The following is a 61,544-nucleotide window of genomic DNA, read 5'->3' as shown; positions in this document are numbered from 1 at the left end:
TGGGTTGATGGGAGTGTGATATAATCAATCTGCCAGGCCTCCCCCTATTTGTACTTCAGCCATCGTCCTCCATACCAAAGAGGCTTTAACCGCTTGGCTTGTTTAATTGCAGCACATGTTTCACACTCATGAATAACCTGGGCAATAGTGTCCATTGTTAAGTCCATCCTCGATCACGGGCCCATCTATATGTTGCATCTCTGCTCTGTTGGCCTGAAGTGTCATGGGCCTATCAGGCTAAAAATAATTCACCTTTATGTTGCCAATCTAAGTTCATCTAAGCCACTTCAATCTTAGCAGCTTGATCCACCTGTTGGTTGTTCTGGTGTTCCTCAGTGGCCCAACTCTTGGGTACACGAGCATCTATGTGGTGTTTCAGTGGTATCCAAAGGATATTAAAAAGCTTTAAAATTTTCAAATGCCTGGTGGCAAAGGGGAAGATATGGGAGGAGGTCTCCTCCACAGGTTGGCCCTCCAAGGAGAAAAGGCAAAAGGTATAATTATTAATAGTTTCAATTATATGGCTCCAAAAATATAGAGGTGATGGCAATGCTTAATACACATACCAGATTGGTTTCACAACCAGCAATTCTATCGTATCACAAGCCATTACTATAAAGCACACCAAAGTGAGAGCCTTAGTCCAGGTCCCATGGATGATAAATATCACTGGAGGGAAAGCATACTGAAAGTAAGGTATTAGATAATGCAAATCTGAGACCAAGCTTGACCAGTTCTGAGAGCAAATAAAAGATCTGTTTTTATCTCAACTGTTCCAGCCCCATGTTGGGCGCCAAAAAATGCTATCATGGTTTAAACCCAGTGAGTAACTAAATATCACACAGCTGCTCACTCACCCCCCCCCACCTTTTCCCTCTCTAAAGGAGAATTGAAGTAATGTAAACCCCATGGGTGGAGATAAGAACAGTTTAATAACCGAAGCACAATGTACTAGTGCTGGTGATAGTGATAATAATGATAAGGGAAATAACGAGGGGAGAGAATATAAAACTAAAAGGGGAAAGGAAAAAAGCCCAATAAACAGAAGTGACGCACAATACAATTGCTCACCAGTGGCTGACCAATACCCAGCCCAACCCGAGCAGCTATCTGGGCCTTCTGGGTGGCTCCCCCCAGTTTATATAATGGGCATGATGTGCTGTGGTATGGAATACCCCTTTGGCTAGTTTGGATCAGGTGTCCTGTTTCTGCTTCCTCCTGGCTTCCCTTGCCCCTTCCCACTGGCCGAGCATGAGAGATTGAAAAGTCCTTGATCAGGGTAAGTGCTAATGATCAACAACCAAAACATCAGTGTGTTATCAGCATTGTTGTCAGACTAAAGCCAAACCACAACACTTCACCAGCTACTAGGGAGAAAATTAACTCTACCCCATCAGAAACATGGACATAAGAAAAAACCAAAAATAGTCCAAACAACCAAAATTATTAATGGAAAATACAGTCAAATAGAGAGAGGCTTTTAAAGATAAGTTCTTGGGGAATTACATCTACAAGAAACGTCATTCTCTCTGTTTGCAAGAGGGAAAAAATATGAGAAACCTATAAATTGCTGCTGTCCTTGTTGAAGCTGGGGTAGATAGAGTTAATGTACTTCAAGTAGCTGGTTCAGTGCTGTGTTTTATCAAAAAGGTATACATGTTTGAAAGAATTCAGGTTGCTTCTTTCTCTTGCATGCCTTTATGTCACTTCTTCAATAATTACTATCGTTTCTTCAGTTTCATGCATTATTGACTGATTCTTATATTCTGTCTATTAAAAGAAGAAGAAAAAATTTTGTTAGTGTTTCATGCACAAGATTAGCCATGAGATTACAATTTCTAAGTTTCCTGTCATTCAGGGATTTGTAATTTGTTAAATAGAAGCTACAATGGGACTCCATCAATGGGAGGAAGTAGACATGTCTAGGTCTTCCTTCCAAGATGAGCTCCCTAGAGTGGAACAAAAGACTTTTCAAGTCAAAAGCCAGAAAACTCATATTTTGCAACATAGAAATGTTAACATGATGAAGGAACAGAAAATAAAAAGATGCATACAGGCCCACCAGTGATCCAGTGTCCTTGCAGATACATTCTTGCTTCCAGACCTGGCTGTAGCCAACTAAAAGACTGCATATTGCAAATTGGATGAAACTGCAGCATGCTCTCTAGATGGGCAGTTCCATATCTGGATGGGTAGCTCTTGCTATGCCTGTCAGTTGCTGCTGCTTACAAGTCTCTCCATCTCTGCATAAACTAGAACCTCTCAGCTCTCTGTTATACTTTATTGCTTACCATACCCTAAGAACCTTTCCTCTTTCAGCATCGTTGCCAAATACCAACATGGATGTCAATATCTACTACGGCACAACTCTTTTTGTCCAGCAGGAGATTTCTTTGTCCCTTTTCTCCTCACAGCTGGCCAACAGTCTGTATTATTAATGTGTTGAGAAGTTTATGCTCAGCACTATTCTAGTGATAGCATGTGGCTTATAGGGAGAACAGGGTGAAAATGTAATTTCTCCAATGCTTCAGGCAGATGAATGACCACAGTTTCAGAATGGAAAAGGGAGAATAGAAGAATATTGACCTTCTCTTTCAATGTCTCAAGAACAAAAAAAAAATTATCCTTACTTCTGTGCACCTTCCTGGCACTTAGGTCATACCTTTGAGACTACGGTGGATCCTTAATTACAACAAATTTCAGTCAAATGGAAAGAAGACATACCTTGAAATCTATTGGGCAGAGCTCATAGAATGGGTCTCTTGGCCGTGGTATTATAGCAGATGCTTTTTTCAAATAAGATCTTCTACAGTGACAAAAAAGGGTTGGTGCAGAAAAAATGTTAGTGTAACCATATAATAGTGTTCCTGAGGTATTATTTTACTCCTCAAGGACAAAAGTAGTGAAAAAGTAACTACAAAATTACATAGGCTGAACACAATGGTGTCATTTCATTGTTCAGAATTTGAATTATAATAATTTATTTTATTACTTACTAGAGAATGATTGGAAATTGCTTTTTTAAGTATCTGAATATGAAATATCCTCAAAGCAAAAAACATTACAGGGTCTAATGGCAGGAAAGCAGCAATGATATAAGGCCTTGTCCCAGTATCAGAAAGTTTTGTGTTATACAGATCAAGTGGGTAAGAAGGTTAGGAACCAGAAATACAGAACCAATTTGAGGGTCAAGATTCCTGCTATAGTTCTGTGTTGATTTTCCCCCTCCCTCCTCTCATTTAGAAAGAGGCCATAAATTCTTTTGGGGGGGGAAAGTGGTGTTATTTCAGCTACAGAATAAAATCTTTGGACAAGGAATAAAGCTTACACTGAGCAGAGAAAAAGTACAAGGCCTACTGGCAGCACTGATATCAGAGATAACATATATGATGAAGCAGATGTAAGTTGGCTTGTTCCTGAAAGACAAGAAGTCATCAAAGTGTTCATTAGTATCACAGAAGAGGAATGATTTCACATCTATGTGCAATCTGCTTTGCGTTATAGCATCAAGCATCAGGATGAAGTCACTTATTTAGCTTAGCACCTCCTTGCCCCATAACATGTGAAAGAATGGGGCTGACAGTATGTGGTCTGTGGCGATTTGAGATGTTACTAAGCATTTTGTGAGGAACTGAGGCCTACAGAGTCCTTCAAAATCCAGGATGGCAGAGCATTAACGGGGAAAACAGAAGTTTATAAAGCCAGAGGTATAAATGGTAGAAAGAAAAAAGCTGACAACAGATCTCAAAGAGTTTTGCTTCAATCGCTATCTCCTTGCAAGAAGCACCCACTGTCACACCGGAATGCTTGGAGAACTCATTCATACTGAGATAGGCAAATTCTTTTTATTGTAGTATATTAAAGTGCAAATATCAATGTGTTTTCATCTCTAAGTATGAAGTAATAAATGAGGCAGACAAATAATAACTGAGGGAAAACTAAGGCAGGGTAGTGATTTTTATTCTTACCAAACTCTACAGGTGTACTCCACTCTCCCCAGCTGGTGCTCACTAAACAACCATTGTCAGTTGCTCTGATTTTGACACTGTACCTTTTTCTTGTGCTGAAGCTCCCAAATATGTAGGAGTTTCCTGTGATGCTGCTTTCCTAAATGCAAAACAACTAGACTGAGAACTTTTTATTAACTAGATGTACAGATGTTAAGAATATGTCAGGTTCATTCAATGATGCAAAAAATTACAAAGGAAAATTTTGCGTGTATTCCTGTGGGCAGATTAGAGTGAAATAACAAAACCCAAACACTTAGTAAATTAGCTTGTTTCATCCTAATTCCTTTTGTTTGAACATTTTGTTGGTGGTGATATGAAGATGAAATATGAAGTATGCTTCTCTGACTCCTTAGTCTTCGATAAACAAAAGGGATTTGGGGAAAAAAACCCCAAAACAATAGTTTGTTTTTAGTCTGTAATGGGCTTATTTTACTATAATGTAGCTCTTTAAAGGTCTGGCATTCCCTTACTGTGGATGTTTTCAAAACTGAGATAGAGTTTGATGGCCAGATTATACAAAAGTGAAAATTGCTACATATGTTGAAATCCTTCTCAGAAGAATATTGAGCCTTCTTGAAAACTTGGTTATATATTTTTTGTCTTTTTTCTTTACACTGGCTTAATCTTTCAGGGGGTATTTTCTTGCCTCCTCCATCTCAACCACTTCCAGACATTATTAATAAAGAACAAAGTTCTCCACATTTTTTGTGTCTTGAGTGTAATGTGGAATTACGGATCATATTTCTGCATATATATATTTGAGTAGGAATTACAAAAGATTGTAAAACGGAAGGTTTTGTGACTTGCATAGAAGTATCATGAAGTTACACATATGCAGGTGTTTTTTGTACTATGCTTTAGAAAAAAAACATTTTAAAACTTTGAATTTAGGAAACTTGTCAAAAACCAGCATACAGAGTACACTGAAACTGGCAGTGAGAAACCAAAACAATTTGGTTGGAGGATGCTCTGATAGAGATAAAATTTCAACCCAGCATAAACAATAGATTTATACCGTAATAAAGACTTACTGTTCTAGATGTGTTTCTGATGTTTTTCTCAGGATCAGCCTAGAAACAAGAGAAAAATGTATTTATTTTTGACCAGCTGTACAGTGGATTGGAAGTATTCCCTTAATTTGCTGCTGCTGTCTGTGAGGGGCAGCAGTCCTCAGCTCGTGTGCAAGAGGGACACTGCACATCAAAAAGGAGAGATTAGTCAAATAGGGAAAAAGAACTGGGTATTGGTTGTGTGGTGGTATGTGTGGAAATAAAAGCATACAAAATACTATTAAGAATCATTATTATTCTTACCTTACTTTCTATGACAATTTCATATTTGAAACAATCACGTCTTTTCACATGACTTGTGCGAGGTGGTTGCCACTGAATTTCACAACCATGAGAAGCTTCTGTACAGTTCACAGTGACATTTGATGGAGGGGTGAGTTTTTCTACAATAATAGAATCAGAAATACTAATGATTAATAATCACTTTCTTCACTCTGCCTTTTAAAAATATAGGTAGATGTTCAAGCAACTGGATTAAAAATTTTTAATGCAGCTTTACCAGAGTTTTTATATTCACCCCATATTCTGAAACAGAACTTTCTGATTTAACACTCTAGATGAGGAACCCCGAGTATCAGCAACAACAGTATATAAAATTAAAAAATACAAGCAATTGCTTAGATTTTACTGAATTCAACATATAATCTGTGCAGGGTTTTTTATAGACTGTGTTCATATTAAGCGGAGGGTTTTTTTTTATTTTTTTTCGTATTAGCAAAATTCTTCCATTTAAAAAATGAAAGTTTTTGCTCACAATATTAAGGTAATTGATTCTTTTATATTTTGTGGATGAACAGAACTATGAGATCTAGGTAGTCCCACTCAACCATCCTTAGCTAGTTATTCTGCAACATGACACCTTTCTGTCAGAGAATAAATATTTGACTGAAATGTTCACAGTTCCCAGACTTATGATTTCAGATTGTCTCTGCATTCATTTATTTTTGTTCATTCTTACACTTTTGACTTTTCAGCTATCGAGGCTGGAGAAAAGAAAAAAAATCCCTAACCCATGTTCTGAAAAGCAGTATTTAAAAAATGTATTTTTTTTTTTTCCCCCAGGGATTAATTCTTCATTCCCTTAGCATAAAATTAGAAATAAAATAATGAAAATAAAAAGTCCTTACCAATTTTGTACAGGAAAATCACCTTCTTATATGACTGAATGTTTTGTGCATTTCTAGAACCGTTTACCAGGAAATAAGCTGCCTTATTTTCTATTGTCACGTTTTGGAATCTACATCCTGTGTGCCTTCCATAATTATCTTTGATGTAATTCTGGCATTCTGTGAAGTCTTCTTTCCTTTACATGACATATTGCATTAGTTAAATATTGACAATGTCACTTGTCAGAGAGAAACCAAAATTCCCTAGATTCAAGCAGACCGACTTACCTTGAGGTTTTCCAGTGCAGAAAATATTGGGTATCTCCTGAAACATTCCTGCCCACATGCCAAGTGCAATTCATGAAGGAAACATTAAAAATGACACAGACAAAATTTTCAATTGCTGTCCCATTCATGCCTGTGAACAATCAGAATATCCCATGTTCACTCTGCAGAAAGACTGTATAAATGCACAAATCATGCAGATATCTGCAAACTCATTTAGTAGTTTTTTAGCTACCTGATTAGTAAACCCAACTGCATATTGTCTGGGTCTTGCAGTTACCTGCTTACTGTGATTTTATTTGTGTTGAACCATGAGGATTATCTGCCATTGTTAGAGATGCTGAAGACGTAACTACGATTTAATCAACTCTAATCAAGTCAGGCACCATGACGCAGTGAAAGCTAATAACAAAGACAGTCACTATTGTATCCTTTGTTTATCTAAGGTCTTTCAAGGAGACACTGACGTTTTTCTCTTTCTAGTTTATACTTGAGGACTAGCTAAATTGTTCTCATGGCTTCTTGCTTAACCACTCCTCTTTTAATAACTCCGTATTTGTCACTTTATCATTATTTACTTAAAAAAGAGGTAAGGCCATACTCTCATGATCCTTTTCTGTAAGTAGTGATGCAAACAGTTTAGTTTCTCTGTAGTGTACTCTTCCTCCTGAACTGTCTCTTATGTTGTTTGACAATGATAATAAAATACATAGTGCAAGCATTTCAGTATCCTCACAAGCATCAAATAATTCCTGTGCAGATTATTGATCAAAATCTTAAGAAAACTTAAAGTATTTCTGTGTGAAGTTGTTTTCCTTCTGCACTGTGGTTTTTAAACTCTCTATGAAAATTAGCTTCTGCTAGACGCTGTGCAACAGCACAGGCCACTCAGTTACCTCTTAGAGAATTCTGAATCCTGACACATGTCCACAGGAGACTGTCATGTTAGGAGTTTGGAAATAGCAATGAGGTCGAAATCCTGTTGTAGTGCTTATTCTCATCCAGGTTGATTAGAGAGCTCATTAGGTGAGAATAAAAACTGTCCACTAACCTGCTGATTATAAGTAACATACAACCATGTAGCTTACCATGTCTCAGTACTGCTATGATTTTTATAATCAATGAAAAGGAAGGTATGTAATTGAAAAAATCCCAAAACCTTGCACTTTGTTTTAAAATTGTAATAAGAGAAAGGACACTGACACACTTCTAGTCTACTGGTGTCTAAATGCAGTACAGAAGAGATTCACTCTGCACAATGATTTTCCTTTATGGACTTAGATAGCTAAAAATTTGAACATTTCCAGTTTGACTGGCTTTTCAAGACAAAGTGACATAGGCACTCTTCAGTGTTGTAATGCAGGTCTTAAGAAGCAAAATACTGCTATGTGGATAGGCCAATAATACTGGAAACTTTTAATTTTAGAATATTTTTATATAATTATTTTCAGACCATAGAAAAAACATATCATCAAAATTTTGGCTAAGAGATTCATCAGACAAAACTTGTATTTGGAGGTAGTATCTATCTACCCCTCACATTTCTTTTACAGCATTAATACTAGTAGGAATAACAAAATACAGTGTTCCTTTGCCTAGCTTCTTTGGAGTAAAATAAAAATAAAGAATAACAAATAAAAACTGAACAAAATCCAGAAAGGAACATAGAAAAGAAAACCAGACAAACGCAAAAGCAAACTTACCTCCTCCTTGAAAACCCGTTTCCTTGTGGCTGCTACAGTAATGGTGAACAAAAAGGATGGAAGGTGTGAATTTGGCTTGGTGGTGTATTTTTGTGCACTTTGGCAATGTGATTTCATTAAGTTCTTCTGAACTGCTTATGTAATAGGGTGTAAAAACCCGCCTACATCTTCCTCATTTTCCTTACCCTGTACTTCTGTAATGTGACTAGGAAAAGCATGGTAACAGCCGTTGCTTTTCACCATGGAGACAAATAGGTGAGAAAAGAAGGACACTCTCATTGTCACTTCATTTACGTATTTTTCACTCATTTCTGTCACTTATTTTTCATATAAGAGTTTCTACTAGGCAGAACCTCAAATGAAGGTGAATATGTGCATCTACCTTTCAGTTCAGGCCTAGATCAGGTATCATCATTTAAGCCACAACACTGTTCTCTGCTTGCTGGTTAGGGTCACAGGTAGTGAGAGGAGAATAAGCTCAGTGCTCTGGATTTCCCAACAGCTGTTCCCAGCTTTGCACTATCCAGCCTCATTTCCTGTAGATGTGTAACGAATCAATATCACCAGACTCCACAACTTTTTCACTTGACATGTGTAATAATTTTTCTGGGCTGGGTGAATTCAGTGAAGAGACCAGGGCAAGTTCCAATACATATGCAAATGCCCTGAGTGTACCAAATCAACACTATGTCACTTGTCTGTGCTGGTGCCCTGGTCCCAGGAAGGTTGCAATGACTTTTGTCCTCTGTCTTCAGTCTGAATGTCCACTTTCCAACTGCATTCAAAGTCAGCATACACAGTGTGGTGCTAGCACAGTCAGTTGTGGACTGCCCAGTCACAGATACCCACAACTGCTCTTGTTAGCAGGCTCTGAAATGAGTAAGCCCAAGGCTTTTTTGCTATTTTGACTGCTCTTGACACTGAAGAGTGAGCCTGTGTCCTGAAAGGTGTTTGTCCATCAAACCAACTCTCTGTGAACTGAGAAACGTCGCAACTGCCTTTCAATAATTTGAACAGGCAAATGAAGTTATTAAAGTAGACAACAGCATTTAAATGGGATTACTAGTTTTACTATAGAAATCTGTTATATCTCACTGAAAGAGGAGTATTAAATCTGATCAAATCTGTCCTGCTTCTGTCTGTATCTTGTACAGCTTCATTCCCACCAGCCTTTGTTCTTGTTGCTGTTCTGGGCAAAGGAGGAATTGGGGGTGTTCTTGAGATGTTTCCCCTTTTTCAGGTCTCAATTCCTCAATTTTATGTATATGGTTACAACAGGACACTAGCGTGTTCCCTGCTAAGACGCTTAATTTCAGGACCTACAGAAGTAAGGCTTTTTGTTCTCTTTCTCACTTTCTGTTGTAGACATATCTACAAAATTGGAGCGAATTATGTTTTGGGGACAGATTCATATCAGCGATCCTGAAACCTCATTTTCTATAAGGTATGTACAACCTGCCCAGCCGGATGACAACAATACTGTGTAGGTTCACAGCTAAACAACTGCTTCTTATAAGCGTCTGTAAGTTGCACAGAATGAAACAGGTCTTCTGAGGAAAGGATGTAAGTATGTAATCACACTGATGTCAAAGCTTTCAGTGTGGCAGGAAATACTAGTTGTTGTGTAATGGACACAGTCTATAACTTTGCTGCTATTATGTTCTAGTTTAATAAATGAAAATTTCTCAGAACATTTAACACTGCTAGACAGATGAATTATCCAGGAAAACAACTGTGATAGTTCAGTGATTTCTTGTAATTTGGGGGTTATGTTCTCTAGTTCATCAGCAGGATTGCTGTTTTCCAAAACGTCAGTTAGTTCCACATCTTGTCCTTGAGCCTGTTAAGAGCAAATTGCCTAGGAAAAAAAAAAAAGGAAGTTAAAGAAATTGAAGGATTTAGAAAAGCCAGAGCAGAAAAGAGTTTGAATCCCATCAGTGGTACGTACAAACTCCTAGATGATCAGACACTTGATATACACTGTCTATGTTCCAAGAAGGCGATAAAATATGGAACCTGATCTGGAACCATAGGTATCACTAGGTAATTTGCCATTATATCAACACATGAGCCTTCAGGTTAAGCCACTCATTAAACAGATGAGTGGGACCATGCAGTATAAAATTAAGGATGTTTTCTTTGTCGTCAATGACAGAGGAAGAACATGTCCTTCTATTTGATTCAGGCCATATTATTTAAATTATCTCCAAGATGTGGTACCTGGTAAACTTGCCCAGGAACAGGCTGCCCAGGGAAGTTGTGGAATCTCCCTCTCTGAAGACATTCAAAACATGTCCTGAACATGTTCTTGTGTAACCTGCTGTAGGTGGCCCTGCCTTGACAGTGCGATTGGATCAGATGATCTCTAGAGATCATCAACGTTAACGATTCTGTGATTCTGTGAAGTTGCACTCACTACATCTTCTCTGAAACAGTATATGAATTGTTTGCAACTAAACCCTCAAAATCATGACCTAACCTTAGGAAACAAGTGAAATTGCCAAAATGAAAGAAAATGTCTTTCCTGATGAGAGTTCTGTGTCAGGTACAAACTGGCACATCTTTCAGATCAACTGCCAGGTTTTATGGAAAACAAGGTTTTCAGCTCTGTTTCTCTGTCACCATTCTATAAGGTACGGAAAGATAATCATCAGATTGTGAAACGTGCTTTTATATTACTGTGTTCAGGTAGAACAAAAGCTAATTGATGATCTTATGACTAGTGTGAATTCTCCATTTGGCTTCCAAGGAAATCTTACAACATCTTGACTAGAGAAAAATCAGTCAACCCAGCTCTGCCTTGTTAGTACTTGTGGCAAGATACCAAGTTGGCACCAGATGAGCTGTAACACTTTGTAAGACAAGTGCGCCCATGACAATCCAGCATGCACATTACTCATGCTCTGCTTAGTGATGAGATAAAGAAAAAAACCCAAGCATCAAGTGGTAGTCTACCGATGCAAGGCAGAGCACCAATTTTATTACCTTTCTCTTTTGTATCAGCATTTCTACATCCTGAGTGTGTGTGGGAAGGACATGCTTTTGCAAGTAAATACCTGGAATAGCTTCCATGAAAACCTCTGCAATGGTCCACAGACTAATGGTCTTTCTCAGTAGAGGCCACTACTACAAGTATGTTTCATGTTACTAGTGTTTCTCCCCCAGGCTGAGGAATGGCTTAAGATAAACTCACCTGTGATTTTCACCTTGAGCTCAGCATGTAGAATTGGTTGTGCCTGTCCGTCTTTCACAGAACTTCTGTGAATGCTGGGCTGTTTGCTTACTTCAGGGAAGAGCTAGTTTTCAAGCTCTATTTAGACTTGTAATTTCCAAATAAAATGCTGGAAATCTCTCTTTGGAAAGCTTTCAAGTAGAGAAAACATTTTAAAATGTACTCATCCACCATCCACTGTTTGTAAGCTGCCCTGGTTGGGATACTTTCTCTGCAATAATGAATGGAAAAAAGTGAAAGTTCACTATAAAGCTCCACTTTAAAAGAACAGGTTGGTTGGCAAAACAGATCAAAAGGTTTAGATAGGTGGATGATGCCTATGCCTTTATCATGGTTAATAGCAGGTGAAGTAATGCAGTATGAGTGCAGGCAGTCAGCAGTTTCTTCTTAGTTAAGAGGTATTGCATCATTTTTATTCCATTTCTTCTAAAAAGAACCAGTTTTCTTAAAAGACTCTGCAGAGAACTTTCATTAAAGGCTTGTGGGAACAGATGCAAAACGATATGCAGAATTCCTGTGAAAACATAGCAATTGAAAAAAAAACAAGACCAAAAGAAAACAAATTCTCCATTTCACTTTCAAAGGTGTGAAGAATCAAACAATCAGCAAACTGATTTCTGTGAGACTTAAAGTAACCCCTCATCGTGGTTTAAACCCAGTCAGGCAACTTGTTCACTCACTCCCAGTGAGTGGTGCCGGGCTGACAACAATCGAGGCCCCCCCCCCCCCCCCCCCCCCCGGGACTCTCCCCTTCCCCGCTCCCGGAGGAACGGGGAGGAGGATCGAAAGAGTGCAGCTCCTACGGGTTGAGACAAGAACAGTCCAGCAACCAATGTACAACACAAATCACCACCGCTACCACCACCGACAACAATGATAAGGGAAAATAACAAGGGAAGAGAATACGATACCACCGGCCAAGAAACGAGTCCCACCTGGAAGCCTGTGTCCTTCCAGGTAACTCCCAGTTACCCCCCACCCCGGGCATGACGTGCTGTGGTATGGAATACCTCCTTAGCTAACCTGGGTCAGGCACCCTGTCTCTGCTTCCTCACGGCTTCCCCTCCTCCCTGGCAGAGCATGAGCCTCACAAAATCCTTGTTCAGGGTAAACATCACTTAGCAACAGCCAAAAACATCGGTATCACCAGCACTGTTCCCAGGCTGGAAGCCCAATCACAGCACTGCGCCAGCTACCACAAAGGAGAAACATGACTGCTACTGCTGAACCCAGGACACCCCTCCCAAAAGAAAACCCCAAGTGTGTGTTTGTCTTCCAGTGAAAGGTTTCCCCAGAAAAACAAATACAATGTTGCTAGTGGTGAAGTTGATATTAGGAGGATTTTATAGTTTAGTTGTTTCTCCTCAGTGACATTTTCGTGTTAGAACAGAAGGTAATTGCATGAAAAAATTCATGGGATAAACATACTAAGAAAAGTTAATGTAACTTCAAATAGAAATCAGGAGATTCTCTTTGAACCTCATAGAGTGAAACTGCTGAGAAAGCCAAGGGGGATCAGTAAGAAGATGCAGAATTCACTTAGTCTTTCAAAGTTGATGCCGCTTTTTGCTGAAGTCCCTTCAGCAAGAAAAACACCTTCCTGAAGAAAGTGAGGGCTGAAGTACACACACTCCAGAGCACATGAAACAGTAGTGGCACTGATCTGAGGAAAGCTATGCTGTATGTTTATTTATAGTTCTTAAAAGAGCACTTGCATCAGGCATGCTCATAAACAGCATAAGTAGGAGAAATCCACAATTACATCAAAATTTTATTTTGACAAATTGCATTATAGCAGTGTTTGGGAGGTTGAGAGACCTTGTGAATTACCGGCCATTGCATTTATCCAGTACAGTTATTGTCTTCATGAAACAGGAAATGAGAGAGAAGAAAAACTTAGTTCTTCTGATTGCAGCTCTGTAGAGGAATTAAAAGAGTCCTGCTAGAGGATAAAGATAGTGTTGAGACATCTGTGTCAACTTCTGTAATTCTTGAAACTGGACCCTGCAGATTCTCAGAACAGAATTATTCTTGGAACCCTGAGCTCAGCACCGGAGAAACTGGGTCATAATGTAACTGTTATAATGAACTGTGATACAAAAAACTGGGATAGTATAAAAGCCTTAATTTATTGTCAAGTGAATTTCCTTTATTGTGAAATGGATTGAAAAAGTTAGAACCTTCAGTATTTATACAGAGTCAACAATAAATATGCAATCAATTTCAGTATAGACAATCTATAGACTAACTATATGGAATGTATGAATTAATGAAAATTCACCCTGTCTTGTAAATAAGAGTCTCAAAATCAGTGCTTGACCTAGACATGGATGTTTTCACCAAACCATCTGTCCTGGGTTCAGCAGTATCAGTCATTTTTTCTCCTTCTTAGTAGCTGGTGCAGTGCTGTGTTTTTGACTTTCATCCTGAGAACAACGCTGATAACACTGATGTTTTTAGTTGTTGCTAAGTAATGTTTACTCTGACCAAGGACTTTCTGAGACTCATGCACTACCAGGGAGCAGGGGAAGCCGGGAGGAAGCAGAGACAGGACACCTGACCCAAACTAACCAAAGAGGTATTCCATACCACAGCACTTCATGCCCAGTATATAAACTGGGGGCAGTTACTCAGAAGGGCTAGATCACTGCTCGGGTCGGGCTGGGTATCAGTCAGCGGGTGGTGAGTGGTTATATTCTCTTAGAATCATAGAATAGTTAGGGTTGGAAAGGACCTTAAGATCATCTAGTTCCAACCCCCCTGCCATGGGCAGGAACACCTCACACTAAACCATATCACCCAAGGACTCATTGAGCCTGGTCTTGAACACTACCAGGAATGGAGCATTCACAGCCTCCCTGGACAACCTATTCCAATGCATCACCACCCTAACAGGAAAGAATTTCCTCCTTATATCCAATCTAAACTTCCCCTGTTTAAGTTTTAACCCGTTACCCCGTGTCCTATCACTACACTCCCTAATGAAGAGTCCCTCCTCAGCATCCCTATAGGCCCCCTTCAGATACTGGAAGGCTGCTATGAGGTCTCCAAGCAGCCCTCTCCCCTTGTTATTTCCCTTATCATTACTATTAATGGTGGTAGCAGCAGTGATCTGTGTTATACCTCAGTTACTGGACTGTTCTTATCTCAACCCGTGGGAGTTACATTCTTTCGATTCTCCTCCCCATCCCTCCAGAAGTGGGGGGGAGGAAGGGGGGAATGAGCAAGCGACTGCATGGTTCTGGGTTGCCAGCTGGCCTTAAACCATGATGCCATTCAACTTGATGATGGAGTTCACCTTAGCTGCTATGTAGTCTGAAGGACAATTTGGTGCATTTCCAAACTATGCTTCAAATCTGACAAGCAGAGTTTATACCGCTTCAAGAAACAGTGCTAAGAATATATTGGCTGATTTTTTTTTTCATATCTGCAAATGCCAGTAGGTCTCCTCAAGCTACAGTCTGCTGATTTGGTCCAAACCCCTCCTTTTCCTTTATTTGTGACATACAGCAAAAGCTGTTTGTTTTTCTAATGAAAACACTCTGAGATGTAGCAAGGAGATTTGTTTAAACCTTTTACTCCTTCTGTTTTGCAGTTTAAAAGGAAACGGGAAACTGTAGGCAACTGCAGCTAATGGTAGGCTGACCTCACATGGTAAGGAAAGTGTAAGCAGAAATTTACTAAGTATCAATTTATCTGTAACAATGCAGAGCTGCAGACCCAGCATATCTCAGCATAGGGTTATCCAGTAGGTACACTAGATAGCCCTATCATGGGTATTACAGTACTTGGAAACTGAGAAGCTCAGCTTCTCAGTGTGGCGGTGACTAGTCCCTAATCTTCAGTTTACAAGAAGTATTTTTTTCACTCTATTTGCTTTATTTTTTTGCTTTAGCTTGCTTGTCTCTGATCCTAGGCTACCATCATGTGGCCAAAATGAGAATCTTCTCAGGTAACAGAAACAAAGACTGGTTACTCAGCCTGGAAACCAGCAACGTACTGCCTGTGTACAAGAAGGCTGCAATGTGTAGTCTTCAGAGGGCTTAAATTTTCTTCTTGACTGCACTCAGTCATCCCTTACGTAGACACTCTGCCCTTTGGTTTGTGTTTGTTTTGTTCTGCTTTAATTCTTCCCCGCCCACTTACTGACAAAACACACTCTAATTTCTGAAAGAAAAGGTGCAAATTTTTTTTTTTTGTAAGTAGCAGCACTGGCCCACTCCATGCATTAAATTCAGGTTTATCTATGCTGGGCATTTCTGCTGACACATTCTAAACTTACAGTTTTAAGTCATCCTGATGTGAATCCCTTGGTGTAGTCTCCCATGACATTCTTGCCTCTAGACTGGGGAGCTATCAGTTTAAGAGATGGACTGTTAGATGTGGACTGTTAGATGGCTATGGAATTGGCTGGGTGGGTGTACACAAACACTTACAGTAGTCAATGGCTCAATGTCCAAGTGGAAACCAGTAATGAGTTGTGCCTTTAAAGGGTCTGTACTGAGACCAGTGCTGTTTAACATCCTCATCAATGGCATAGTGGGATTGAGTGTGCACTCAGCAAGTTGTTAGATGACACCAAGCTGAGTGGTGCAGTTGGTTGGCTAGAGGAAAGGGGTGCCATCCAGAGCTTGACAGGCTTGAGGAGTTGTCCCATGCAAACCTCTTGATGCTCAACAAGGCCAAGTGCAAGGTCCTGGGTTGGGTTAATCCCAACTATAAATACAGGCTGGGAGATGAAGGGATTGAGAGCAGCCCTGCAGTGAAGGATTTGAGGATATTGGTGGATGTGACCCGGCAATATGTACTTGTGACCCAGAAAGCCAGCCGTATCTTGGGATGCATCAAAAGGAGTATATTCTCCACTGAAAAGACATTTTTTCATGTCAGAATTCCTCTGTCTTTTAAGATGCAATGACAATAATTTGATTATTACTAAGAAGATAATATTCATCAGTCTGAAATTGTGTCCATACAGCCGTTGCATAAATACTTTCATTTCTTTCCCATGCACTCACTATTTTACTCTGACTCACAGAGAACTGTGCTCAGGTTCTTCGGTCTTTTCCAGGCTAGGAAAATTGTGTGAGAAATGTGTACTGTGTAGGCTATGTATTGTGTAAGAAAATAATAAGGAAGCAAATAAATGATGTTCTTCCTCTGCATTTCTTAGCAACCAGGGCTTATCATGTTCTAATCTTTACTTTCTAGTAAAGTTTTTCATTAAGGCAATTTTCTTCTAAGAAGTACCTCATTCATGAGCTGTTGTTCAAGCTTGAGAGATACACTATATGAGCTAGATCAGCTGTGTTCTGCTGTAGATTTACTGGAGCTGGTTGGAATAGTAGACAGGAAAGCCCCTGGTGTCCTCTCACAGAGGCCACCCCTGCAGTCCTGGCAACACCTATCACCACATCTAGCCACCTACACCTAATTATTTTAAAATAAGTTTTTAGTGCTTTGCTTTCTCTTTCTATAGTAAACAGAATAGTGAATTGAAACTGAGCTGGAGCTCAACAGCACTTTTTCTGAGACATCACCTGTGTACAGTCATTGCACCATCAAAATAGAGGTCAGACTGTGCAGGGATGTTTCTTGCTCCTTCACTAATATACTATGCTTGTCAGAAATAATGATCCAGCTAAAACAGGTTACTAGCAATTTTAGGAGAAGATAAAGTGTTGAATAGTCTTCATGTAATGTACTCAAAAGAGGCTTTGGTTTAAGTATGAGGCTATTATCTCAAATCTGAGATCCTGATAGATATTTACTGGTCAGTTGTTACTAGAAAAGTCATTCCAAACTCACAGTGTAGAAGTCATCTCTAATGTTAACAATGTAAAAATTATATCCAAGTCTGATCCAATGCCTCAGCCAAAAGGGCAAGACTCTGAATTATCCAGGGAATAATACATTTGCTCTGCCTTATGGGATGAGATTACACCTGTAATAGGCAACTAAGTCATAACAAGTTCACTAATCCTTATTCTTTTTGAGCAGAACTCAAAGTTACAAGCCCAAACTTAAGGATCTTTGACAGATACCTAAGTAATCAACGCTGAATCTTAACCTGCTGATGTAGAGATAGATTTTTGCACAGTGCCACAAATGACTTCTCTGCTAATACCTGTACTGGTAATTTCAGTGGTGAGGTTACCTACTACAAATTAGCCAGCTCTAAAACTTTTGCATAGTGTTTATCTTCCCCTTATGTTTTTCCAGCTATTGGAACACTTATAGTGATTCTTCAGAAATAAACTTTTTTAAATGAAGGAACAACTCTTTAAAAGGAAGAAAAACATTTAGGCACATATACTTGTCAGAAAAAATGAAATGAAAGTGGCTAAATTAATATAACTTGGCCTAATATGGGGTGCAGTTTAACAGAGTAATGAGAAGCCGGACTCAGCCAGGCACCTTTGAATTCTCTTGCATTAACAAACTGGTACTCCTTGAGTGATCAAATGCAATACTAACGGTTGGAAAGGGAAGTAGCAGTGGGGACTGATCAGGGATCTGACTAATTTACTAGTTAGCTGATCTGGCTGCGTATGAGGAGTTGAGTAAGCTGATCTGTGGGAAAAGGGCAAGTGACATTGGACTGAGTGCAGGAGAGGATTTGAAAATGTTAGGCAAGCTACATTAAGAAATCACCTCAGAATGAGAAGCATATCTCACTGGGCCTCTCCAACATATTACATAGGGAATTACCTAAGCCTCGCATTTGGAAACATCACTGTAGAAGGCTGTATCCTCTCATCTCCATCAGAAAAGTGCATGTCTTTCCTGTGGGACTGAAGGAGTGAATCATGGAGGGACGGCAACATCTGTGAAACTATGCCAAAGGTATGTCCTAACAACATTCCTTTTTTAAAGTTCAGGCAAGCTAATTCACTTCTGTCAAATTCTTCCCAGAGGCAGAAAACCTTGCCTTCCTCTTCTGTCGAAGAAGTCAGGGCTACAGCAGCCCCACTCTGACTGACAGATTTTAACCCAACTTCTTCCTCCACATCCACAAATTTGTAGCTGATAAAGTATAAAGTATTCTGTTGTCAGTGCTTGACTATATGATCAGGAATATTAGTATAAATTACCAATCAGATGCCAATATATATGTTCTTAAGTGTGTATAAATTTTCTGTTTTTAGGCAATGTTTCATGAATTCCATTGAAAGAAGGATCATAGTTATGAAATATATTTTTTATAATACAGCAGGGTCTCTTTCTAGAAATATTAACGATGCATATCTATTATTTTCAAGCGAAAAGATAAGTCATTTGCTCAAAAGTCATTTGCTCAAGCCTTATCCTTTAAGGCTGCTTGCCATCACAATTATTGTGATTCATCACTGATCTGAACTTTACCACAGAGGGAATGTGTGCATGATGAGATATCAGTTACTCATCAGTGTTCTGAATTTTTCTATGTAGTTCACAAAGTGTGAAGTGAAAATTTCAGAATAGTAACAATTCCTAGCTATTTCAATTATTTCTGGTATAATTTAGAAAACTTGTACAATCTTTCCGTGCCTCAGTTCCTCACTCAGAAAAGATTAGAGATCTGTTCTTTCTCAACTTTCCTTCCCCTTTCGATCACTCATTAAAAGTAGTACATATCCTAAGTTAGGTGTTAAATGTGTCTTATTTAGCCTAATGGATTTGTAATCACAATGCTATCAGTACTACCTGTATAATTCAAACTGTTCACTGATTCCTCCTGATTAGCTGAGAACAAGCATGCTTACATTAGTATTGCATTCCTTTGTAGGGCTCATTCCCACTCCTGATGCAAAGTCAGCATACTTTACAGTGTACTCCAAACCTGCACATTGCTGTCTCACAAATCTTTACACATAGGAGTTGACTGTAATTTATATTAACATTTACAGATGTATTAAAACAGAGAAACTAGAACGAAGGCATTGTATCTGAAGTTTACTTTCAGCATCAACAAATGGCTATTTGCTGTAGCTGATAATTTTTGGAAAACAAAGAGACATCTTCTCCAAGAAATTACATTCTTTGGCAAGCCTTGTATTGATATACGTACACATGCATCTACCTAGTTTAAAAAGTGTTACAAAAGGAATATACAACAAAAGAAACATTATATTTTAAGACTGCATCTGCAGAGTAGGAGGCCACATGGACAATTGCCGTCACTATTATGTGAAACAGAAGCATGAAATCAACTTCAAAACAGGACTAAGAAACCCAAATGGCGGTAATTTAGTCACTGCAAGAGAAAACTGCAATTTCAAAATTTCCATCTGTTCAGCAGCACATATCACTTTCAGGACATTACCTTACTGATATACTTCAAGCCTGCCTCACTACCCCTTTGCAGTGAAAGATTTTCATTTTCACATCAGTGCAAAGAAAAGATGAGATTTTCTGTAAACAGAGGTGGAACAAAAGAGCACCCCAAATATCCCCAGCACGTGATTGCAAACATGAGTTGTACTAATACAAGAAACTAGACTTCAAGGGACTGTGAGAAGGAAAAAACCACACCCTTTAGTCACATGCATGGAACTTCACTGGAAGTAGCTCAGCACAGGGTTCAGATGACTACAAAAGAAAGGGCCGCCATGTACTAAGCATTGCTTAGAGTGCTGGCTTTGTGGATTCTTTGCAGCAATTTCTTTTTACAGGCAGCTAAACCCTGGGTGAAGTACTGCACAATGCACTGGCTTTATGGATATTTTTAATTATATGACATGCAATTTTGATCAGCCCACATCCATACGTGGTTCCAAAACAGCACTTTGATAAACCAGAATGATGGTTCAGTTCAAGATTCTTGTAAGGATGGAAAGAAGTGTTGAATGCTCCCATTCTTGCATTTCTGAATAAATTAACAATGTGTGTGGGGAAAAAAACAGTGTTAAAAGATAAAAGCAAAACAAACAAAAACCCCACAAATGAGCCCCGCAAACCCCCTTCCTGAGGTGTAGTTTTCTTCCTTTAATTATTTTAAATTATAAGAAAACTCCAGAAAACATACCACCAAAATGAATGTTTTTTCTCTGAAGTCAGCAATGATAGTATATTATTGGTGTAAGAAAATGGGAAGAAATAGGCTGCAATTACAAATGCGCTACCATCAATTCAATGTACAAACCACACTTAAAACAAGTAGAATGAACATGTTTTGCTAATAAGCAGAAGACAAAAAGAGAAAATATGTTTTCTACATTTTAAAAATGAAGTCCTGGGCTTGTAGACAGATCTGCTACTTATTACCATTGGATTTGAGATTCTAAGTCCCAGTCTTAAATACAACATACTTCTAAATATAGTCAAGGTTCTCAAGAAGCATTTACCTTCCTTTATCTAGGTCATTGCTAGAAAAGCATGGTTTTTGTACACCACCAGTGTAAGCTCATGTCTCATGTACTCCAGAACAAGGGATAGGTTGGATTCAAGATATTAGAGCTAAAGGCTGTTGGTTTGGCCTTACATTGTATAATTGCATTATCTGGTGCTAACAGTAAAAAACACATGGAACTTAATATATTCTTTTCTATTCCAAAGCCAGAATGAATTTATTGAATCTGTGTATAAGGGAATATGTCTAATCCAGTCACATTAATCACAGCAAAAAATGTTACTAAAAAAATAGAGGCATGTGTTGTATACCCAAGATGCAAAGCAGTAGTTTTTTGAGGCTTTAATGAGTAAGAAGCTGAAACATTCCACTGGGCTTTTGTATGACGTGATTCTGGCTGTGTTTTTTGTTTGTTTGTTTGTTTTTTGTTGCTTGTTTGTTTGTTAGGTTTTTTTTTTAACATGTATTTTTAACACACATACTGAAAGAACAAAAATTTATCCATACTTAAATGTAACAACCTCTGCTTGGGATGAGGGTGAAGACCCTTAGGTCTCTACCATTTCACCTAACAAGCCATCAGAGTAAGGGGGATGCATGGGATACTTTTTCAGCATTTCTCTGCTATGTGCCCAGTAGCTAAAGATGGGGAAAAGCAAAGCAGAAGAGACAACTTCTATGCTCTGGAGGTGATTGCACCAGTTAGTAAATGAAAGAAAATATATTCCTTGATCTCTTCAGTGCTTTTGTAGCAGTGTTTGTAAAATGAGATGTTTAAGAAGGTAATAGCCTACTCAGATCTGGCAATTTTTTTTTTTTTAAAGGCAGTAAATAATGCATTCTTGACACCTTAGGTTAATTTTTTGCACCAAAATCTGATTCTCAGTGAGTAACTATTTCAATGTGAACAAAGAGGTATAGCTTTCCAAACCACATTCCCGGAAAAAAAAACCAAACAAACAACAGTGTTATTCATTGTTCCCCTTTGAATTCAACTTATGGTAGAAAGCTGGAATGCAAAATGTCAGCTTCATGAATAAAGTGGTAAATTAATTTCAAACCCGCTTATTACCAAGGCAGCCAAACCCCCAGAATGCCACTTATAACATGCCTGCATGGCTTGCAATTGCATATGTGATAACTGCAAACTAACTTCATTTTCAAAATAAACCATGTAAATGTAGGACAACTTCAAAGGGTGGGTTAGACAAAGCTTCAGGTGTGAAGAGTAAACCAGACAGTAACAACTATTGAAAATGTAAAATTTATTTGTTCTTTTTCCTCCATTGGTTCTGTGACTTTTGGTTATCTGTCTAGTTTGTGTCTTCTTGGGTTTGTCTGTTTGGTTGTTTTTTTAATTTGGTGCAGTGAAAAATGCTCATTAGCCCCTGAAAAAGCAGGAGAACATTGGCAAGTAGGATATGATCTTTCTGGGACATCTTCATAGACACCATTTTCACTATGTGATTTAATTTCTTTTATAATCTGAGTTTTTCGTAGAAGATAAAAACTCATTACAATATGTGAAAAAATTAAAAATCTTTTTCATATGCAAAGAGAAAAAACAGTAACAGCTCTGAGAACTGAGTTAGTCATCCAGAGTTGTGTCTCCTTCAAGGTATTTTGAAGAACTGTATAGTGTTTGTGTATACAGAAGTTGTGCTTTGGTCCCACAGCAGGAAGTGGCACTGGAAACCGGCCCCTGAGGGGCATCTTGCAAAAAAGGGAACTCTCTTGAATCAATTTCTCATTATAGTGTACGACATTTTCCACTGGTGATCTCTCCTGCCTCACAGCCCAAACAATGCTTAGGTATCCAGGATTTCACAGGCATTAAGATGAAGGTACGTTTTGAAAGAAGAAAATAAATAGTGCTGCTGTTTTGACTCTTTAGGTATGCAAACCCATGAAAATGTTTGACCTGTATTGTTTATTTCATAATTTCTTAATCAATTTCTACATTGTCTACTGTCAAATATGGGGGCTTTGAAAAATATGAATTGACAGCCTTTAATGAAGTATAAGTTTCAGGTAGTCTTAATCAGACAATCAGTCCCAGCGATTCCCCTTAGCTAAGAATGTGTATTAGAGCCATGAATAAAAGATTTCATTGCTTAGTTATTGAATTTACCCTCTAAATCAGGCACAATATATTTTTAAAGAGTACTTGATTTTTTTTTTTTTTTTGTCAATTTTACTTTTCTTTTTTTTTTTTTTCCTTCCAAAGAAAATATTAAATATTGCTGTTTCTTAAAACGTTAACTTTTGTATTTAGGAAGATAGAATACTTAGTTCCACAAACTTTTCAAAATTACTTTGTTCAGACACAAGGACCATGAACAGATCTACACTTCAGGAAACACTCAGGTATCCTGAATTTTTAAATCTAAATGGTTCATTTTCCTCACGCTCCAAGTAGTAGCTCTTAAGTTTTGTGAAGATTGGTTTAGCTACTTTCATTTTTCTTGCCCTGTCTACTTCCCAGATTCATCAGGTGGGTTTTGTGCAAACCCTTATAATCTCTGCAGCTGCAGTGGCAGATGGGCTGGCAGCTCCCCCTGTGTTACCTCTCTTGTCTCTTATTCCAGCAACCGCTATGGTAAACCAGAGGTAAGGCAGCAGCCAAAAGGTACTGGCTATATTTGAAGCTCAGCGATGAAAGCAATTGGACAAGTAAAAGACAACAACAACAACAAAACAAAGTAAAATATAACTGTAGTACTGGTTTTAAATATTAGGAATACTTCCTTACTTAAAAAAAAAGTATTTTTTGACAATGAATTTTTTTTTAATGGTTATTTTTTACATTCTTTTGACTATGGACATAATTTCTATCCCATTAGTTTAACTGGACTGCTTATATTTGGCTAATGTGCATTTCTCCAGAGACAAAAGGACCAGAGACCCTTTTATTAAAAAAAATATTGTCAGGCAATGAATTTTATCTCACACCTCATAGACTGAATGTCAGCACCATATGCTAACATAAAGCTCTTCATGGCACAGGATTAAAAACACACAGTCATCTGTGAACATCTAAGAAGAAATGTTCTGTCTTTCTGCTCATCTGTGCTGGCATAAATGGAAATACGTGTTCTTTGACAAGTTGTAAATGGAAAACCTTTTATGTATAGATGGCTTTTCATTCCCTCCTAGTCACCTTGAGTGTCCTTATGCTGCAGTGCTTTTCTGTGGACCAGTTCATTGCATACAAACGCAAGGAATACTCCGTGGGGTCTGCCCAGCACTCCATCTGCTGTTCTGCCTACAGCAGTGCCAACAAGAGGTGCTATGCAGATGCGATCCACAAATCTGGCCATCTTCTGTAACCCATTTTCCATGTATTCCAGCATCTACAGTGACTTAATTAGGGATGTTAGAGGGTATATCCATCTCTAATACCTTTTAGTAGCTTTTCGTGTACTGTTTTCTACAAATTTGCCAAGTCCTATTCACAGCCTACTGACACTAGCATTCCAGTGCCTGTGGGAGCAAGGTGCAGGAGTTTATTGCATACTGAGAAATGCCTCTCAATGCTGTACAAAAGATACTCCTAGGAACAAGTAATGTCCAGAAAACAGCAGAGATCTCTTCTGAAATGTCTTACTCGGACTCAATTTTGTTTTTTTTTTTCTAAGTTTATCCAGACTTTAAAAATCTTTGCTCTCTGCCCCTGTGTTTTCTCTCTCCAACTGAATTTACTTGTATTACCTCACAGATTATTTCAGTTCTTGTTTCTAACACCAGAAGTTGTTGCTGCTTTAAGATTTGTTTGTTTTCCTATATCAGGTCCCTTTTTGACTTGAGTTTTCCACAATGTTTATGTTAATGTTAGGCACAAATATTTTAACTTGCTTAGTGTTTTCCATCTTCACTTCTCCCTTTCTCCTAATTTAAATAAAAGACATACTTGTTCCTAGAACTACTTTTTTTTGCTCCATCTCATGGGAATGGATGAGCTCTTTACAGCCACTACATGTTGAATTATAAACCCTTGAAAGCTCTTTGTTTTCAATTTATGTTTTCCTTGACTTTTTCTATTGCCACAGACAGCACCATTAATGGCACAGTTCACCCCTTCCCTTTCCAGGCAACTAGAATTGGCTTCTTTCAGAGGCACAGCATGTAGGAGAGTTTACTCACTTTTTGGGTTGACTGTGTGCATGGTGTAGCACACATACTACAGCTGCTGCTGCTGCTACAGCTGAGATCAGTACCAGAATGAACCAGGTGGGGGAATCTCTGTCTTAAAGCATTTTGTTATGATTTTTCATAGCACTTCATAAGCAATGCCAGCATTCATTAAAGAACTTTTGTTCACTGCACTGTGCCAAAATAGCACTATAAATTAATCTGTATGTATTTGTATGAGTGTACGTGTATGTGTATATATTTTTTTCCAGGCAACTTCATTGCAAATTCTTTGGATGTGCTGAACATTCACACATCTTCCTCTACATGACCAGTGCCACTTGTTAATCAGTGTATTTTGAGCATTTTGGTATGGCACCAGGTGTACTTTTGCTAGTCCTTGGATAACACGCACAGAGTAGGTCTGAGGACTTACTACTGAAAAAAAATCAGAGCCAAGATAACTTAGTTAGTTGTGAGTGAAAGATCCCAAACACAGAGGCATATTAATTCTGCAAAGAATTCAGAAGCCTGAGAAGTTGTTTCATGGTGAAGCAGCCTTTGAAGGAATATTCAGGGATCAGAGATACCGCAATTATGTCTTTCTAAAACCAGCTTTGATCAGAGTGGAATATGTTTGTTCGCTGTATCCCAAACTTAGCAAACACATGATATACTCTTGCTGATACTTGCTTTTGCAAATGACAGAATTCATTTCAGGCTGTTTTGATTCATATCTTCCTAAAGCAGATGCCTAAACCAGGTAACACGATTCACAACCTAGAACTGACAGTCATTCTACTGACACTAAGGGCTGGATATATGGATACAGCTGCTGGGTTTGTATCTAGCCACAGTTATGTCAAGTAGCTGCTACCCAAACTGCCTGCTTTCAGTATCAGTTGTGTCATTTCTGTGGTCTTGATTTGCAATCTAAGCAGTAATTCCAAAACTAGCTTGGTATGGCACACATGTTCTTTTTTGCCGTGACACCCAATTAAAGAGTGGGTTTAAATAAAAAATCCCAGGTATAAAAGGCACCAAACAACAAGACCTGTTAAATATATGTAATTTTATATTTATTTCTTATACCTGGGACATCACTTAAGTAGTTAAGTGACTGTTTCATATTATTTCACAGGTGCAAAATGAAAACATGATGTTCTAACTGCTTTTTCAACCAAACTTGGAAGTATAGAGTCTCAGTTTCTGCAGACAGTGTGGCACGAAGAGTGTGCTATGGCACATGTTACAGTCATTCCCATCATGCTGATAATAACCTTTTTCCAGTGTAAGACACTGTTTTCCAGTAGCCTGGCAAGTGAACAACAAGGTGTAGGAGGTAAGTAAAATATCAAATAACAGTTCATCCTACACTAGCCATCCCAGGTATCTGAACTTGTTACCAAAGCACTTTCTATAGCCCACAAAGAGAAATGGAGACCTCTGTTAGGAGGGGTGTCCAAGACAAGTAAAAGTGAATGGCCTAACATTTTGAGAGCTGCAAATAGCTAAACATGAATGTCATTGCTGAAGTGAGTCATATCCAACAGAACTGAAAAACCACCTGCTCATTGTAAGAACAGAGCTCCTGGGAGAGCTACTGAGTGTGCAAGCCTTACTGAGAGCCAAATCCTTTGAGTACACAGTGGTGGGACCTTTCTTCTTCTATGCAATATCGTTGTAATTGCAGATGCACCTGAGCTACATAACACTGTGTGGATTTCCAAGCATGAGCCTGCAGTCATTCTGTCTTGGAACAATAACCTGACAAAAGAAGAAACTGAGAAGTATACTGTGAAGTATATTTTGAGTTACAAATTCTTCAATACCACTCACGAGAATGAAGTAAGTTGTTCAATGGTTACACATAGTTTGAAGTGAAATCATGTATTACTTCATTCAGTAGACAAATTTGCATAATTTCCTTTTCAATACTTAGTACTGTCTACTTTCATGCAATTCCTTCTTTCTTCTCTTAGGAAAGACTGCAAAAGAAGAAAAAGAGAATAAACCTTAACTTACACTCTGGTTTTAATGCTAAAGTCAAAACACAACTTTTTGCAAAAGAAACAGATGATGTAATTAAGGAGAGTGGCTGGACAGCATTTACTTACAAGGCACCTCCAGGTCAGCTGTTTCCTCCATGTTGTTAAGACATCATGATAGTGTTTGCTGTTGCTTGGAGACATAATTTCCAAAAGCTTATTATTCCACTTTTACTTTGGTATGGATTTGTTAAGAATATGACACATAACTTCTTGGAATATTGCAGAATTATTTCCTTTATTAGACAAGTTCAGATTCAGAAAACTCCAGCTCTGTTGAGCAAGCTGTTGAAAAGACCCAAAAACTCTTTCATTTTCCCTAGAAACTCATGTCTTGAAGATTGCCTTCCGTATCACCCAGTTTCAGGAAATCTTGAAAGAGCAGTTTTTTTAATCTACTTCTTTGGGTTAATTTTTCATTAAGTGGGTTAGTAAGGCTTTTGTTGTTAGTAGCAGGTGTACTGCCATTGTCCAAAAAGCAGAATGACCTATTTGTTCCCACCTCCCACTTATTCACACTTCTAAAAATAAGGCTATATAATGGGTTTGTAAGGGCATCCATCATGGTATTATGTAAAATAAATGTCAGTCTTTTTACTCCTTTTTTTTTTGTTGCAGTGTATATTCAGAATTTTTCATGCATCATATATAACATTTCTTTTTTCAATTGCACCTGGTATATTAAAGCAGAAGCTCCTGAAGATATACAGATCTTTTTTTCATACAGGTAAGAGTTTTGTGCAAAACAAGTATGAAATCATGGTTTTGCAGCTAAGACCTTGATTTACAGGACTTATATTTCCTTCTCACAGACACATAGGAAAAGATTTTGATTGCCAGCAATATATAAAAAATGCAAGGAAGAAAAATATTGGCTGCCATATGAAAGAAATATATTTCCAGCCATCAAGAAAAATCAATTTAAACATAACTGTAAGAGGTATGAAGAATAATTCAAGATTGTCTTATTACAAAATTTTTACACCTCAGACAATAGGTAAGTATTGCCTATTATTACCTATTATGAAAAGTTAATTCATTGGTTATTTCATTGGTCTGAAAAGGAAAGAAATACCCTCCCTCTCCCCCCAACCTGCCTTTCCTGAAAAGCCTGTATCTTTCCACTCCAGCACTCCAGTTACAGGAGGCATCCCAAGTCTGTATGATGGCAGTGTTGTCATAGCCCTTCAGGCCTGAACACACTGCTACCTCCTCTTGCTTGTTTCCCATGCACCATACATTGGCATAAAGACAAAGATCATTGATCAAAGAGACAAGGGAAGAAGGGGAAGGGAAAACAAAATTTAAAATGGAAACCCCAATGTGGCATACACCACCTGTGGAATGCCACAGCTTCATGCAGCTGCAGCCACTGGAGCAAGCACAATGGCTTCATGGACCAGCAGTGCTGCCACTCACCCTGCCTGTGTCTCTCTGTCTTTCCCCTCTGGCATCACATGGCAGAAATGTCAGCCCCAGACCTCGCTGACCCTCTCTACAGAGACTTGCTGTGCACTTCTGCCTCTGCTGGGAGGGTTTTTTCAGAAAACTCCAACAGTGGTTCCTCCCTGCAATGTAGTGGAAGCCAGAGAGGGCTCAGGCTGCTTGAGTATTCCAGCACACTAGAGTACTATGATCACTGCCCTAACACTCACCATGCTAGAAAGTAACTATAGACTTGCTTATCTAAACCAGAAACTAAAATACTGGGAACTCATATGTTCTTTGCTTCCAACTGTACCCCTTGTCCCTCTTTAAAAAAACCCATTGCCATCACACTCCTTGCATTTCTACGTTCATGGTGAACATAGTGACAGGAGGGGGACTTTTTGTTTACTCGTTTACATGTCCTAGGCACATCTTTCTTCCTCTGTAGCAAGTACTTGTGTGCTCATTTACAAGAGAGAAAGTTTTCTTAAGCATCTGTGGCAAGCGTCATACATCAAACATATATACTGCCAGGAATCTGTATCCCTTCAGTAACCCCCCAGTGAGAGATGAAATTAATTCTCTTTCAAAGTTATACTATCAGGCTTATGGGCAGACTTGGAGTATCCGACAAGAAATATGTATCCTACATGGCAGGGAGCCTGAAGCAGCTCGGAGGTCTCCTTGCTACCCATACAGACTCTGGAGAGTGAAATCAAAGGGCTTGCTTCTCCTGTCCACTCCTACTACCTTCCCTAGAAAGATACATACAATCATAGAATCACAGAATAAATTAGGTTGGAAAAGACCTTTAAGATCATCAAGTCCAGGCATTACCCCAGCACTGCTAAGTCCACCAGTAAACCATGTCACTAAGGGTCTCATCTACATGTTTTTAGAACACTTCCAGGGATGGTGATTCCACCTCTTCCTGGGCATGAAACAAACCCCTGTAATATTCTTTATTTTGGCTCAGAAATGGATGCTACTTAGTGAACAGCACTTTTAAGGAAAATGAGTCACTGAATGACTCCTTTGGGTGTGAAAAACTCCAAAATAGTCAGCTGAGTATTTTAAGACTAACGCACAGTGTTTGTTTTGCATAAGCATAAATATGAGAAAGAGCATGTGTTCCAGAAGGTCTCTCTGTGTGTTTTTTTTCAGAGAAACTGAACCCGCCTATCAACATCTCAGTTTCCCTTGAAAACAGAAGTATTCAAATTCACTGGAAACCCCCGCCTACAATTGGTTCTGCAAGTAGCAAGTGTTTTTTGTATGAAGTGAAAATAACAGATCGTAAGGTAATAATATTTTAACTATAATAATGCACTTAAACTGCATAACTGCCATAAAAATTGGGCATCATTTGAATTCAATGGAGTTAAAAGTCAAAGAAACTTTAAAGAAATCCCAAGGTCTTTCATAAATAATCCAACTTTCCTTGTTTTTCTGGTCAAAAATGGAAAATCAACACGCTTTCTGAAATTTTTCAGAGTCATGCTTGCATTGAAGTGGCTTGGTTGTTTTTTTCCTTTTCATCTTGAATTTGAATTCTACATTAGTATTTCATAGATTATTGACTTTTATAGAAAATGGAGTACCGATAAAAAGAAAAGTTTAGCAGCTAGTTTGATAATAGTTTTTTAGGGGAAAAAAAGGACATTGTAATTATTTCTACATGCATCACTAAAAGAATCACACCTGCTTTTCGCATACATTATACATATTTAAAAATCTTTATGGTGTATCAGCATCTTCTTTTAGATTTACCAGTAAGAAATAGAACTGTGTTATAGTTTAGGTTATTCCATATGGTGACTAAATAACACCTGGCATTACTTAGTGGCAGTTTTAAACTACCTGTAAATAAGAGCTGAAAAGTTTTCATGCAGATTCTTATTTGAACCACAAAAGTACAAACCTAAGCACTTAATTCAGAATATGGTAAGTATGAAATTCAGGTGTCCATTGGAATGTGAATTTCCTAAAGATTCAGAAACCTAATTACTCAGGTTTATATGGTAGTTTTCATTCAAGCTGTCTTTGAAGCTCTGTGTTTGATTAAGAACCTAAATCTCTGCTAACACACAGTCTGCTATCTGCAGTCAGTGCACAGTACTCTAACAATAAAAAGCTTATCTAAACTGGCTACAAACACTTAAAAGACAATGAAACTCTGAAAGAGCATATAAATAAATTGATATGTATCCACCCTTTGTTAGACATGGTAGAAAGGAGAAGTGTAATGGGAAAGACACAATATTGATCACATAAAGTTATCTGTCTTTATAAATTACAGCAGGATTTATTAATTCAGATGCAGTACTAACAGCGCTAGGCAGCTTCCAGAGCAGAGCTGGCATTTCCTATGCTCTGTCATTCCAACACACAGAAAAGGAGCTCAAGGTCTGTATTCGGACATGTCAAAGCTTCCCAGTCCTTTTGGGGATTTTCCAGGAGACAGACAGGTAGCCTTCTTCTAGGTCATCTCTGCAGCTAATTATCATTCCCTAAACCATTCCTAACTCTAATACTTAAAAATCCATGCCAGAGACATCCCAGGCCTTGTCCTTTTCTATTCACAAAGCTCCTAAGTGCTAAAGGCAGTGAGCAGAGGGATCAAGGGAGGCTCATGCTAGATCTTTGGTATCCTGTTCATGTAAGGGTGCCTGCTAAGTGAGGGGATTTTAAGGCAGACTTGAGGAGAATCAGTATCAAAGCTGACAATGATTAAAATGGTAATTACCTATCCCAGAAGAAGAAAGGGGAGGAGGCAATGTTAAGGAAGAAAACTGCAGCAGTATTACAGAGCAATATTACAGGAGACACAGGAGGGGGAAGCATGAAGCAAGCTTGAGATTCTGTTTCCTGATCAAAACAATGTCTTAATATCTGTCACAGAGACTTAATGAGTTGAGCTATTAGGGAATTCATAAGAAGGCTTATTGGCATTTGCTGCAGAACAAGTAAGAGTATAATGATTAAGGTTGATTGTTTATTTATTTATTCTGAATACCCAAAGAGATGACTTGCTGAATACTTATCAGCACAAATAATAATACTGTGATACAGACTGATAAATCTTAAAAGTAGGCAGTTAAATCTGCAGGTGACTGAAAGCTAGGAAGGGTTGGCAAGCATAAAGATTAGAATTTGAAATATTGGGTAAGTCTGAAATCAACAAGCCAAAATTCAGTAATAAGAAAAATCCTATGATTAGGAAGTAGAGGTCAGATGTGTCAAAGCAAAATATAGAATTAACGTACAGGCAGCAAGAGAGAAGAAAAAATGTCTGTGGTTTACACCAAACCACCAACTGGTTCGATCATTCCATGTGTTATTACACAAAGGTCAAATTACTCAGATTTATATGACAGATATGTCACATGTAAGATGTAGGTTGTGACTAATTTGACCTTCTAGATACTGAGTTTCATCTGAAGTTTCAAACTGTGCTTTGGGCATCACCACAACATATAAATATGCTGGGAAGAAGTTTGAGAGAACATCAGTGAGAGTTCTAGGAATGGAAGACTGAGGGACATGTTCTAGTGTAAGCGAGTGTAACTTGTGTTAACAGCCTTCTGGTAAATAAAAGAGTACAGGGATCAGACTTACCCATGCCACCTTATGAGTAGGATAAAAAATGACTGACTAAACTCAAAGCAAGGAAAAAGTAGGCTAAAAGTCAGGAAAAGTATCCTAATAGCAAGAAGTGCCTGCCACAGAAACAGGTTTCTGAGGCTGCTTGGGGATGGATCTCTATAGAGTTATGGACAATAGATTAGACATCCTCCACAAATGTTCTGGACAGATGTGACTGAAAGTTGCTGCACAAGAAGGTGGTCTACGTAACTTCATAAGAAGCCTTTGAGTCTTGCATTTTGGAAATTTCCTATGATGATATAAGCTTATTACTGGCTCTTTAGGAAGAGATTTTCAGACACAGCTCTTGGTTAGCACTCAACCCTTGTAGTAATTTCCAGTTTGCTTTTGAAATCCCAAGGATTTTCCCCCATTTTTACTTACTTCTGAAAACAGCATGTGAACTTTTGGACCTATGTTTGGCACCAGCTCTGTAAAGGCCTTAAAGAGCATGAAGGAAGAGAAAGAAATGGCATAATACACAGGATCAAATCCACACTACACTGGTCAGTGTGAGGAGAGCAGAACATCCCTTTTTCTTAAAGTTGGACTTATGATACTACCTCACCATGCTTTCTTAACACCCAAGATGCAAAGATTCTGGGATCCTCTGTGTCTGAGATGAATACTTTCTAATTCTCTGCAGCTTCCTAACATTGTTTTTAATTTTTATGAGCAGGAGTTTTCTGCTTTCTTATTTGTTCCTTCTTAAATTCTTAGCATTACTTATTTACAGAAGTTAGCTACAGTTTTCAAAAGTGATGAATGATTCAAAGATCCCTCTGTTTTAAACTCTGGCACTTCTTGTGTGGACTTGATCTTTTGAAGTGTCATGCTTTCTTTTGTAGGCACAATTAAAGATATTTGAAAGTAGTCACAAAATTAGTGGATATACCTCACCAACAGTCAGCTGAAAAATGCAAGATTTTATTCTATTGGACAAGCAGGTATAGCAAACTACCCACACCAAACCTTGAAACCTGCAATTTCGTAGTTACTGTATTTGTCCTACATTTGGTGTAGTAAAAAATGAAATTCTTACTGTCCTACTATAGCTGATAAGTCCTTCCATCTTATCAGTTCCAGGCTTTCTTCCATTTCAGTCCTGAGTTTTAACACATGGCAGGTAAGAGACAGATTGTGTCTGGATGTGAACACCTGTTCTGAAAATCTCTTCCTACTAGATTAGAGATGTAAATAATAGTATTTGACATCCCTAGATTTATATCTGTCTGATTTGCAATGAAAAATCACCTAAAATAATCCCCTAAACCTATCTTGAAAGATTGTAAATGTCACTGGAGAGAAATACGAGTATCCGTTTCATAAACCAGCAAGAAAATGTGCAGCACAAGTAAGGGTAAAGAAAGAGAAATGCATAAGAAACAAGATTTGGAGTGAATGGAGTGAACCAGTGCTTATTGATCATGGTAAGTTATCATGTATTTATTGTTCATAAGCCTTATCATTAGATATGTTATGATCCATATCATTCAACATATTTATTATTGCACATGTTTTCTCCTTGCTGTATTATTGTATCATAGCAGTACCTAGAGATCCATGTCATGCACCAGGCTCACACAGCTCTAGGTGCTTTAGGAAAAGGCAGTCTTTTGTCTAATGACTTGTACTTCCTTGATCTTAAGGCACTCTTGCACATGGCTTTTCTCCTGAAGTAAATTGCTTCTAACTCTTGGCAGCCTTTAGAAAACAATAATGGTCAGCCAATGAAAAGCTCTGAACACTGCCCTGACTGCCCTGCTAGGGACAGCCCGAGCATCCCTATAGATACTTTTACCTGGAGTTAGTAAGACAAGAAATTCACAGAAGTCATACTATTCACCAAATCACATGGTCCTTAAGGACTAAATCTAACATTTCTTTTAGTATATCAGGGGAGTAATTTCTTATCTGAAGAGGTAGGAAATGGTTTAACTCTCATTTAAATTAATGTATATGCTCTGGCACCTGCAGCTCACTTCAGCACAAACAAAACAAGAGCCTTGCAATACTTTTCCTTCACCTCCTATGACTAGATTTCAACATTCATGTACTAACAAGGAAAACTTGTGCTTCTTGTGATGACAAAAATGCCTCCACATGCAGCGGCTTCTTGATGTCAGGTGATGTCAGACTAGCTAAAAGGGAGGTAGTGTAACGGAGGGGTGCTATATTTATGGAGAGAAACTAATGCACAGGTTTGCCTCTGCAGGTTGACATGCAAAAGTAATAATAATAATAAAAAAATACAATACTATTGATAGTGAAACAGAACAAGACAAATATATTTACTTAATGTAACAGACTGTGTTTTGGAATATGTCTTTGTGATCTGTTGAGCTTCAAGTACATATTTATCTGAAGACACACGAAATAAAAGGCCAGACATTACTGTTTTTTGCAATGGATTGAAAGTAAATTCAGTTATTGGGTTTATACATTGTCTGCCTACTTTACCAGGTGCCTCACTGCATCCCAATAGTCTGCTCAGCTGCCACCTATATTGCCCCAGATTCATTCATCTAATTTCAAAAACATTTCATTTGTGAAGTGCTTGGAGAGAGAAACCTAGTTATTTCGTATGTCCACTGTGGGGAAGGAGAGAACACGTTTCAGGCCATCAGAGACTTGAAGTGCCCTTTGGAGATGCTTCTTTCTTCTCACTGAAGATAGGGATTGCCTAGCATGGTAGCATGGCCAGCAGAGGGGTCTGCCTAGTGTGATATATAGACAGTGGAGGGGAGAAAAATTAGAAGGGCTTTTACTGGTGGGGGAATGTAGATTTACTTGCTTCCTGCCAGCCTCTCACCAGAAGAAGGAAATGAAGTTAAACAACCACCTGTCCTGGTTCCAGCCTAGCAAACCTTCTCAGCAGCTGTAATTGTCCTTCAACTGTTTTCTAACACTGCTGCTTTCCCAGCTTCTGCTACAGCTATTGCAGAGGTTGAACAATCACAGCATGTTTCCCGCACTTCAGAAACAGTTTATGGTCAACAAGACCACCATTGCATACAAGCTGTAATATCCTCATGTGTTCAGTGCAGAGTGTTGATTTACCCCTGGAGCGTACTGCATATATGCCAAGTTCACATGACACAGCCATGTCCCTTCTTCCTTCTGTGCTCAGAGACAAACAGTAACTTTTATAAAATGAAGCTATGAGTATATTACATGGAGCAGTCACATGCTTGGGAAAACCTCTTTAAATATCTCCCATGTCTAGAGAAAGTTTTCTACCCATTTTAGTTTCTATTCCATCGAAACTATATTCTTTCTGCTAATTGGGAACATGTAAAAGTGGACATTATGAACTGTATTTTAATATTGCCTAGATTTAAAAAAACCCTGGTATTAGTAGTATAATTCATGATAACTACATGAAAGTCACATACCTAATTTCATAGATACAGTGAATTGAAAGAATTGAATCTTTTTGTGGAATAACATGAAAGGAAAAAACATCCGTTTGTTATTTTTATTTTGGAATGTGTTAATTCTTCTGCTGAAAGTCTTGAAGGAGTGTGGAATGACCTGCTTTTTGTTTGCTTCTACATGACATTCCAGTGTTTCATCTAGGATATGTGCTATATTTTTTTAAGAATGGATTTTGAAGAGGCATTTCAGCCTCCAATTAAACAAGCTGAAACATCAAAATGAAATAACATAATTCAAAACATAACTAAAATATTTGTTCTGAAATGTTCCTTTGACATGAAAAGAATTTGTTAATTTTCTCATGGGAAACACATTCACTTTCCATTGGAATTAGCATATGTCCTTGAAAAAAAAACATAATTTAAACTGAACTGATCTCTTCAGTATAGAAACTTTCTGCTAAAAAAGAAAAGTTTAATCAGCTTTATTCATTTATAGAAACTTGAAATAATTGGTCTAATTTTTAGAGCTGCTGAGCATTCATAGATCTCTTTGAAGTTAAGGGTAGTTCAGAGGTGTTCTGCATTTTTGCAAACCAAGCCACTTGTTTTGATTTCAAAGTACTGTTATCTGTGACTGAGTTGAACCATTTACATCTGAAAAGAAGCTCCCCCCTCCCCCCCCCCCCCCCAATTGGTCTACCTGAAAGAATTTGCATGCTGCTTCTTCTTCCTTCTTTTCCAAAATGCATGAAGTAAGAAAGCAAGAAAAACAAACCTCTTTGTGGTTCAGTTGATGCAAAGACCACTGCTTCCTCTTTCGGGTGTGTACGTGACATGGGGTTAGCAGAATGACGCAGAACAAAAGGTTTTCTACTACCCAGTCCAGATATTGTTCAGAATATGTTTTCTGAGCCTTAATCTCAAAAGACAAGAAGGGGAAAACTCCCTTTTGATCTTAAAGTGAATAAAGCATAGTTTTGTATTTTAGCAGAATGCACAGGCTATTATACTCAGTATTGTCTAGAAGTTTGTGAGTTTTTTCTTGGTTTCATATGAAATTTGTGGAAATTCGTAATATCCTTGGTTTAAGCTAGAGATGGGTTCAAACTAGGAACTTTTTCAAATTCTTTTATTCTTTGAATTTTATCTAGACTGATCCTAAAACCACTGTTTAACTGGCCTTAGACTATTAACATTTTAAGAGCTGTTCCTTCCTGTTTTTCTTCAAAGTGCTCAGTTCAAAATAATCCAAGCTCACTGTAGTTCTAAAGCTAGGTACTAAACAGACAAATAAAGTTGCCAAAAATATCTGTTTGAGTCAGCTGAAGACACTGATATTTTGGTATTTTGAGTATTTCTGCAGGAAGGAATGCAAGGTACAGAGCAGTAGTATTTGTTGAACAATATAAAAATGTATTGCTATCTTTTCCTTAGGACTATGCCTAGCAGCATTAAAAAAGGTAAATATAATGAAAACCAAATGTTACTTTTTTGGTCAAAGAGAATATTTTTTTTTGACAGAAAGCTTTTATTTTTGTTTTGCCTTAAACCTGTTACAGCTGTGAAGGGGTGCTCACGGGGCCTCATGATGCATGGAGGTGGGAAGTGGCAACAGCAAGAATCCAGAAGCAGCTGGAGTAGCAGCAAGAGTGTCTATAGCATATAGAGAGAGGAATCAGGGCTGGATGGAAGTACGCAGTGGCAGGACAGGCCATGGCCAGCGTATGAGAGCAGAAAAGACAGGCCTGACAGGCGGGGAGGGGGAGTTGCCCTTTATGTTAGGGATAGGCTGGAGAGTATGGAACTCTGTCTGGGGACAGGTGAGCAGTCCACAGAGAGTTTGTGGGTCAGGGTTAAAGGGAATATAGCTATGGGAGACATTACTGTGGGGATCTGTTACAGACCGCCTGATCAAGGAGAACCTGCGGATGAAGCACTCTATAGACAGATAGGAAAAGCCTCATGCTCGCAGGCCCTTGTTCTCATGGGGGACTTCAACCATCCTGACATCTGTTGGAAGGACGGTACGGCCCGGCACAAGCAATCCAGGAGGCTCCTCGAGTGTGTAGAAGACAACTTCCTTCTGCAAGTAATAGAGGAGCCAACAAGGAAAGGTGCCATGCTTGACCTCATGCTTACCAACAGGGAAGGGCTCGTTGGAAATGTGACACTCCAGGGCAGCCTTGGATGCAGCGATCATGAGATGGTTGAATTTGAGATCCTCAGGACAGTGAGAAGAGTGTGCAGCAAGCTCACTGCCCTGGACTTCAAAAGAGCAGACTTTGGTCTCTTCAGGAACCTGCTTAGTAAGGTTCCATGGGACACAGCCCTAGAGGGCAGGGGGGCCCGAGACTGTTGGTTGATATTCAAGGATCACCTGCTACAAGCTCAGGAGTGTTGCATCCCAACTAGAAGGAAGTGCAGCAGGAGGGTCAGGAGACCTCCCTGGATGGATAAGGAGCTGCTGAGGAAAATTCAAATGAAAAAAGAGGCTTATAATAAGTGGAAGCAAGGACAGGCGGCATGGGAAGAGTACAGGGATGTTGTCTGGGAAGCTAGGGACCAGGTTAGGAAAGCTAAGGCCCAGTTAGAATTACACTTGGCTAGGGATGTGAAAGATAATGGGAAGGGATGCTATAGGCACGCTAAGGCACATGAAAATCAACAAGGTGCTTGGTGTCAGCCAGCATGGCTTCACTAAGGGGAAATCCTGCCTGACCAATTTGGTGGCCTTCTATGATGGGGCTACAGAACTGATGGACGGGGTAGAGCAGCTGATGTTATCTACCTGGACTTGTGTAAAACGTTCGACACTGTCCCACATGACATCCTTGTCTCTAAATTGGAGAGACATCAATTTGATGGATGGACCACTCGGTGGATAAAGAACTGGCTGGGTGGCCGCACACAAGGAGCTGTGGTCAATGGCTCAATGTCCGGCTGGAGACCAGTAGCGGGTGGTGTCCCTCAGGGATCAGTGCTGGGACCGGTCTTGTTCAACATTTTGTTGCTGACATGGACTGTGGGATTGAGTGCATCCTCAGCAAGTTTGCCGATGACACCAAGCTGTGTGGTTCGGTTGATACCCTGGAGGGAAGGAATGCCATCCAGAGGGATGTTGACACGCTTGTGAGGTGGGCTGATGCCAACCTCATGAGGTTTAACCATGCCAAGTGCAAGGTCCTACAGCTGGGTCGGAGCAATCCCAGGCACAGCTACAGGTTGGGCAGAGAAGAGATTCAGAGCAGCCCTGTGGAGAAGGACTTGGGGGTGCTGGTTGATGGGAGAATGAACATGAGTCGGCTTCAGTGTGCGCTTGCAGCCAGAAATCCAACCGTATCCTGGGCTGCATCAAAAGCAGCGTGACCAGCAGGTTGAAGGAGGTGATCCTGCCCCTCTACTCTGCTCTTGTGAGACCTCACTTGGAGTATTGTGTGCAGTTCTGGTGTCCTCAACATAAAAAGGACATGGAACTGTTGGAACAAGTCCAGAGGAGGGCCACGAGGATGATCAGGGGACTGGAGCACCTCCCGTATGAAGACAGGCTGAGGAAGTTGGGTCTGTTCAGCCTGGAGAAGAGAAGGCTGCGTGGAGACCTCATAGCAGCCTTCCAGTATCTGAAGGGGGCCTATAGGGATGCTGGGGAGGGACTGTTCATTAGGGAGTGTAGTGATAGGACAAGGGGTAACGGGTTAAAACTTAAACAGGGGAAGTTTAGATTGGATATAAGAAGGAAATTCTTTCCTGTTAGGGTGGTGAGGCACTGGAATGGGTTGTCCAGGGAGGTTGTGAATGCTCCATCCCTGGCAGTGTTCAAGACCAGGCTGGACGAGGCCTTAGGTGATACGGTTTAGCGTGAGGTGTCCCTGCCCATGGCAGGGGGGTTGGAACTAGATGATCTTAAGGTCCTTTCCAACCCTAACTATTCTATGATTCTATGATTAAATCCAGGGAAAGGAAGGGATGGAGTCTCCTGGAGCACAGGAAGCAAGGGAAAGTGCTGGATGAAAACAGCAGCAAGGCTGAGGGCTACAAGGAAGAAGGAACAGTGCTGAAGTAAGAAGCCCCTCGCTCCCCTGAAAAAGCTCCAGAAAATGTTTCTTTCAATCAGTGGAGGTTCAGGAATAGCACAATAGTTATCAGTCAATATATAATTAACCCATTTATGAACTACACTTCCCCACATCATTATTAACATTACCTTTGCCTCTTTTTAAGAGAAGACAGTGGACGTCATTCTGCTAAGCCTCACATTGTTTTGTTTCCTGATTTTCCTTGGAGGTCTGCTGATACGTGCATGTAGAAGGTAGTGTATGTTTTTGGAAGGTACTATAAATTTCTGGTGAAAGAGAGCTCCTGGTGAGGGCAAACAAACTCTAAAATGGATTAAAGTCAACCACAGACCTTCTCAGATAAATTATGTTTACAAGAAGCGTGTAACAGTGCATTTCCAACTGATGTTCTGACAAAAGGGTTCTAGGTGTTAAGATATAGTTTAAGATACTGAACCCCATCGCTGTCATCTCACAGCTCCCATCCTTGGGGCTTCAGTCTCGCACCCTACTCTCAGATGACTTTCTGTGTATTTCTGTAAATGATATTCTTTCATCCTACTTTACTGCTCTCTCTCTACCCTCCACGTGACTTCACACCATGTTTTTGCATGTCCTGCCTTCAGGGCCACCAACATTAACAATGCCAAAGATGAACTGCATTTGCCCTGTTGACCAGTTTTGTTTCATAATTATTACCTACAGCAGTCTTTTACTGCGAGCTGGACAGTTTACAAGAAAGAAAAGAGGGAAGTCATGCTGATAGATTGAATTTGCTTTTCTGTACTATTAGCACAGCAAAATAATAGTAATGATCCTACACCCACCAACAATTAATGCAATCTACTTCCTCCATGCCACTAAACCTTTCCTACTGACATGGCAGAGAAAGCTTTCTTGAACTGAAAATTAAACTTGTTCAGGATAGGATGATAAATTAAGATGCCTTAATATTTGAAGGGTGCAGTATGGCATGGCCTCTGTTAAAAGTAAATTAATTATTTAATTAATGACTCAATATTATTTCTGATTAAGATAAAAGAAGTTATCATGTGCTCTATCTTTCAGTAAACAAAGACTCAAGGAAATATAGATCTAAAAGAACTAATAATGAAATACAGAATAAAATGTTTCCCCTGTGGCAAACAAAACATCATTAAAAGTCATCTGCATCTAAACATAAACCAATATTCTGGTCAAATAATGAGGAGTGACTCTAACCTCCAGAGAGCGATTCAGCTGATAGGTATTTTTGGTGTAAAATTTACATAGTACTCAAACCAAACAGATAATCCTTTGTGTTGAATCAAAAAGTTTTCATGGTTCTGTGCAAACACCGCTCACTCTCAAACCTTAATTCTGCTAGACTTCAGCAAATGAGTTTAAAGATATTTCTGATCCTATGCCTGCTCCCTGTCATCTGATTTTTTTTTTCTTTTTATCACACTTCACAGGTAATATTTTTAACAATGAAAACGACATATAGGAGTGATTTTTTTTACCTATAGAAATAGTAGTGGCATGTAACAAGCTCTCACTTTGCTTGGAAAACAAATGTCTGTGCATATTCATACTGTTCTTTTAAATCTCTAGCAGGCTAAAAAACAGGCTGAAGAAGACTGGGAAAAATGTTGAGCAAAATGTCTGCAGTGAAACAAAATAGGGTAGAATGGCTTTAGAAATGGCAGATACCTGTTTATTGGTGTATCCATTACAAAGCAATATTGACCGAGCTGTTCTTCAGACAATTAATAGTCTCATGTCTGTACCACTCTCTTGTAGGTATCAATGCCTGGAAGTTATAACCATGCCTGTTCCTCATCCTTCAGATAATATCAAAACTTGGTTAGCTGCAGATGACACCACCAGGTACTGGGTAACACATATGGTATGATTTGTGATTGGAATGGGGCAATATTACGTTTGGAGCAGCAGGCTATTTCCATGAAACATTGAGGAAAAGGCATGCACAATGTTTGCAGTGAAATCAGAACAGAACAGAAAGCTTGCGGAGGTTACAGGACAATGAGAGAGGGTGGAGGAAATCTTCAAGGGAGTATAATCTCTAGCGTGTTTTAAAGTGCCTGTAAAAGTTAGACTATAACTTTGACATAAAACTTAGGTACATAGTCGTATCATCCTGGATGGTGACAAGCAACAAAATCAGTCCTCAAAACAGCTAGGCAAATTTGCCTGTGAGCAACTTTTAGATTGAGACAGTAACCCATATGATCTCTGTATTCTAGTTACATGACAGAATAAGTAATCTGTACTAATCCCTCATACACCAAATAAGCAGCATGCTTGTAAAAATATTCAGAATTTGTAACACCATTGAATACAGATGTTGTGCATAATGCAGTTTTTATCCAACAGAATCAAATGTCAGTGCAAAGGGAGATGTACTCAGATGCTACTATGGGAACACCAGAAGAGAACAGAGATGAGAACATTCAACAACAGAAATGTTTGAAGGAATCTGGATTAGAAGGTCTGTAGGGACGATAGACTTTTTTTATCTGCACGCAAGAGTTACCTTTCTATGAGGCGGAGAATATTCTATCAGACCTAAGAATGGCTGATATTGGAGTTTGTCTGAGCCTAGTAATTTGAAGTATTTTGAGCTCTGATGTTATGCAACTCAAAATGAGGTTTGGATCACAAAGGCAAAGCACTATCTTGCAGTTTGTCTCTAACTATTTACTACTGATGTTCAGCCCTGTAAAATTACAACACCTCATACAATATGATCTAATATTAAGGTACACTTGAGTTAAAATGGAATTAGGCTTAGTGTTTCATAATGCTGCAATAACTTCCAAATATTGTCTGATAGATCAATGCCTTTGAAGACTGGCTATTCAAACAAATTTCATACTAGCTATTCAACATCTGGTTGAAGTGATTTTAAGAGATGGTGGAAGCAATGAATGTCTCTGGAAACAGCAGAGAAGCTCACAAAGGTTCTTTAAACTCTAAACAAAATCTGCTTTCTAAGGCACTGCTTTGTGTAAGCAGATATCAACCGAAAGAAGAGTTGTGTGAAGATAAAAGGTCTTTTAATGCGATGGGCTTATTCTTTTGCAGCTAGCAAAAGAAAAAAAAAACAACCAACTTTAAACAAGGTAAAGAAAACAGTTTTTGGCTGTATTTTGATTGCTTAAGTAAGTATAACTCAGAGGAGTTAAAAGTTGAGAACTCACCAAGATTTGCTATTTAATTTTCCTTGTCTTCCCTTGCCATTTCCATGAGGTGGGGAGCCATGCCAGTTCATTTTGAGGTACACAACCAGGACAGACTATTTTAACTTTTAGTTCAGACAGTATTTATTTTGCTACAAAATAAGGAATACAGGGCCTTAAATTTGCAAGGAACATGTTTCTGTAGACTTTTTTTAATATGTAGGAGGTACAAGTAAATGATGGACCTAATTGTCTGGACAGTTTGGAAACTACCTAAAAAATTCTTGCTCTCATTAACGGTAAAATTTCTCCATTTTTAAGATAATATTGGTTGAAGGAAGTATTTGATTACAACATCTTTAGTATTATTGAAAAGGACAATATAAAACTTTTGTTTGTGCTTCTGAAACATTCAGTTTACATTTCTGTGCAGAGTTTTAATTTACCTGAATATGCTTTTTTTTTGGTATAATGTCTCCCTCATCGCAGTGGAGAAGACTGCACTCTTTCTCCTTTAATATTAGGAATGGCTGGTAACATCTCAAGAGCTCAAGCTGGAAATGCCTGAACAACAAAGGGATTATAATTGAATTTGTTTGCCATAAGATCAAGTTCATGACCTCAGGAAAAAACAATCAACTTTTCTAGGTAGTGTTACCTTTACTGTTGCACTGTATTTTTTACAGAAGGTTAGGGTGGCCTTACTTTTGAACGTTGGTGCTCTTCTCTCCATAGCTGTCAGCCTGATGCCTACTCAAATCACCAGGGAGAAGGTGGATGGTAGATATCAGGTACTGAATCATGCTTCGGTATTGACAACTCCTGTAATGCCTCCTTCTCTGTCTTGAGTGCAGATGGGAAAACCCACAATCAACTCATTTTTCTCTTGTATGGTCAGACACTATCTCTATGGGTAGACAAGGCAGTTTTCCCATCAGCCATAATCCAAATCTGTTTTCTTGAGAAGGTGGGGAAGAATTAGTAGTTCAGTTGAAAGTCATTACAAGAAGCATATAGAAAACAAGTGTCATGAAAGTACAGGTTCCTTTCTTTGTGAGGATATAAAAGTGATATAACGAAACAATCAGAACATGTGTGAGCTAAGTGGGGTAGAGAAGTACCACACGTTGGCCAAATACATCTGGAATCCAGACTTCACTGATATTATAGTGAATATTATATTGTTCCTTAAAATATATTTTATAAACGTATAATTTATATAGCTTTGGCTTGCAATGCTTGAAGCCCAAAACCAGTGCCAGGATTTGAAATAAGCCAGAACCTATAGATTAAAATAATTTTATTATTTTACCTGAAAATAGAATAACTCTTTTAGATTAAAATTGCTTTGCTTAGCAGAAGTCTCAGTTTCAGTCAATACACATAGTTTGCTCACATGCATATGGCAACCAACAGAGACACACATTATAAAAAGAAATATCATAAGATCAGTTGTCTGGAAAATTAATCCTAAAGTGCAAATTTGATAATAAAAATATCAGTATCTGGACCCATCTAAGAAACGATTGATTTGTTTATTAAATGCTCTAATTTTTCCTTCAAATAAGAATATTATTATAAACCTATCTTAGATCTATTCTCCAATAGTGGATTTATGTGCAATACTTATGTAAAGAAATATAATTATCCAAAAGCAAAATTGTGCCATCCTCAGTGTAGCAATAAACATTTAAGCATATACATACTACTGCACCTGGGTCAAGTCAATCCCCAGTATCAATACAGCATGGAGGATGAGTGGACTGAGAGCAGCTCTAAGGAGAAAGACCTGGGAGTACTAATGGATGAAAAGCTGGATATGGGCTGGCATTGTCCATTTACGGTCCAGAAAGATGATTGTATCCTGGACTGCATCACAAGAAGCATGACCAGCAGATTGAAGGAGGTGATGCTCCCTCTCTACTCCATTCTCATCAGACTCCAGCTGGAGTATTGTGTTTAGTTCTGGTGTCTTCAGCACAGGAATGATGAAACTGTTGGAGTGAGTCCAGAGGAGGCCATAAACATGATCAGGGGGCTGGAGCACCATTCTGATGAAGAAAGGCTGAGCGAGTTTATTCAGCCCAAAGAAGACTCTGGAGAGACCTTCTAGCAGTCTCCTAGTACCTAAAGCGGGTTTATTAGAAAGACAGAGGGAGGCTTTTAAACAGGGCTTATAGTAATAGTACGAGTGGTGGTCTTGAGCTAAAAGAAGGTAGATTTAGACTAGATATAAGGAAGAAATTTTTTATGATAGGGGTGGTGAAACACTGGAACAGTTTTCCTAGAGATGTGGTAGATTCTCCATCCCTAGGAACATTCAAGATCAGGCTGGACGGGGCTCTGAACAATCTGATCTAGTCTGAGATGTCCCTGCTCTTTGCAGGGGAATTTGGACTAGATGACCTTTAAAGGTCGCTTCCAACCTAAACTGTTCTATGATTCTATAAAAACCTTAAACAGGTAATCTGGCTTGCTCCTGTGAATTTAAGCACTTGCTTTCACTGTACCTGTGAACGGAGCTCCTGCGCATAAGATTTCACCTTCTGCTATTGAAGAGACACAACCTGATGAAACACTGGGCAGTGCATCGCACATAGATTGCTCTTCTCTCCACTTACGCGTATACAGAGGACTCTGGAATCAAAAGACCTTGTGATAAGTCATGGCTGGCTATATTTATACTTTCACCTCCAAGTCCCCACTTCTTCCAAGTACATATAGCACACAAGGACTTACAGCTAGGAGTATTATTAAATGCTTATGTTTCTCCCTGAACATCAGTGACTACGTAAATATCAGGCATACCTTACTGTAGCTTCTGAAGCCCCTACTTTTTCTTTGAAAGGAGAATAATGGCAAAGAGGACAAAGGGAATTAGCAAAGGGATTCTGCACTAAGACTTGTCAGGTTGTCCATTGCTGCCACCTACCGTACAACCTACCTACTTTCAGAGAGAAATGTTCCTTTTCAAGATGCTTTAACTGCGTTGGTATCTTTAAAGAACTTGCCCTCCTCTCTTTCTTGAAGACCTGGCCTTTATTAGGGACAAGATCCAACTTCCCTAATTTTAGCTTCCTCAAGGTTGGGTGTCTAATCAAACAGAGCTGGCCAGGGCCTTGGGATAATGCAAGAAGACTGTCAGCAAATACATCATTCCAACCTAGCCCAGGTGTCAAGACAAGATGACTCTCCTCTTTGTGGGTGCCTGTCTCTTTCTTGTTAAACTCTAGCTGATCAGACTCAGATTAGATGACCACATTAGCAAAACATGCTTTTCATGACCTAGTTATTCTGCTCTCCTTAGCCAGGTGAAAGGAGATACCTTAGCTAAAGAACAGCTTCACAGGTGTAGCCTTTGTGTTTGAGAGATTTTCCAGCACAGTTAAAGTCACAGTTCATATCTAGTCATGTTTCAGATCAACATTATTAAGCCAGAAACCTCAGTTTTGACTAAAAATATCTTTGATCAAGAGCAAGGGCAGAGAATCTTGGGCCACCTATTTAGGCTGAAGTCTGAGTTTACAATATTATTCTTCTCACTATCAAGTAGAAAGGCTGGCAGTTGCACCCATTTAGCTTACACATAATTATATAGCATTGTAAGTTTCACCAAAGTGAAATGTATCCAGCAAATAAAGAAAAGTCATGTGAGTGTGTGTGTATGCATGTGGAAAGAGCATTGTCAAGATAATGCTGTTTGTATGGAAAAAGTTACCAGTATTCCTCAGGGCCAAGTGTTCAGTGCATGTTGTACTGTTAGTGTATTGCCTGTATTACTCTACTACGTGCTTTCTGCTGGTATTGGTATAAACAATGCTAGCTGACTGGTACAATTTGTTGTACTAATATCTAAAGAAATGAGGTGGCTCCTACAAAGTAACTCCAAAGATAAAGGTGTCATTGAGAACATAAAAATACTTTGGTGGCTGGTGCAGCACCAGGTTGCACTGAGAGCAATCAGAATAAGCATCAGAATTAGCATCAGAATAAACACATCAGCATGTTTTCACTAGTTTCAGGCAAAATCCCATCACAGCTTTCAGTGCTAACTGCGTATAAAGCCCATCACCATGCTTCTGATTCTCCTGAAACCTGCCAGGTGATTAAACCCCTAACTATTGCACAAATAATTAGAAAATATTATTTTGGCGTTTAGTTCAGGAAAACATTTAGAGTGACAGAGAGCAGTGAAGTGCCAACACCTTTGAGTCAAAACTACTATAACTTTACTCAGCTTTCCTATTATAATCCTCTAATTTTGCAAAATATTGTAAAGAATACAGTCATTTATCTGCAGTAAATCCAAAACATTTAAACATAAAAAATGTAGGTATAATACATAAGCAACACAAGGCATTAACAAAGAAGGAAAGAAGAGATGGAAGTGGAGAGAAAGAATGAAAAGAATTAATATTCAAGACCATAAAGCAATACCATTATATTTTCATAACCTCAAAATATTAGTTTGCTACTTTGCATTCATATAGATGAAAAATAGTTGTATTTTAAAGCTTGTTTGGGCTTCTGGCTGTCATTTGGGTTTCTTGACAGAGAAAATGAGAAATGTGGTGATTATGTAAATATTGTAGACCACAATAGTTAATAGATACTCATTTCATACTTGGTTTTGTGCAAAAGGCTACTATGTGAGGAAAACTTTACACAATTTTTAAATTATAGAGCTGCTTGCCATAGGATGTTGAAGATGTTCAAAAGGAAACTGGATAAACAAGCATGAAAAAATATCTATCAAAGACTTGCTAAATAAGAAGCCAATTTTTCTGACTCATGTGGTCTTCCACCTATAAATTACAAGACATAGGGAGAATATATCTGCCTTTTTGTACTTTCTTGCATGGCGCCTGCTACTGCTGCTATCAGAGAGAAAATGGATCACTGATCTAGGTCATTTTGACTGATCAACTGCATGTGTATTTTAGAGCAGTTGGAGGAGCCACTGAGGTATCATATTTGTTTCACAGTTGAGGGATTAATGAGTTCACTGCTGATGTTGAAACCAAGTACATGACCTCTGTCTTCAGGAGAACAGCAAGGCATGCTGCTCAGCTAACATCTAAACCTAGAAAACCTCAGAACTGGGTGGCTTCATAATGTCACCCAGTCCATCTTCATTGTGTTATTGTGGGAAAACTAGCTGCCTGGACTTCCAGCAAGAGTATGGCAAGAGGCTTTATCCACTTAGTTCCAGTAACATCCTGAATCAAAGGGTGGTTTTTTTTTGTAGAACAAAATGATTAAGAAAGGAAACAAACAAACCAAAGCACACAGGATGGGAAAGCCTTATCCCTGATCCCTTTTGGACATTTAATAAAAAGAAACAGTGTTGCATATAGCATGGACTGTTACAGCATCTGCCAATGATAGGAAGAGATGGACATAAACAGAATTGTGCCCACCTTTAGCAAGCTGATGAGAATTCATGGTAGCATATATTCATCATATTGTGAATGTAGTCAGCTTCATTGCATTGTAAATCTGCCCTACTTAACTGATGAGCCTGTGAAGTATGAGGTATTTAGGATTATATAAAAAATGTAAATTATTTGCATCCTTACCTCTCTCAGTTTATTTCTTCATGAAGATCAATAAAGAATAAAATAACAGAATACCTGTCCCATATGTAACCTATACTTTGGATACTTTTAGATTGAAGTCTGTGTGTGTTAAACAAAAAGGCTGCGGCTGGTAGGATGTTAGACCTGGTAATTAAGAGGCTTTAAGTTAACCTGTTTGGGGAATTTGCTTTCTTCATCTCCTGCCATATTCCTAGCACAGGGACTTGTACTAAAAGTGGAAAGTAGGGCACTGCTGGTCTTTGTGGAGCATAGAGGTGCCAGGACCACTCCACTCATGAGTGACAGGTCACTTCCCTCCCAGCATTACAGCTATGGGTTAGTTGTACCAGCATAAGAAGGTTTGGGGTAGAGGCAGCACACTTAAGACCATTAACTTACTGAAAACATGGTGATTATCAGGCCACGGTGATTATTGATTTAGTAATTCAGTATATCCTGTGATCTTTTTAAATGCTAATTTCTAGGTCACCTCAGCCCTGGAACTGCAGCATTGCTGATGGGATGGTACATTGAAACAGCTAGGAGCTCTTATTACTAAAAATAACCCCTTTGGGTTGTTTTTATGTACATTTTTTTCCATGCGAGTAAATTTTAAACACTAGGTGTCAGTCAGTCACCTCACAAAAGCAAACTCTCAAGCCAAGCACATTTATCTTTGGCAGCAAAAACTTTTAAAGAGAGCGTGTTTAACACTGTACGCATTAAATAAGCAATGCAAAATCCAGGTGAGGCAACTATTCCACAGGACTGCTTAGCAGCCACAGAGATCCCAGAGCCAGGGAATGTCAAGAAAACCTTTTTGTAGAAAGACCCATACACACTCTGTGGTGAGTATTCACACTGTCTCTGTCAAATCCTTGTTAGTCTGTTGTATATGCTACAGGTAACTGGCAAATTCCTCTGGCAAACCATTGATGCTACTCTGCTGCTCTAGCTTCTGGAGCATTTGTAAAAAATTTATGTTTCAAATAAAAAGACACCCATCAGCTGTGTTGAAAATCAGGTGTTAAAGTAAGACTCTTCTGCATTTCTTCCTTTCTAAGTTAGGACCTTTGGCAGTGGGTCGTGCTACTGCATTGCAAGAAGTTATGGACCCCACTTTTTTTTTCTGACCTTTGCAGATTGCTCCCGATAGGGCATCAATGGCATACAGAAACTTATGCCAGCAGCCAAGCTGCCAAGCTGTTGTGACCACAACCACAACGCCTGCACTCATATTAAAGTTCACAATGTTCCTTTAGCCAGTTCTTCAGCAGAGGACAGTTGCTTGGTGGTGTACTGCAGCAAAAGTCACTGGACTTCATAAATCAGGGCCCTCAGGCAGCTCTGCACTGAGGAGCTTAATTTTTGTACATCTGGCTTTTAGTGACTTCGTACTGCAAGACATGCAGATACCCAAGCTGTCTCCATAGAACAGTAATATACAAGAGGAGCTGTTTGCTTGTGCACTGTTGTGTGACTACATCCATGCTGCCTCAGGACGCAAACTCACATAACCTCACTGAGCTCCCAGCATGGACATGTAGGATGGCATCCTGCTGCTTCTCTGCTGAGTGACTTGGGCACATAGATATCCATTTGGACTCCATCACGGACCTGTCTCAAATGTACACCTAGCTCCACTAGATGTCAGGGCACATACATCCTCTAGGTCATCTAACTAGTGTCTGAAATTTAGCTTTGTAGTTACAGAGCTCTTAATTATTCTTTTCAGCCACATTTTGATTCAGAAATGTCAGTAATCCTAAAAAAAATCTGTTACCTGTTCTTGAAACACATTCAGACTGTCTTTCTTTCCTGGAACCATGTATGTGTATCATTTCAAGCAGTCAGCTACTTTTTAGACAATGCCACTGTGTAGCTCAAGTGGAAACTTATTCTAGACTGTATGAAGAAATGTATTTTGCAATTCCGATCTCTACTCTTTCACACATGTATTTAAAATTACTGCACCTCTACTGTGAGACTCTGAGGAGAAATGTCTTTTATGACATCCTGACCCCACAATATACAATTTTTGTCATCCAGCCTGTGAGATCCCAGGATGACAGACTTATTCTACTCTCAACTATCTGATCCTGGGATACTAAAGGTTTGGTTTGTGCTCCTCCGTCCATGTGTCAGTCCACAGGATGAAGGACCACTGAGGACATGGCGTCAGAGGCAGGTAACAGCTTTCAGGCTGACAGAAGAGAGTTGGGTTTTTCACAGCTGTGTACTTCGTGAGGCAGAATACAGCCATGTGCAGGGCTACTCCCTGAGAGCACTTGAATTTTCACCCACTCTTCACTCATCCTGCCTGAGCATAGTTCACTGCAGAAGGCGAGGGGACTGGAGAACCAGTCCCTTTGATGTCTAGGCAAACACTACATTTGGGTCTTTTTTATATTATTTAGTCTGTTTGATCTCACATCAGGGCTTTAGTACTTTTTTTTCCCTGATGATGGTAAGAAACAGCAATGAATTAGTTCCTCATCTATGTACCTGTATTCCTGCTGTGATCCCTTGTACATCCTTTCTTGTTCCCTTTCCTTCAAGGTAGTTTTGTACCTGCACATCATCATGATGACCATGACAGCCTCTTTAATCAATAAAAACTGGACATATTTGTATGGCAAGCCTTCTACCAAGACAAAGGTTGCCTCGTGTGGAGCAATATGCAAACACCTATACCCTGATTCATCCCACCTAAGTGAGGTGCCTGTGTTTAAAAAACAGAACCCCTCTGTATCTCATAGAGAAAGACAGACATTTCCAAAGGATAGTTCATTCCACCTATGGCTGTCTGTCTCCTTCTACTTTTCTCCCTGGAGCTCCCTCTTACTATCCCTCTTACTGAAGGGACTCTATTTCAAGGCATAAAGTTAGTTAAAAAGAAATACCAGGTGAAAAATAGCTATATCAAAGATGTATCAGCATATGTCCTCAGACCTGTCATCATAAGAGGCCCTGTGCTGACCATATACATACATACCTGACAATTTGAAGGTCCTGCCATTTTCATAATTCTTCTTTTGAGCAGATGCAAGGCTCAAAACCATCACTGAAAATGTACTCCTGACTGATTGAAATAGCCATTTGTGACATCTAAAGTCAGTTCAGAACTGGAGCTCAGAACATGAAGTATGTGATACTAAGCTGATTTGATCTGTGAGATACAGTCATAAGCAAAAAAAATATATCCTTCCATATTACCATGTGGGTATTTTGTTCCAAACTGGCTATATAAAGCTGAATTTGGTGTTTTAATGCTGAAGTAAAACAAACGAGCACTGTTAACAGAAGTACTCTACATCCTTTGCCTATTGGGATTCTTTCATTGCCATGAAGATTGAATGAGCTGTCCTGACACAGACTATGCCTTCTCCCTTGATGACTACTTCTTTAAAGCTTGTGAACACTGAATATTTGTGGATCTTTTACCTTCAGTTGAACTCTGGCTGAAGATGGCTAGCAGGATTAAGAGGAAAAAAAGAAGAGGTGACAGAGACATAGGTCCATATCTGCACACATCATGATCAGTCCAACCTCATTTACCTAATAAATCAGGCTCAAAATTCTTGAAGACACACTGCAACTCAGAGAAGTGAAATTATCAAAATAAATTGTAATATAACATGCATAAGATCTGACCTTTAATAAGATTAGATAAAATTCTTGAATTCAATTAAATTAGTCTCACACATACTTAGAAACTTTCATCTAAAGAGCTGATTGGTATGGTTCACACCTAACAATAACAACGTTGAAGACTAGATTCTGATTTTGTAGTCAATACAGAATAAAAGAATTACAGACTTAAAATGCTGGGGGTTTTGCCTCTATAAAAGACGTTCTTTTCTTAATTGAAGCTGAGTGAAACAGCTCTCAAAAAAAAAAAAAGCAATTGTTTTACAATGCATGTAGAAGAATGACATTATTTGTCAAAGAACCCAAGTTAGAGAAACACTGAGTTGTTTGGAAATAATATGGGTATATTAAAGATCTGATTTTAAAGACATACATCTCATTATTGTGGTTGCACACATCCTAAAGGTGTGTTCAGCTTGCTCTGCCATTAAAATGAAATGTTTGCACTTGTGGTGAATTCAAATCGAACTATCACGTAAACTTTATGAGGGCACATCAATCTCACCCCCAAATAAATTAACAGCAAAGTTCTCGCTGAGTATACGGCATTTTTTTTATTCTACTGAAACACTGAGAAGCGCATGCAAGTTTTGCACAAACTCTGCCTGTTCAGCAGAGAAGGGTAAAGGGTGATTTCAGAGCTCAGTGTCATCCATAGAAGAAGGGAGGGGCCAGTGCCACCCGAGTCTTATGTCAGAATGAAGATATATTTTCCTTGGCGTAAAAAGAAAGTATAATTGAACAAGCAGGAAATGTTTCGCAAAGCTCCTGATGCAAATGTTATTTCAATATTACAAAAATCACATAAGCAACAAGATTAAAATACATTAGTTTTGGTTGACTGTCTGGGCTTGATAGTCTGGGGGTTTGTTCTGTTTCTGTTTTGTTTCTTTTTTTTTTCCAAAGCCAGATGATACTTGATATAAAGCAGCAATTTGATCTCTCGAATCATAACACAAACATCCTGTCAAGACAAACTGATTGTCTATCTCTTTTTTTTCCTGTGTAGCATGCAGGTGTGCTCTGTATCTATTTATTTATTGGTTTCAAGAATATTCAGAATTAATAAGAAGGTAAGAAAGAGCAAGCTAATAAATATTATAATGACATTGTGAAAATTCAGGCTGTATCAGAGGCTCAAAAACTGCATGCAGGTCTGGTTGTCCAACTTTAACAGAATACAATAAATCTGGAAAGTAAAAGACAATGGGGTGAAAGGTGTGAAATAGTTGCATGAAATAACATGCATTGTTAAGATGCGAAAATCTTTGCCAAGGAGAGCTGTGGATGCTGATGGTCATCGTGGGTTCACAGGATGATTAAAAAAATCTAATACAGTAACCCCTGATTCATCAAGAACTATCAAGCACACTTGTGTGGCTCAGACGTGGGGAGGCTTCACACTACACTTGACCCCTTCTTACATGCTTTGCTTGCAGTATGCCAGCTGGAGGAGTGCTTGGGTTGGCAGTGCCAGGTTCCTTCCTCACCTGCTCTGGGACTTCCTTCTTGCAGACTGGACATGAAAGGGCTAAGGGGCTGCTGCCCTGTGTACTTGGGGAGGAGCGGGCTTTTGGAAGACCAAGCTGTGGTCTCCCCGGGATAGAACATAGAGGAGATTTAAAGCTTAGCTCCTACAAGGGGAAGAAAATATATAGGTTTTGAATCGTAGATAATCTCATCGCTTTCGATAGGAGTATGAGCAGGTGTGGCCTATATCTTCTTCCTGGAATTTGTTCCCTAAAAGGCTACAGAAAGTTGGTGAAGAAGGTTAAAATATAACCTGGCTCAGTAACAGTGTTCTTCAGAACAGCCACCCATGATTTTGGGCAGAGGCACATGACCTTCTGTGGGGTCTTTTTAATGGCCATACTAGTAGGGTTATTAACACTGTGCTGTGGATACAGACATAGCACTGGCTGTGGCAGCTCCTATCTCTGTATGAGGACACGTGCCATGCAGAAGTGTATCACCTACAACTTGTGTGCTTGTTTTGATTCCCTCCTCCATCTTTTTCATACCCCTCCAAGATAAAGAAAAACACTTGTCCAAAGATGCTGCCTGAGCGTGGATGTGGAGCAGAAAGAATCCATTTTGTTCAAACCAAAACTTAAAACCTGCTTAGTGTGTTCTGCTATCTGCTTTGTTGTTTGATAAAGGAGATAATGAAACTGGAGATCATAGAAAAAAGAAAAAAAAGCCTATCTTGATCTGTTTGTTTTTTCTCTGTAAGTACTGTGAATCAGGTGTCACTAAACCTTGCTTCTCTTGCTTAATGTGACATGACTTCAGCAGAAATTATTAGTTGCTTTTGTTATTATCCCTAGTAATCTAAATTTCTTCATCCTTAACTGAAGTTAGCATTTCAACACAGAACTTGGACAGAGTGTGAGCCTGACTAACATTTAATCTGCTTCTCACGGTGAGAGGGATGGCAGGGACAGGCTGCAGCCTGGGCTGGCTCTGCTGGGGCAGCTGCCAGCCCACACACAGCCCTCCTTACAGCATAAGGTGAGCTTTGTCCTGCATTGAAAGAGTGAGGAAAATCATGTCCTTCATAGTTTCATGGTTGATAAATGATAGATGCGGAATGAAAACTTCCATTACTTAGACTTTCACTGAAGGCAGCAATTTACACCAGTGGAAAGAAAGATAAACCCAAGGCATTCTGTAACAGCACTGTTTTCCACTCATGCAGAAGAGAGGTGAATCAATGCTGGCATTACAAAGCACTGAAAATGCAGGCTGACCCTTCTTTAGCTATGAGTGAAGTCATGCCAGTTTGGTCCTCTTGTCACATAAGTGAACCAAGAAAGCTTCTACTCTGAAACTCAGTTAAAACAACATAAATGGGTTTATATGGGAGAGAGGCAGTGCAAAGGAGTGGAGGTAGGAGGTTTGCATTTATTGCTTCTAAATCACTTAAAGATAGAATTTATTCCCATTAGAATTGTTTTTCATCAGCAATGCAGACTGATAGAGATGTGACATACCAACTTCTTGTGAGTATATGATCCCAGGAAGCCTTTTTTACTTAGACTCTCCAAGACTAGATTTTATGACTACTCCACATCACTGAAGCACCTTCTATTGTAAGCATGTAACTGAGACAGGGCAAAGGGCTGGCTCAACCATTATTTAACTGCAATGATCCATGGATTGCTGAAATTCTCTGTAGCTGAATGGATTTCAGAAAGAAAAGCATGGAATATAACTGTCTAGCTATGAAATGTCAATGTAGCATAAAACCAACTTTGCTTACATTCATATGCACAGGGGTTTTATCATGCCCAAACAAATGAAAGGCGAAAAGTTTTAGGAAAAACAGATAAAACTTTTCAGCATGATTTTCCATAGCAATACCACCTTTTAAACTGCAATAAATATAAAAGGTCATCTTGAAAAGACCATCTTTAACAAAAGCTGAATCTTCTTTTCCAGCCCCAAAACAATATGATCTTTACATAAACCCTCCCAGCCTCTACTTGTCCTTTTCAGTTTGCCTTCTAAAAATACTAAGAAAGTAAAGGAACATAAATACGTGTTCTTCCCCTTTAGATCTAATTTGATAAACACTGCCACCCTCCATTCCCCATATGCCTGTTGGTCGTGGCCATCACAAAGTTAATACTGTTTCAAGAAATGAGCTCAACTTAACTCAAAACATGTGTTTGCCTGTACAACAGCATTTTAGAAAACTTTGCTTATATTTCCCCATCCGCAACTTTTCTATGGTTTGTTTGTTTGAAAACACTTGAAATTCAATTACATTTACTGCAGTTCTAAGAAGGGCCCCTACTTCCTGTTTAAAACAACTCACAGAGAAAACAAAATGGGGGCTGTCAAGAAAAAAAACAAAGCTGCTGGTATTGCAAGAGGCTGTCTGTAGAGGCTGGCTTTCCCCTTCTTCCTTTAAGCAGATTTGCCTACTTAAGAATATTATCTCGTTCATACCTCACTTCCAGTTAGTCTTATACAGAAGGGCCCTCTCAGCAGTCAATAGTAACTGCAGCTGGATCATACGGTAAGAAAGCAAGAAGGCGTCCTGGCTGAAAAGTTCCTGTGCAGCCCCAAAATAGCTGATATTTGTGGAAAAAAAAGGAAAAAAAAAAAAAGTAAAAGACAGATTCAAATTCTACCTAGAGACAGTTAGTTAAGATATCACCCTGTTTTGAGTGTTTTTGTATGATGAAAGAATTAAGAATCACCCACTGTAGGAGAAGATCTGAAAGGTGGACCATTTGTTGGATAAAGAATTGGCTAACTGGTCACAATCAGAGTGGGAATATTCAGGGTAATTAGTCATTGATAGGGACAAGAATATTATGTTGTTATTAGCTCAGATAGCAAAAGATGAACAACATGAACCACATTCCCTGATGCAAAATCCCCTTCCCTGATGATAGAGAATTACCAGATCTCAAAATCCTAGAACAGCACCTCCATTCTCTTTATAGTGGGATCGTCTACAGAGTATATAATTTAGTCTCTTAACTCTCACCTCCACACTTGAGCATCATTCTCCTTGAGGCCTGCTTTAAAGCTTAAGTACTACAAGCTTTTATTTTTCAGATTTCCAGAAATACAGGTAAACTGGGGCCTGAGGTGACAGAATCATCTTTAGCTAGTTGTATGATAGGCAGCCATTTGGTCATGGCAAAGGAGCATTATTAAATGTTCATTTGTCTGCAAGCTTCCTTTAGAACTACAAAGTTTTCCAAAGTTGAATAAAGCCCAACTTTTCACCAGGCCATTGTATCACATTCAGGTGTACTGGACTAACCTATGGCAGGCAGGACAAAAGGCTCTCACAAAGTGTCCAGCATTGTCTGTTTCTGTTGAGAATTGAGACAGCATCATTTTTAGTGAGATCCTAAAATTTCAGATGGATTAATATGACATGGGAATCCCTAATAAGGCATGGCTGGTAGTTTCCTCTGTATCAGAAATTTATCTCTAATCAAGATGGGAAAGAAAACAAAGAAGTGAAATCTTTTTAAATAAAATATGTGAAAAACTGGAAGAAATAATTAAAACAGGCATAAAATACAAATATTGAATTCCATTGTAGACTTAAAAAAACCCATGTAGGATTGTTATCATTTTTTATGGCAATGGAAAGAAAAAAATATGTGTAAGAAAAACTCTGGTGTTCAATTTTCATCACATTTTTCATCTTACGAAGAAGTTAAATTTTGCTATCATGGGCTGAAACAAGCAGGCAAATAGTTCAAGTTACAGTTGGTTAGTTTCTTTTTGTTCAAAACTCAAACCAGAAGAATGAATGAGTGAAGTTAACTTCCTTTGCAGTTTTATGTTCATAAACTTTAACATATATGTGTTCACTTGAGAACAGATGAAAGAAGCTGTATAACATCACAAGACTGACATGAATCAACATAATTCCTCATTAACTGGTAGAACGTAAAAGAGAAATCTGGGGTTTGTGAAACCTCAAGTCACTGAAAAATTTAACTTTCACTAAGTAACAATTTTGCAACTTTATTTTTTTTAAATAGCAATTTTTAACAATTTTGAACTAGTTAAAATATATGGCTATAAATAAATACATAGCACTAACCAGAGCTCTTCATCAAGTAAGAGGCACATGTTTACATGTAATCCTTGCATTTTTTCAATGAAGGCAACACCACTGGGTATTGATGCCTAAACCTTCTCCAATAAAAACCCAGTCTAGAAAAGCTGCCAAATGACAAAACAGAAAGCAGTGTACTGTATTTATGCACTTATCAGAATGGTAATTTGCAAGCATTCAGAATATTTACCTGAAATCAAATCCTTCACATTTAAAACAATTCTGTCTTTGAGAAAAACATACCAGTGCAAAATGTTGTCAAAAAGACAAAATATTTTTAGATTTCATTTGCAATTTTTCCACAAGAAAAGTAAGAAAAATGGCAGTTACACACAGAAAAAAAATTCTTTTATACTCTCATCTTTTACAAGAACATTTTGATATTAACAAGGCTTTGTTAGGTCTATGCAGGAATATGCAGTGACACAAGGTTTGGCAGGAAAGACATTGTCTTTTATGAAACCAACTCAAAACCTGGGAAAAATGAAGAGAATCTGCACACAAACCTTTTACAAATTTGAAGTGGATGCAGCAATCCTAAGGCTGCACAAGTCTGGAAACAATTGCTATGGGTTTAACATAAATACATTCACCATAAAATTATGGTGGAGATCTACCAGAGACGGAAGTGATAAGGTCTTAAATCTTGTCATAAAGAGAGGGAATCAATGTCAAATATGCACTTGAATGAATAAACCAAATTGACCACTGAAGAAATTCAGAGTAGATAACTACTCTTTTCTGAAATGATGGTAAGTCAGAGTGACTTCTTGTTTCCTTTAATTTGCATACAGATGAAATTAGGTTTTTAGTTAATCAGACCCACTGTGGTTTCCTTGGGGGTATAGAGGAGGGGAGAGGAGGGGAAAGTGGCTTAGGGGATTTGTTTTGTTTTGCTTTGTGTTCTTTCATTTTGTTTTGCTCTGTTTTCTTTTCTTTTGTTTTGCTTTTAAAGAGACAACTAGATTGTTTTCACATCTTTAGGAGCACACCAGAGTTCCAAATATAATTATGCAACATGAATCTCAAGTGGTGAAAAATGGAGCATACACTGTTAACACCAGGGGCAGAAAGGAGGACAGCGTAAGTGATGTATTTCAGAAATCCTCTGCTGAGATTTCCATGGAAGCTAAAGGATGGATCCCTAATCCTTCCACCTTGTTGGATATATCAGCAACCTGGTCCAGTGGAAGGTGTCCCTGCTTATGGCAGTGGGATTGGAACTAGATGATCTTTAAGGTCACTTCCAACCCAAACCGTTCTAGGATTCTGTGATTCTGTAGTCCAGGGAGTTTTTGCCAACATATTCTCTTAATTTTAGAAACAAGAAAAATAGCCCAAATAATTCAGATCTAATAAGGACCTGCAGGCAATTTCCTAAATACGTGACTTATCTTCCTCTCTTGCACACATTGCCTTACAAACGCAAGCAGTTCAATTAAAAGGAATCATACATTCTCAGTGGGAAAAACCCAAATTTATGAGATTGGGTCTGGGGGAATCCTGCCAGTTCTGTGGCTTTCATTTGGGAGTCCTTTAAAGAGCACTAAATTACTGATTTTATCATAGTTATAAAAATTAATAAAATATCTAGTTTATAACTTAAAACAATTATAACTATTATAACAATTATAACTATTTTATAAAATATGAAATATATATAGGTTATAAAGTTATAAAATAAGTAGTTCTGGATCTTCTTTCTGTACTGACATCCATGTTTAAGATTTATCAATGCCTGATTAGCACTGGGACTACACACAGAGCCAGAACCAGGAATAATTAAATACAAGGTTTTGCTTTTCAAATTGACAAATGCATGTTACGACTTCATTTGCAGGAGATCTTATAACAGAATTGAGCTTTTACGTATTTATACCATTTTGAGAATTATAAATATAACTGATGAATCCATGCAGTCCAGCCAGTGGTCAAGATATTGGCTGATCCAGGATTTATCACAACTCTGTGGGTGATGTTGTGGAACTGGCTGATAGCACTTCTCAGATCAGGCACATAAGTGCAACCTGGCAATACAAGGCTGCCAAGCATTCAAGGGCAGAAAATACCAGGCATCGCTCTGGCTAAAATTTATGTTTCAGTGTGTTGGCTGTCCTCTCCCTCCTTTGCCCTACAGCATGTGAGATTGCTTAATCTGCCAGTGGGTAACTGAAGTTCAGTAGAAAATTCAGAGCTCTCGACAGATAGCGCTGCATCCTCAAATTTGCAGGCAAAACTTGAAGAGTGCCAAAATAATCAAAATGACCATTCCTACACTTATCTAGGCATGTGTCTGATTTCACTGAGCTTATTTAATTTTCTATATCACTTTGGGGCATAAGCTGGTATAAATGCAAGAAATTCATATAATGAAACTAGAATTTTATGCCTAGGAAAAATGACAAGATTCATAACTGTTCCCCCAGCTAAATTCTACTTTGCCTGATTTTCTGAATTAAGTGGTGGTAATTATGTACCTAATATGCATTCCTAGTTAACATGCTTGTCTGTATAAATTCAGTAATTGCTTATTCAAACAAGGCAACAGGCATGTAACACATAATTGGCATGCACAATTACTTCATTTGCATCAGCAGTCACTGTAATTTCATGTCACACTTATTATGCATGAAATCATGAGTGTAGTTTGGAAGACATTTGAAACACAAATCCAAACCAGAGGCATAACATAAGCTTCTAAATTAATAATCTTTTCCTCTCACTTTTAAAAATATTCTACTTCCATGGTCCTAGTCCTCATTTTTGTGCATTTACTTGTCTTTGTTTACTTATATTTATTTTCCTTAGCTCACTGTGCTGAGATCAGCTATGTAGAAGGTTGTGAACAAGCATCTCATGAGAGGGATAGAGCTCCTGTGTCCACCTGTGTCAGCTAAATGGTGCTTACACTCTTCTGTGTATGTTCAAGGAGGCCTAACATTTTCAATAAACAAAGGCTGAAGCATTTTCTCATTTATCAAAACCCCTTTGATACCTATCAGAGTCCAAACCTGCTTCCATTTAACTTGCCAAATGCTGGAGGCTGTTGCTCATGATTGAAGACATGGTTTCTCTTGATCCTTGCAATGACAGCTCTCACACCAGCCTGTTCTACAGAAAGGCCTCTGCTCCTCCTTGGACAGCCTCAAGCCGTGCTTCGGAGAGGTGGGCACTTGCTATGTCACCTTGTTTGCTCATTTTAAGAATCACAGCAATCTTGCAGGTTACTAAAGAACAGGGAGAAGTAAAGAAAATAATATGATCCTCCTAGAACAAGCAGAAATCTTAAAGGCCTTGTTTTTCTCTCTTTTCAGATGAGAGGCTGTAGGTGTCATCTTGGCCTGCAAGATCTCTGCTCCCTGCTTGCTGCTTGTTGCAGATAACAATCTTAGAAGCAAACCCTTGCCTGATAAAAATCATAAACTTTTACAGCTATTCTATAGCTCTTCTCAGGGTCCTCCAAAGTTTCCGTATGATTCAATTCCCCTTCCCAAAGTTGTATTGAAAAAACCCACCACTGTTTCAAGGCATAGAAAATTAAGGACTACTGCTATCTGTAGCAAATGCTACTTGTGCAGTGCAGGTGCTATTTGCAACTAAAGTATATTTTTCTCCTGGTAGCAACATTAGCATAAGGAAATTCTTTTCCATGCATATTTCCCCTTCATGGTCCCCTGCTCCAGTATTCTGATTCTTGTATTGCCCTGCAGCTGACGTAAATTCTATGTTGATTTTAATCTTAGTTTAAATTAACTCAATATCTGACTTCAAGGTCAAGGGAAGACTGTTCAAAATACCATTGATGTTATCAGATTTTGTGCAAGATTTAAACTCAAGAGCATTAAAATATATTCAAAGAATGACTGTAGCCTGTAATATTTTTAGGACAGTGTCAACAACAATGGTGGAACATAGGATTTTTCAGGAGCAGCAAATTCAGTTGGTTCATGAGAGATTTCATTTGTTATGAAAATGAGAATGAACTGTTCAGTGCATCACAAGTCCACAAGGCTCACTTCCAAGTACCAGGTTTGCAGATCTTCCTGTGATTTAATTTAGGCTTGTTAGAAGTGAAAAATGCTGGTTCTTAGTCAAATTCCATGTGGAAGACGAAA

At 38.7% G+C, this 61,544-nt stretch overlaps 2 protein-coding genes across 3 annotated transcripts; one reads left to right on the top strand and one right to left on the bottom strand.

The window, feature by feature from the left end:
- Positions 1–984: 984 nt before the first annotated feature.
- LOC130600390 (granulocyte-macrophage colony-stimulating factor receptor subunit alpha-like) lies at positions 985–7,563 on the bottom strand. Its single transcript, XM_057411661.1, has 9 exons — positions 7,368–7,563; positions 6,475–6,604; positions 6,208–6,383; positions 5,324–5,463; positions 5,042–5,080; positions 3,969–4,107; positions 3,329–3,416; positions 2,725–2,806; positions 985–1,770 (listed from the first exon to the last, which is right to left on the bottom strand). The coding sequence occupies exons 2-9, from the start codon at positions 6,600–6,602 to the stop codon at positions 1,699–1,701; spliced, it is 864 nt and encodes a 287-aa protein (XP_057267644.1). The 5' UTR covers positions 6,603–6,604; positions 7,368–7,563; the 3' UTR covers positions 985–1,698.
- A 10,287-nt stretch (positions 7,564–17,850) lies between these two features.
- LOC130600351 (interleukin-5 receptor subunit alpha-like) lies at positions 17,851–42,478 on the top strand. 2 transcript variants are annotated; one of them, XM_057411605.1, is made up of 11 exons: positions 17,851–18,252; positions 26,010–26,210; positions 26,562–26,716; positions 26,851–26,998; positions 27,535–27,643; positions 27,729–27,913; positions 29,509–29,645; positions 33,275–33,419; positions 39,588–39,675; positions 41,204–41,297; positions 41,798–42,478. In XM_057411605.1, exons 2-11 carry the CDS (start codon positions 26,108–26,110, stop codon positions 41,918–41,920), a joined length of 1,287 nt encoding a protein of 428 aa, XP_057267588.1. In that variant the 5' UTR covers positions 17,851–18,252; positions 26,010–26,107; the 3' UTR covers positions 41,921–42,478. The 2 variants fall into 2 exon arrangements, with proteins under 2 accessions (XP_057267588.1, XP_057267596.1); XM_057411613.1 differs by having other exon boundaries at positions 17,854–18,252; positions 41,204–41,290.
- Positions 42,479–61,544: the final 19,066 nt, after the last annotated feature.

This window comes from Pezoporus wallicus, unplaced genomic scaffold, assembly GCF_028554395.1.
Source record: "Pezoporus wallicus isolate ANWC-B61680 ecotype Strahan unplaced genomic scaffold, APGP_CSIRO_Pwel_v1 contig_2372, whole genome shotgun sequence".
In the NCBI taxonomy this organism is placed as follows: Eukaryota; Metazoa; Chordata; class Aves; order Psittaciformes; family Psittacidae; genus Pezoporus; species Pezoporus wallicus.
Note: the sequence above shows the minus strand (reverse complement) of the source record. Positions and strands in the feature narration are given on the sequence as shown.

What these genes read in the sequence shown, in the direction of transcription:
- LOC130600390 (XM_057411661.1), bottom strand. Translation starts at nt 6,602, where the DNA reads ATGAATGGGACAGCAATTGAAAATTTTGTCTGTGTCATTTTTAATGTT. An exon ending in AAATTGTCATAGAAAGTAAG is followed by an intron (nt 5,081 to 5,323) that starts GTAAGAATAATA and finishes TCTTGTTTCTAG; the next exon opens with GCTGATCCTGAGAAAAACAT. An exon ending in TCAGAAACACATCTAGAACA is followed by an intron (nt 4,108 to 5,041) that starts GTAAGTCTTTAT and finishes TTTTGCATTTAG; the next exon opens with GAAAGCAGCATCACAGGAAA.
- LOC130600351 (XM_057411605.1), top strand. Translation starts at nt 26,108, where the DNA reads ATGGCACATGTTACAGTCATTCCCATCATGCTGATAATAACCTTTTTC. An exon ending in TTTTACACCTCAGACAATAG is followed by an intron (nt 27,914 to 29,508) that starts GTAAGTATTGCC and finishes GTTTTTTTTCAG; the next exon opens with AGAAACTGAACCCGCCTATC. An exon ending in ATGACACCACCAGGTACTGG is followed by an intron (nt 41,298 to 41,797) that starts GTAACACATATG and finishes TTTATCCAACAG; the next exon opens with AATCAAATGTCAGTGCAAAG.